Below are 65,197 nucleotides of genomic sequence, written 5' to 3'. Positions count from 1 at the left end.
CTGCAGCTACCCTTACAAAGCATATACTGCTGCATGCAGAATGCATACAATTGGGACATAGTACTTTCTCATAATATTGTAGAGCTGCAATGATTTAATCATTTGGAGTAACAAGTTCTTAGATTCCATTTAAATGTGAATATTTTCTGGGGGTTTTCACTCCTCTATGAGAGAAAACTGAATATTCTTTGGGTTGTAGACCAAACAAGACATTTGAGGGACGTCATCTTGGGCTTTGGGAAACACTAAGTGGAATGTTTCTTAATTTATATAGCGTTGCACCTTGAACTTTAACCCTCTTGCTCATACTCTGCTGGGTCAGAATAGCCAGAAAAACATGTTGCCTTGCCTACAGTAAAATGCATATTTTTGGCTGCATTTAACATACTATGTATTGGGACATATTAAGTCTTTTTCTGGCATACTAAATAGTATGGCAGTATTACAATTTTGTGTAAGCTCTTAAGGAGTAACCTGTATTCCTCTTATGCTCTTCTGAAGGTTTTGGGCGCCCGGCACCTGCCCAAGCATGGACGTGGCATAGTTTGCCCTCTGATCGAGATCGAGGTGTGCGGGGCAGAATATGACAGTGCCAAGCAAAAAACTGACTCAGAAGGTGTGTGATGCTTTAATTTTAACCCTGGGTGTGTCTGCCAGTGAAGTTATACTCTGCCAGAACTGAACGAGTAGTTTACTAGAGACATTCCCCTCTTGTAATTTCCTGTCTGTTTCTGGAAAAACAGGAAGTTCTACAAACAACTAAGCCATGTGTGGAATACAAAAATAAAACATGGCCATAGTTCAGGTTTTATGCTCTGGTTTTAGCCAAAACGGAAACAGTGCAATGTAAGGGTAATTGTTTTGTGGCTTTATAGTATACATTTTGTACAATGGCATTATATTTTACATGTTTACGCTCTTAAAATGATGTGGATACTTTGTTCACTGATTAATTTTACTTTATGTATTTTTTTTTGTAAGAATTTCTTGTGATTATGTCATAGACATTGGCAGCATTCTTCTACTATCTGGTTTCTTTATTTGTTTTGTCACTTGCACACCCAGTAGAAAATAGATTTTTCAATAAAGTAAATTAGCTTTAGCATAGTCAGCAGATGTTGAGCCCTACTCATTATCCATAATGGGATGAATTCTGACCTATTTACAGTCATATGCAAAGCTTTTATATAGCGTAAATTCAAAGTAATGAGTAGTAATTTTATTTTGCTGTTTGTACTTTCTATTCTTGTGGTGTAATCAAATAGTAGATTTCTCATTTCTTTCTATCCATTTGTTTGTTTTTGTCCTCTCCAGCTGACAACGGTCTGAACCCCACTTGGCCCCGAAAGCCATTTCAGTTCACAGTGTGCAACCCTGCCTTCGCCTTCATGCGCTTTGTGGTTTATGAGATTGACATGTTCAACGACCAAAACTTCCTGGCTCAGGCCACATTCCCCATTCACAGCCTCAAGACAGGTACGCACAAAAATAACATGCTCAATAATGTGCTCTCCGGAATGACCTCAGTCAGTGCAGCAAAAAAAAAAAGCCTCTTGTCTCTTTGTATGACACCAGGTTACCGCTCAGTACCTCTGAAGAACAGCTACAATGAGGATCTGGAGTTGGCTTCTCTGTTAGTCCACATGGACATGATCACAGGCAGGGTGAGCTACTGTTCTGTACTACCTTCTTAAACCTGCTCCATGATGTCTTTGCCATCAACACACACTACAGGCACCGAAAACAAAGCAGCCTAAACTGACGGATCACAATTTTTGTGGTCCTCACATCACATTTCTTGGCCAGGCGCAGTAACTTCCTGGTTGCCTCACAGTGACGACAAGGCTCTACAATGTCACTGCGCCTGCCCAAGAAATAGTCACATGTGTGATTGCCTGTAAAACCACAACGTGTTGGTTTGTACTACATTTTTTTGTGCTGTTTGGTGGATTTTGTTACCTTTTTGACAGAGCAAGACTGGCAGTTTCCCCGTTTCCAGTCGTAATGCTAAGCTACGGCATTCTTTACTGTACTGAAGAGTGGCATCTACCTTCTCATCTCAGCAGAATTACTGAATATGTGTATTTCCCAAAATGTTAAACTATTCTTTTAAAAGGAGCATGTTCTATGTGAAACAATCATATTCTTACATTTAACTATAAAACCAACAGAACAATAACGATCCCTGGAGTTGACACTTTAGTACATGAATCAGGTTTCTTCTCCTTGTTCTCTCAGGATGAAAATGGAGAGGTGCTGAGCCCGTTCCTTGCAGCCGGCGCAACGTCGGGGTCGGCGTCTGCCCAAGCAGGGCGGGAACGTTTGGGGGATTTGAGCTCGGTGTCTTCGACCTCCTCCAACATGTCTCCTCTTCCACAGTCACCGGCCCAGGCCACGGCCTACAGGGGGAGAGAGGGCTCCTTTGATTCCCGCTACCAGTCCCCTCTAGATGATTTCAGGGTGTCCCAGGAGGCACTGTTGGATCATATGGACCCACAGAACAAAAAGTAAGTGTGTGGTGTGTTGGTTTTGGGGTTTTTCACGCCTGGACAGTGAGTTCTGTAGCCGTAGAAGATTCCAGACACCCTCCTGTCTTTGTCTTTACCTCAGGATGTTGCGGAGGACCAGAGTAGGCGGAGAGAACCGCGTCTAAGTCCAAGCCAATCAGGACGCTTTTCTGTTGCATCCCACCGCCCCCCTCTCCTACCCATCCTCACCCAGTCGCCTCTCCCCGTACTGATGATGTCACTGACTGCTGTGAACACTGTTTCCATGGAAACGCCCACCACCGCTTTGGCCTACATTTCAGGCAGCTCTCCCTCCCTCCATTCTCCAACCGCCCCTCTCTCTCCCCTCTCTGCCACCCAGCCTCCTAACCACTCGCCTGACGAGAAGGAGGGACTCGGACATAGGAGGAGAGTGTGGGAGGGGGGGCCCTGAGAGGAAGCTGACCGCTGCGGACAGGAAGAAGAATCAGACATTCACAGAAGAACAAAAGCAAGGCTGAGAAAGTTCCAGCTCTGGACTGGTAGTCTGCAAGGCGGGTTGTCCTCTCTCGTGTTTTTAGGTGTGCACAACAGCTGCTTAGTTTGTAGGCAAAGAGGTGGGAAAGAGAGAGTTATAAAAGAGATCAGTTTGAAACTGTTTCCCGGTTAAGTTTCTTTGCTCTTCTATATTTGGCGTAAATGAATATATGTATTTATTCCTGCTGTGCTGTTGGCCAGAGAACAGCAGCAGCTGACCTGCTCTCAAAGAGCTCCTGTCTCCATGTTTTTAATTATTTTAATTATTTAAACCTTTAAACATTCATAATGTGACTTTTCTTTTTTTTTTTTTTTTTTTTTTTTATGTATATGTGTACAACACGAGGGCTCTCTACGGCTATGTTAATGTCTCTTTTCTCTGCTTTGTTGAGGAAATCATGCACCTCCAGTCTAACTCGCACCCTAAACCTGGAGGAATATTTCATTCTTTTTGTTCTTTTTTTATTTTTTAGGTATCAGGAAGAAGTCCATAGCCTGTTTGTGTTGGAAGCAGCGAGAGAGCAGGCAGCATTGTATGTTATGTCTGCGTACACACAAGCTTTTTAATTTCTAACTTACATTCCTAAAAACTGCACATCATTCCACTTTCCTGCGTTGCAGGCGCCTTTACAAGCCAGTCTGACACATTCAAACTTCTGTCTCCCTCAAATGTCTTACTCCTCAATGATCATGTCTGTTGGGTATCAAACGCCACTGTGTGATTTTAAAAAGTGTGAACTATACTGACATTATACGTTTTAATAGAATTGATTGGCCCTTTTTATCCAATGTATTTAATTATTTGAGCGTAACTGACACAGCTGTATGACTACAGGGGATATAAAAAATGTTACGGTTTTAATTCAGTGTTTTTCAGTATGTTTTAGTTACAACATGGTTTGAGGTGCTAAGCAAGTATTTTACTGCAACAGGCTTTTCAGATTTTCCTTTTTTTTTTTTTCTAGAGTTTTAGATTGTATTTGTCAATGGTAGTTCCCCATGTTTAAAAATAACTTCAGTATTGACCAAGTGCGAAGGTTTGCAAGGTGGAAAAGAAAACCATATACTACATTTTGCTGCACCACAAAGACATAAGGGACCTTTTGTGTTCGTCCTGTGTTCTGGGGAGTTCTGTCACAGTTTCGTTAAGCTGCTTCCCAGAAACCTGTGTGGATTTTAAGTTACGCTGCCATGGCATACAGTTAAGTTCATCCACTGCCCATGAATTTATTCGTGATGAAATGTGCAAAATTTGCTGACTTTATGTAAACAACTGTCTGACGGCTCAAAGTGAATGTCAAACGCTACACGTCACGAGTCACCATTGCCAACTTTTGGAGTCTCATTTAGGCTTCTACTCATAAATGTTTTTCTTAATTTGTTAATGAACACTCCTCTTGAGGTAGGTGTGGGTGTGCTTGTTGTGCACAGAGTTCTTATTTCCTGCATTTGTGGTTGTAAGAGTTGTTTTGGAGGAGCACGCCAAGTCTAAGCTTCAGACTAACCACTGGTGTTATCTTTCCCGGTTCGTATCAGAAACAGTGTTTTCTCTACTCGTATGTGATGTGTGACTATAAAGTAAACTCAGTATTCTCACTCAGTGTTTGACCACTGAGACACACCTAAGCCATATGGTATGATTTAAGTTAAGGTAAAAGCAGGGACGGGAGTGAATACTTGAGGTCTCAACAAAATGTTATAGCATCTTGTGTGTGTGTGTGTACCCTAATAATAATAATCCCAAAGCTCCCCCATATTACATTTTCTTCCCTCCCATGCTCAATGAACAGTGTTTGTGGAGAGCTCTCCCTCCAATGCTGCGTCGCTCTTATTGCTGACCTGTCTCCGAATGTCTACGTGCCTCCCTCTGTGTACACATCACATTAAAGCCACATCTTTCACCTCGCTGGCTGGGCTTAAAGCACCTGCGCAGCCATGGTACACCCACACAGATGCTGTCACTTATTTTGACTGATGGGACCTCCACTCAGCACTGTGAGCATCTATCTGGCTGTGCAGGTTCCCTAAGTGTCATGTTTTTTTTCGCTTTTTAAATTTTTCCTCCAATCTTGTCTGTTTTGTTACCGATGGTGTCATTTACAATCGCCTTTCTGTAATGTGCCTAAACTATGGATATGGAGAGGGAAAGTATTCATTTTAATTTCGCCTTTCATATGGAACATATTCAAGCCTGAAAAGTAAATAAAATACTTACTACTTTAGACTACTTTGTCTTATTTTCATTGCATTCAAATGTGATTCAATCAGGTGCGTATAGTTTCAGTTAAATTTTGTCAACTGTAGTTGCAACAGAAAGAAATTGGTTTCATTCGCGTCAGATGCTGCGCCACAGGAAGAGAAGTGAAGTTTCGGTCTTAGATGTGTTAAACAGCAGCTTGAGAAGCGTTGCAGTGTTGAAACTATTAGAAGAAAATTAATCAGCAGCCATTTTAATAATCGATTTATTAAGTACATGTCACAGCAAAAATGCAGATTGGTTCCAGCTTCCCATTTTCTGCTCGTCTTTTCTCTTGCGTTACATTAAATGGAAAGGTTTGGTTTTGGACAGACATCCTGGACTTGAACTGTGGATGCTGCAATTCATTGCCATCGCAACACCAAACACCCAGTTTTCTGAGATTTCATAGACTACTTTTTTTAAAGATAAGTTCTGTGCATTTTTTAGCCTTTATTTTGATAGGAACAGTGGCTAAAGCGAGGAAAGAGGGATGACACGCAATATAGGGCCGCTGCAGCAGGGACTCACCCCATACATGGGCATGTTCTCCACCAACCGAGCCCGATACTGAATTAAGAGAAAAATCTGATTAATTAAAATAAGTTACTTGCTGCCCCAAACAGGGTGGGGTTGTTGGCTCCCACATGACCAAAGCATCAGTTTAGTTGACAGTCAGTGATACTTTCAGTACCACCTCCCCTCCTATAATTGTACACCATGAGAAAGACAGTCATTGACACTCGAAACCAAACATTTATTACATTCTGTTTATTCTGCAAATACCATCTGTAAAAATTATACATCGACCTTAAGTATGGAACTCTGGTAAAAGTTCACAGTTCTTTTACAGTCAAATTTCATAAGAAAGTCCCATAAAAACAAATGTACGTAGACGTCAGTGACGTAAAGAAGCACTTGATGCTACAACACAAACCAGATTCCATTTAGTCTACTATATTGTGTCGCTTTTTTTTTGTTTAAACAACAGGGTGCTTGCCTTCTTTGGATGACAGAATTCCAGACATTTTCCCAAACTGGACAATTTAATGTCCTCTGTAACCAACTAGTATGTACAGATAAGAAATGTACAAAGAGATGTTAAAAAAAAAAAAGAGGAACAAAATGCTATGGACAGCCTAGCTAGCACATTTTAAGTGAGCAGCAAGCATGAAGTCAAAGTGTATGAGTGCACGAAAAAGTATGAAGATGACACAATAGAAAAAGAATTATTTGATTTACTTTAAGGCCTTGGCAAGCACCCTGTAGAAAAGAGCTGTGCAGGTTTTCGTACCCCCAAACAAACTATGAACAGTCACTAAACACTCTGTCGAACCGATCTGAGAGTTGGCTTGGTCAATAACTGTCCAAAAGCAACCCCTTCCCCTGATGAACATCATGGGGCTCAATCTTTATCACATTTCTCCCTTTGTTCTCTCTCCTCCCCTTCTTCCTCCAAATCTATCCTCTTATTCTTTTTTTTTTTTTCTTCCTTTCTCCCATCACAGCAGGCAGGCGGAACAAACACGGCAGAAAAATGCTGCCCCTCCCCTCCCCTCCCCTCCACCCCACCCCATCCACTCCTGCACTTCGGTCTCTACTGGAAGTTCCTTCTGAAGAGAAAATGGCGGACGGGAGGATACTGGAGAAGGCCTGCGTAGCGTGGGCCACAACGGAGGCCGAGAGGATGGTGGGGGGGGGGGGTGGGGGGGGTTAGTGGCTTTAGTGTCCATCTCACGTAGTGGTGGAGGTCATGCCTACCTCTAAGGGTGTGAGCGAGAAGGAGAGGGAGGGATGGGTAAGGATGGTTTCCATCCAGTGATCCTGTTACACAAACGCATCTGCCGTCTTTTCATCAGACCGCTAACACAAAGACCACCTGCGTTGGAAACTCCTTCCTTAGACAAAAGGCCTCTTCAGTCAGTTCCTGTAGTAATAAAAAAAATAAAAATAAAAATCCATCGCCTTCCTGAAAACAACGCCTATACATTTTCTTTGTGATTACACACAGTGCACTTGTGTCCAACACGCCTCATTACTCATAATTACTCATTATCATTGCGTGTTTGCATGTTTCACCTGAGAGACACTTTTATGGTTATGATTCATCCCTATCACCATTTAACAACCGGTTTTCCCATCACAATCACAAATCTAATTAAAACTGAACAACTCATACTAAAGCCTAACTAGTTACCCAGATTTTATTTTACTTTACTTTATAACAGGTCTGGTTTAGAGCCGCAACAATCAGTCGATTAACCAATTGAACAAAAATTAATCTGCAACTATTCTGATGATCGATTTATCATAATTTTTGATGAAATCTGACAATTTCATGCTTTTCTTTGTCATGTGACAGTAAATTGAATATCTTGAGGTTTTGGACTGTTGTATACTTATATTAATACTTTTTTCTTTATTTAATCAATCAATAATAACATAACTGTTAGTTGCATCTTAAGGTGACTTTATTACTTTATGTATCCAGTACAGACTACTCCAGACATGAAGATTACCTTCAGTAAGATTCACAGTCATGTCAGTGTTTGCCTCCTCTGCTTCTGTTGCGACACCACACACCGACTGCTCCATTTTCTCCTCCGTCCCTCCTCCTGGCTGTGGCTCCAGAGGAGAGGATCCTGTTGTTCGTGGCTCAGCTGCTGCGTCTGGTGCAACTGGTCTTGGTTCTGCCGTGTGAGAAGCAGCAGCAGCAGCATGTTCCATTCGGGGCAAGGACGCCTTGGTGGAGAACCAATGTCGCACCAGGTCCGCTGTTAAACCACTAGCCTGAGCCAGCTCCTGCAACTGTGGATAAAGCATAATCAGTGTTAGTTTGCAGCTCCACGTTAAAAGACGGGCACTGCACGAGGTATGGCCTGTTGGACAAATTTGAAAGACCTTGCTAAAGTCAGTCTATGTAACTTTCGCCCGGACAGCGGGCAATGTGACCACAACTGACAATTACAGGATAGTGGTGAATGCTGAAAACATGGTGTAACAATAACATTTACTAACATTAGCTACCATTAGCCACCATAATAATTAAAATGGAAACAAAGCTAGCTATAGCATTCTAATGCTGGTATTTCATATCTCGTGTAGTCAGCTATCCTATTAGGGATGTTAATATGTACATACACGCACATTTACACCTTTCTATATAACACTCCCGATGGATCCAGCACAATAGTATAATAAAAGACTACGTATAATAATATTTAAACTAATATCTATACTTTAATACTTAACCTGCTTACTCTACAACCACAAAGTTGAATTTCATGCATCAAATCTAGCAATAAAGAAATAATGTGGTCAAAATCTAATCATGCATACCTGACAGACACTTCAGATGCATTAGGCAAAGTCAATAATGGTAAGAATGTTAATACTAATAAGAAATAATAAAATTAATAAAATCAAACCATCAAACAAAAGGAAATTACATTGCTAAGCCCTAGAGTATCAGCTGTTTCTCTAGTGTTAATTAAACACAGCTTGCTAAACATGTCCATGGGAGAGGTGCAAGCAGACAAATCATTTCCCTACAGAGAATAATCAGAGAAAATCTATTTACAGTAAAAAAAAAAAAAAAAAAAAAAAAAAAAATGAAAAGAGTCATCTGCCCACTACTTTGTTAGTGAATATATTTTTTTTTACAATTTCTATTTACTACCATTTTCAACTGTCATACTTCACATCAGATGCTCACACTGTATGTTTGTAGTATTCTACTTTTGGTTTATCTATACCACACATCTGTTTTGCACTTTCAGCTGTGACACTTGAATTTCTCCCGAGTGGGGTCAATTAAGTTGGTCTTATCTTACCTAGATACCCCTGTCATATGCAGTGGAAGGAAAATAAACGACAAATGTGACCCAGTGAGAAGAAAAATAAAGACAACTGAAGGTCTCCTCAGTAGAAAAATCAAAATATTTTTCTTTGTTTCTGATGTACAAAACTCAACAAAAGTGGCACACAGAGTGCACAAGAGTGAACATAAGAGCAGCTGTAATAAAAAAATCAAATCAAATATTTTCACTGTTTGCAACCAAGGTGTCCATTATGCTGCATCTCTTGAAATTTGTAAGATACAGCATTCACACCCAATGACATTATTTGATGATGTAGTGTGAGGACTTAATCATTTGATGTGATACTCAGGTGACTTATGTCTTTGCAGTCAAAGATTGACACTGAAAGTGAAATAAAAATGACTTGGCTATACAGTCATTTGCATGTAAGCTCCCAAAATAGCTTATAACTGAACTGGTGTCAAAGCGGTTAAAAATATGTAACTCTTGAAATCTATAAAAAGTACAGTGTCAACAAGAGACGCTTTCTGCAGCGACTTGTTTCTTGGATATGAGTACATTTTCCCCTACAGAGCAGTTTGCTCACGTGAACATAACTGTGTATTAAGACTCCAGTCATATCTTTTAATATAGCAGCACAGATGTATCATCTGCTTCAGTTGTTAAGAGCCACTGAACAAAATAAAAATAAAAATAGTCAAAACACTACTAGTTGTCAATACCTGTGACTCCTCCAGACTGCCATGGATGTCGAGGTGGGCCTGCAGGATCTCTGCGTTCCCCTTCTGGAGGTCCTCTTCAAGAGCCATGTTCTGGTAAGCCTCTAGCCACTTCAGCTGGCTGTTCTTCTGCATATAACGGCAGTCCCCAAACCAGCGCACTACCTCAGGCCTGGGCAGTCCAGTAGCTGAGATCAGTTCATCATACTGAGTAGCGCTGGGCCACTGGGTACGCACATAGACTTGTTTGAGCATTTGCAGCTGCTCCGCTGTCTTCTTACCTCGGATGGTTGTGGGTTTGGGGGAGTGGGATGGTTTGGGTGTCGGGGTGGAGGACTGGGATGGTTTGGGGGTGTAGGATGGGGAGGATGCAGGTGTGCTGCTGGATTGAAGCTGTAAAGTGGGGCTATCCAACCCTTCACCCTCTGCTTTGCCGTTGGCCTCCGTCACCTTCAGCATCTTCAGATTTATTTTAATAGGGTTGACTTTCAGCTCTCCTGAGCCGTCCTCTTTCTGTCTCTCCTCCCCGTCAGCGTCTGTCTCCAACTCCTCATCTCTCAACGCCCGCTCCGCCTCCTCTTTCTTTTTCTCAGCCGCCACTCTCTTCCTCCGCTCAGCGAACCAACCATGGATCTCCCTTCTGGTCATCTTGGTCTCAGATCGCAGTCTGTCCACTTCCTCTCCTGATGGGTCAGGGTCCTGGGAAAAACTGTTCTCTAGAGCCTTTAACTAAACATAATACAGGAAAGGATGAGGTCAAAAAATCTGGAAGAACCGAGCAGAACTAAATGGATGACTTGATCAATTGATTGGTTCTACAAGAAAATGGATCACAATAATTATCAAGTTAAAATGCCAAACATTCTCTGGTTCCAGCTTCTCAAATGTAAGGATTTAAACTATTAATTGATTAAAAGAGTACAGAGTAATGCAGTAGTACTCCCCAATACCTGTAAATGGAGTTAATGTAAAAATAAAAATGTGGGGGAAAAATGGTAGACTTCCCCTTTAATTGAAATTGAAATTATTGTCTGTTTTTTAACAGAGCACTGAAAAGATTTTGTCAACCTAAATAACCTATTCAGCATTTTATGCCCATAGCTTATGGCACACCGTGGGCAGAGTCTCACCTGATGAGGTTCTCTCTCCTTGTAGCGGATAGCTGTAAAATCAGGAGATGGTCTGAGGAGTCGGCGGGAAGGTGTGGTGGGAGAGGTGGGAGTCTGGGATGCAGTTGGACTCAGGGGTGCAGAACTGTGCTGGGGTGTTTTTGCGCCAGAGCTGCTGCTGCTTTCAGACAGATCAACAGGGTTGGCACTGCCAGCGGCGCCACCTCCTGGCATACTTGAATCACTCCCTGCTCCTGCTGCAGTGCCAGACTTATTCTGTCCACCTGTGCTGGAGCGTGTACCTTTGAGCTGGCGGAAGTGGTAGCGTCGGTCGCTGAACCACTTGCGGACTTCTCGTACTGTGAGCCCTGTCAGAGCAATGAGGCGGTCCACCTCCTCCTGGTCGGGAAACTGGCTGACCTGAAAGCTGTCCTTCAGAGCGTTGAGCTGTTCCTGAGACTTCTTGCCCTTGTAAAAGCTGGGGTCCAGGAATGCATTGACAGGTGTCCGAGAGCTTGGTGTGCTGCTTGGAGGAGCTGCGGGAGAGGGGGAAGAAGACTTTGAGGCAGGGGAAGACGCCTCCTCCATTTTGACGTTTGGAGAGTCACTGGGGCCGGGGTCGATGTCATCTGCACCTGTGCTTTTGTTGCTGCTACCGTTGGCATCTTTGTTTTTCTGTCCATCGCTGCTTGTTTTGCTGTTACTGTTATTAGATTTGCTGTCTATGGTGTTTTTGGTTTCTGTGGTTACTGTGTTCACACTCTGCACGGTGCTGCTGGCTTTGCTGAGATCAGTGTTCTTAGCATTTATATGGCTAGTAACATTACTATTGCTCTTGTCATTGCAGTCTGTGTTAGCACGGCTGACTTTCCCATTGACACCGCTCACCTTAGCATTACTATGATTACTGTTTCCTATACTAAGATTGATGACACTAGCTTGACTGCTAGTAATAATACTGCTAACGCCCCCTCCCCTACTACTATTACTGCTGCTGATGATGTTGCTCCCAGTACTGCTACTGCCAACTGTTCCCACCACCATACTGATGCCTTTGTCTGCCACCAGGGCTGCAGCTGGTCGGGCCTGCATCATGGGGCGGGCTGCTGCCTGGGGCTTAGGCGTGACCGCCAGGGCCACAGGAGCACTGCTAACCTGTATACCGTTTGCCATTACAGGCTGCGTAACAATTACCCCGCCCTGGCTAACAAGAGAGCCCTGCAGGATGTGAGGGATCCCAGTAGCCCCCAGTGAGGCGGGCAGGACTGTGATTGTGTGTTGGGCCGGGCTACGGTGACTCTGGGCCTGGTTCTGCGAGCTTGAGGGTGCAGTCTGGATGATGGTGTTGAACATCTTCCTCCTGGCCTCCTCGATCTCCTCAGGGGACCAGCTGATGCCTTGTTTAAGTCTCTGGGCCGTGAACCAGATCTTGATCTGCTCTTCAGGGAACTTTGTGACCACAGTCAGGTAGCAGAGCTCCGCCTTTGTGGGGTACGGGAACTTACTAAAGGAGGTCTTCAAGAAGGAGGATGAGTCCATGGAGGCACTGTAGGTAGGGATGCTGCTCAAAGGAATCATCACCTGGGAGGGAAAACATTATAGGTTATTTGATATCAGATTAACTTCACAACATTGGGATGCAAAAAATAAACCAAAACACTTACCTTGGGGAGGTTTTTGGAGGAAGAAGGTGAGGAACTGGAGGAGAAATTTGAGGAGGCTGTAATTGGTGCAGATTGATGAAGGCTTCTGTTCTGAACCACAGAGACCACCTATAGGAAATTAATTTAAAACAATCTCAATTAACTAGTCAAATCCAAATAGACTTTTATAAAATAGCCAAACCAAGAGACAGAAAGAACTTCCACCTACCTGTGTGATGGGAGTCTTGAGCATTGGTAATGCTCCAGACCCGTTGACAATCTGGATTGCAGAGGGCAGAGTGACCTTTGTTGTTCCATTGTGCACAATTGTGGGTACATGGGTGACTGTCACTGCAGCAGTCTCTTTTCTCTCAGTCTCTCTGGAGGCAGAGATGGAGTGCGGGTCTGATGAAGGTTCGTCTGGGACTGTGTGAGACACCACTATTCGTTTATGCTCTGATTTGCCCTTCAGCATCCTCATAATTGGGGTTTTGGTGATAGAAATCTCGCTATCCTTCCCAGTCTCTGCCGCAGTCACCAGATTCTGCTCCACCACTACTCTCCTGTCCCTCTTTCTCAGCTGCAGGGTTGTGTTCAGTGTGCTGGGGTGAACCCTGGCATTATGCAGGGCCAGCCCCTCAAACTTGGGCGCAGAAACCCCACAGCTCACACAAAAGAAACTGGGGTCCGCACGGAAGTCTGGGTGCCCGGAGTACACATGATCCAAGAACAAGTTGAGGTCATGCGTTTCAAAGTTACAAGGCTTACAGGTGTAAGTGCCAGCACCGTCTTTGACGGCCTCGCCCACTTCTGGTTTGGAAGACTCTCCTGGGTCGAGGGGGCTATATCTGCCTCCTCCAGAAATCCTGGATTGACGGAGAAGAACAGGAGAGTCCCGTTCAAACTCCTCTGCTGGGCATATGATCTTGCTGGGAATCATACAAGGAATAGTAGACTTTCTTTTGCTGGCCATGGTGTGACCGCAGGGTAGGGAGGGTTGGAAGAATAGCAGAGAATGGGGTGCAAGGGAGAATATGGGTTGTTTCTGGTTGACTATAGACCAGGAATGGGGGAAGGAGGACAGTGGGACATGTCCACAGGTCCACTTGTAGTTCTCACTGCAATTTTGAGGGAAAACCTGAAAATGAGTGAGGGTAACACATTTTAGTCACTCATAAAATACAGGACACCTGTAATGTGTTGAACAAGTTTGGTTAGTGGCATACAGTGTTTATTTCAAGAACAAATGAGGGAAGAGATGGGAGAGGTAGAAAAGACTGCAAGGAGAAGAAATGAGATGGGATATCTTACGCTACTCAGTACAAGCCAGTTTCCTCTCAGCTGGATGAAAATCATGCACGGCCAGATGTTTCCAGGTAAAATATCAACATCATGGGTAATAATAAGGCTTTGTGGAAAGATTCAGCTGAACCTTTTAAAAATGTGACATGTGAGTCTTCTCCTCAACTGGCCCATGAAACCAACGCTATCTCTTTTATGAGGGCATTCACACAGTCTCAGTCTGCTTCTTCACTGAAGGCTTTTTGGGAGAGCTCCTGTCCTACCCCCCCTTCTTTCCCCTCCCCCACACAACTCTGTCTCACTTCCCCTCATTCAGACACACCCCCACAGAGAGAGCACAGTCTGTATTTATTTATTTTTTTTTTAAATCCAGGGCCACTGTAGCTTCAACGAACACCTATGTAAAGATTGCCACAGAAATAATCACTCGTGAATGTGTTGCTTAAGATAGGGTCTACTTGACAATTGTGCAAGTGGGTGGTTCAACCGATGTTCCTTGGAAAAATGGCGTTCTTGCCCAACAATAGTACAGACGGTACAGACAGAGAGACGCAGACCTGCATAAGAATGTGAATCTACAAATGTTCACTTCACCTCTAGATCCCTTGTCACCATAGAAAATGGCGAAGCTTCCTGTGTAGGAGTCCTTCCTCCGCTCCCTCCCTCTGAAAGAGAGGTAGTGATGCAGTATTGGAGGACAGCTCTAGGGCAATTACCCTCCCAGCCGCTCTGCACTGACATGACACCTCACGCACAGAGCAGCAAAAAGTTCAACAGCTCAAAGAAGTTTAACAGGAAAACCCTAAAACCCCTCCCTATGCAAAGAGCCAAACAAACCCAAACCAAATGCGGCTTTTCTGGTAGGCAACTCAAATCTAAAATAATCTTACCCTTCCTCTGCACAGAGCAGAGCAGTCCCATACAGAAGTTAAACTTGACTGGGACTAGTTTCAGATTAAGTATAACATCTTTATGTCCGATGCTGCTGCAGCACCACCATCTGTCCACGTCATCATACAATAAACCAGCTCGTCTCAAATCTAATGTAACTTGTTCAATGACATATGCGCTCTTCCTCACACACACTCACACACACAAACACACACACACACAGCCTTGCTTTGCACCAGAGAGGTCATGGTACATTAGCTGAAATCCCAGTTAACCTTCACAGGACTAGAGTGTGACAGATGCCCTTTCACACACTAACTGAGCAAAGGTATACATAGATCACTTTCCTGCATTCAAAAGCCTACAACATTAGTTTCAGTTTGAGCCAATATAAGACTTTTAGGAACTTAATGAGCAGTGTATCTAAAGTCTAAATGTCTAGTTAACTTTTCTGCTTTTAAAAAAAAAAACAAAAAAAAAAAATCATCATTAATAATCAACAACAGTTAGATACTTTATGGGATGTTTTTCACCACTGAGAGAAGGTTACCCCTATTTTTCAGCTCAGAGTGTGAGGGGTTAACAAGCAAATTAATTTTTGCTACTGTGGAGGGTTACGCGATGCCCCTTGTTCCCCCACGCAGCCCACAAAGAGTGTAACTGCCCTCAGCTCGGGATGTTGTGCACCCTTCCTACTCCCCTGTCATTCAGTTCTGCATCAGTGGGCACCACTCTGCCAAGGCAGGCTGGTCACATGACCAACACAAAGGCTTATGGGTGGGCAGTCTCAACCATCCATCACGTGGTTCTGTTGGGTGTGGGTGGGCAGGCGAGAGGAGAGGAGAGGGAGAGGATGTTGGGGGATGGGCAGTCAATTTGGGGTTAGGAGGCGAAGGAAGAAGGGGTGTTAACAGTCGTGAAGGAAGCACTGAGGTGTTTCAGTGAGGAATTTTCCTCGGATACCCCCCTCCGACCTACCAACACCACTCCACCCTGCTAACCCCCGCTCTTCAACGCCCCCTTCTTGCTCCAAACTACAATCACACAGTCCTCCCGCCCTCCTCCCTCCCGCCCTCCTCGCTGCACTGCAAAGCCTGGAATGTTCCAACCCAAGCTCTTCAGCCAGGGGACACAACCTGAAGTTCAGCTTCAGTGTCCGTGTGTGCCCACACATATGTCAGCGCCTCATGCAAAATGATAACACAAACAAAAACAACACTTAAGGTGCCACAAAGTAAAAAAAAAAATTCCCATTTGCCCATATCAACATGCTTTGACACTAACAGGCAGCGCTACAATGCCGACAAAGTTCACATCACACACTGATAGCAACTGTGTGAACAACAAAAGTTGTGCCTCAGAGAGGCGAGTAACCAGCAGAGACCAACGGGCCACAGGCCTCATACAGGTGATGACTGAAACAATGCACAACACAAGCTGAGCTATTATCGGCGAGGTGAAATTGGCAGCTCATGTCTCAGCAGCGCCAGGCTCACACGGGTTCAGTTGACTCACTGGTATGAGTGCATCGGCCAGTTACTTTAATTTGAATGTTGCACATACGTTGTCTGACCACGAGCTGATGGCAGGCTTGTGTCAGTTATATGTGTTACCATTTGCATGTGTGGGTTTCCTGTGTGATTGAGAGAGGAGAGAAGGAAGGTGGGGTGGGCGCATGTGTGCTCGCGTTTGTGTGTGAGAGTGTATGTGGCGTGCGGGGGTGGCTGCCTGCATGCCTGTGTGTGAGGCTTGTTTACTGAGGTAGTGAGGCTGCCATTTCTTTTCCCTGTGTGTGAGAGTCAGAGATCTCCCACAAACACATAAAGACAATGTTTTTGTCCTCCTCGGTTCATAACCTATATTATCTACGCCTCGTCAATGGCTCAGAACAGCGTGACCTCCTTTCATCCCTTGGCCTGACTCTCGTCTAGGCCCGGGCTATATCCTCTGAGTACAGGCCAATAATAGCGCTCACACACACTAGAACTCCTACAGCCTGGCCGCATAGCGTAGCTGCATGCTAACTGAACTACTCCCCTCCTCACGTAGCTGAGAATAGGTGTAACGTTAGTATGTGTGTGTGTGTAACAAATGCTCTCTTTAGTAAGACTAGGTGAATAGGTGTACAACAGAGACAGCCCTTTAATTGTTAGCTCCATTTCTTGCTTCCTCGTGTCTTTTTTCCCCTCCCTCTTCACCACCGACACCCCTGCACCCTCTGCTTCCCCTCCCTCCGTTCCTTCTTCTCCTCCCTCTCTGAGCAAGTTTGGCCCTGGGAGACAGGTCGCCAGCGCCACTGGTGTGTTACTGTCCCCATGGCAACCACCTCCTACCCCTCTCTCTCTCCCCCACCAGCTCATTTCTCTAAAGCACATGCATGTGGGTACACACACACACACACACACACACACACACACACACCTCTTATGCCATCCAGTCCCTGGCTCTAGCGGGGCTTGTTTGTTCCACACACCCCTGAGAGTGGTATTTGGAGAGTCCCTGCCCTGCTCCTATTTCAGTGCCTCCCTCACGCGGTGTTGATGTCTCCCAGCTAGGTGTGGTCGCCAAGGCACGCTATTGGCCAGAGCTGATGCCGTCTCTTCCTGTTAACTCCGTGCCTGAGTCCCTGTCCAGAAATCTGCCTGTGCTACTGCCCTGTCCCTTGCAGTCTGTTGCTCTCGCATGGGGCCCCCCGTGTACTCACTGTAGGCAACGCAAGGCACAGATAACATAAACAGGGCCAAAAATCTGGCTGTGTCTTTTAAAGAGGACTGAACAACCACCTCAATCCCCAAGTGTATTCGCGCTAATTGTCAAGCCTGCACCAAAACACAAACCCTACGCCATCTTCGAGTCTCTTTTCCAAAAACACAAACCCCTCGCTTTTTTCTCTTCTGTACCAAAACAGAACTCCTTCGCCATCTTTTCCTTCTCTCCTAAAACACAAACGCCTTGCCAGTTACTTTATTTACTCCCACCTTAAACAGGCATGGCTCCAACTAACCTCCTCCTGTCAATCAACTCCAGGGTTTCACTCTGCTGACAAACACAAGGCTCACCACTCCAAACGCTTACATGTTGTGCACGCCTGAACTTCTGTCCACAATCATTTCAGTCCATGCACAATAGTGGCAACAATAAGGAAACCTCAATGACAGTGTTCCTACAGCGTCACTCCATCTGCTACTGAGTCCCATTTGGGCTGCTCTCAGGTCAGGGAGCGGATGGCTGCGTGGGTTTGCAAACGCCTGCATTGCTGTGGCCACTGGCAGTGCATGCGTTTAAACTGGGTTGCTGAGAGGGGAGGGAGAGAAAAATGGCGGAGCACCAGGCTCTGTGCTGTCCAACCTAAAATGGCTGACATCACAAGCTGTTAACCAGCCAAGCAGAGCAAGAGGCTGCTACTGCTGCTGACCAAAACCCGCTCGCTCCGGACATGTGAGTGGATCACACTGCTCTCCCCAAAGATTGTGAAAAGGCTCTTGAGTAAACAGCTGACACTGTTTTTGTGGTCATAATTGGTAGGGATCTGGAAGTAAACTGTCACTATACATGGGTCAACACACATACAGGAGAAGAAACCCATTGATGAAAAGTGCTGGAGGACCGACAACAAAGTCGTCGTCACCTGATCATTCGGTGCTTAAAAAAAAAAAAAAGGAAACTATTAAAGCAAAAACTAACAAAAAAAGATTCTCAAGATGGGAAATGAACAAAAGTGCACACAGCAAATAGGATTTCAATAAGTATTATACTGATAAATCATACGAAGCAACTCAACCTGTGTCAGCTGCAAGCCTAAAACTGAGGGAAAGAAAGGGTGAGGGAGAAAGAGGGGTGGGAGGTGGTGGTGGTGGGGGGGTGTACTTGAGAATATGGAGTGAGCTGTACAGCCACTGAGCTCAAGCATCACCACAGCAACACAATGCAATGCAGCAAGAAGAGGCATAACAATAATAAAAACAATAACAAACTTTACAGCTGTTAGGAACAACTAAGATTGACAATTCCTCACACCCATGAAAAACTCCCACATAGCCAAATTGAGTGTTTTAATCATTAACAATAGCACGGAAACTGGCCTTTTTCAAATAGTAAAAAGGTGTATATGGGTGATTAATGGACAGCTGGGTTAAGCTGAGAGTCTGTGCCTGGGACTCACGTGGACATCAGATACAAACTAGCTGTCTGGGAAAGCTTTGCTTTAATCCCTGGAGTCACACACTCATGACAACACTTACATGAGAAATAACCCAGGCAACAGCTTGCTAAGTCATCACTGACTGTTTGGCAACATAGAAAATAAAGAGTGAACTCTGCTTATTAGCCTACTTTATGAAAAGTGTGAGAGCATTGGTTTTACACCAAAGTCTGTCAACATAAACATTGTAAAAATATAAAATAAGATACAGGCCTAATAACAAAATCTCGTAGATTAACCACGGTACATGACTTGTACAGTTTTTATCGGTCAGCAGTGAAAGACAGGAGATCAAAGTGATGTCTAACTTCTTCATTCATTGCACAGACTTTGAATTTGGGACATTGGGGAGCAGCTTACTCGAAAATATTACATGTCTGACTTTAATATCAACCGACCACATTTAATTACTACTAATATGACAACCGTGTTTCTAAAAAAAATGTAAGCGAATAGCGGTATTTTGCGAAACAGGCACAAACAGAGTGGCTGGGCTGTAACGTTAGTCCCTGAGCGCAGCGGCGTCAAACATTTCCGAAAATGATGCGTGTTCATCTTCCGCTCAAGTTAGGCGGAGTGAACCTCAACTTAATAGGCTTGTCCGCATTGTAGGTTATAAACATCGCAACCAATTCAGAGTGGAGGAAAAGGCAAGCCCCCAGCCCCAAAAAACTACTCTCTCTCCCCCCGTTGGCTGTCGCCATTTTAAGCAGGCGACATGCAGCTGGCCAGCACTGCTGAGCCAAAGCGCAGCCCGCAAAGGTAAGGCTTCACAATAGCTCACACAAGTTTGGGAAAGGTGAAACACTTGTATAAATGTGTATTATAAAACCACACTCACCTCGCTGGGTCGGAGCTCAGTGTATGCAGCGCAGGATTTTTTTAAAAGTTTGCAGTGATATGGGCTCAGTGAAGCCCGTAACTGACGGGAGGTCTGGGCTTCACTGATGGCAACTTATAGGTGTAAGCCGGTGTAAGCCCCCTCTGTCCATCGGCTGGTGATAAACGTGACACTGAAGCCAGACCGGTCCCTACAGCGGCCCCCCTTTTTTGCGCTTGTTTATTTCGAGTGGCTCTCACTGTTAGAGCAGGCAGTGGAGGGGAGGAAAATACGACGGACGTACCGAGGGAAGAGACGGACACGTGACGCAGACGTCATTGACGGTGGAGTTGGCGTGAGCGCTCGAGCTCCGCCGTGCAGGAGAGAGCAGAAGTGAGTCAGACATCCCGTCGCGAATTTGACCCACTAAATACAGAGGTGGGGGGGTCGTGGTCAAGGTTTAAAAAGAAGACAAAAGCTTCCCCAGTCCCGGTGAAACAGAACGTTACAGCCATTCACACCTGTCCCCCCCTCCCAGGTGACCTCTCTTAAAGAGATAGTACAAACAGTAGGCCTATGTCAAAAGTTTATATCCCATCCAACCCCCGGCCACTGCCAAACACCCAAACGGGTAACCTACTATACATAAGGACAGCTCATAACCCTATGATCATATGAAAAAATATTTTAAAAATAACTGGTCATCACTTGTTCAGTTTGTAATGAACCTTGCTGTTTTTTCCTTGTTGCCTCCAGGTTCCATCTTTCAGTATTCATGTACTGAAAAAGCCTACTACTCGAGTTCAGATTTTCTGTGTGTCAGCTTAATTTAATGGAACACAACTTTCATTTGACAAATGAGCAATGTGACCACATGATCTAAACTAAAGAAATAAAGGCGCTGAAGCCAGATTTCGACTCATGGCCACTCTAATAGATAGGGCCACAGGATTATGTAAGAATACAGTATCCAGTTGATATTCTAATTGAGTGGTGCAAATTTGCAAGAAATCAAACTACCGAAAACCAGCTGACACACAGTGAACCTGGGGCTCTTTTGGGGCCCCAGAGCATTGATTGAAAACCTCAGACATTGGAGGAGCTTCTTCAGTTCTGAAGAACTAAATTAAAGGAACATCTTAGAATCAACTGTGGGCCTTCTACAAAAGATATGGAAATAAAAAAGCTTCTCGGTCACAGTAGCGAGAGCTCATGTGGTTTCTTTCCACCATTTCTCATAGGAATGTTATTTTCACAACAGACAGAGCTTTCCATATATTTGTTACAGCAGAGCGAGTATAACTGCAAACTTACTACTGAGCATTGCAATCACATAATATGAGACTATTCTAAGACTGTTATTGATTTTCCATTAAGCTATGCTTATTACGCATGCATGCAATTAGATTCAAATTAAAGATGATGACACAGCCCCCACATCTTCCTGAATGACTCATTCAGGATGATGATTAGTAGGTCAAGTTTAAGACTCAAAAGTGAAAATGAAATACATTTACGGTATCTCAAATCTTGGTGGTTAAGAATGTACTTATGAGTGTTTAGATTGCAGCATATTACTCCTGATATCACAACAAAATACATACAGGTACTTGTGTCCTAGGGCTGAGAAATATTTTAAAATATCATCAGAATCCATTCTGAAATGAGGGACACAAGAGTGTTTCATAACAAATAAAAGTCTGCACTGTATTGCTATCATATTTAATTTTAGCTTCATTCCCATATGTGACATCATATTGGGGACCTGCTCTCTTGTATCAAAGCAAGTTTCTTTTCAGTGCTTTCTCTTATTTCATCAAATCTCATTACAGAAATAATTTTTTCATATTTGTCCAACTGGCTTTAAGACTGGGACTATGTTAGAACCAGATAGTGAATCAGTCTAATCACATTATAGTCCACTAGTTAATTAAGTAATATATAATTTCAGTTAAGGTCAAGCAGTTGTGGTCCTCTCAAATCAGAGCGCTGATCGGGAGAGCATGGAGCTACTGCAGAAAAGCCTTTCAGTAAGTGACACTCGACATCATAAATGAATCCCTCTGCTGGACAACAGAGAGAACGACAGAAATATCTGCCAAAAGAGAGGTTAGTGTTCAATGCAATGAAATATAATGTCAGCAAACATCCATTAATGGTCTGTTTGTTTAAATAAAACCTGGAGCTAAACGTGCTACTATTTCAAGAAAACTGGATGTCAGAATATAAAACCTTTGTGCATATATTTGTAGCCTCTAACTAAGTGGTTCTATCTTTTCTTGTCTGGTGACCCCTTAAAATTAAATAATGCTTTATTTGAATAAACTTTAGCAGCCTGAAGAAGTCAAACTTTCCAGTATTTCACATTAAATAGGCTAAGCAAAGATTAGGGAAAAGTCAGAAGGAGAAAAATCTAAATATCAGTTTTCCTCTTTCCTGTCCTATTAATAATCTCAAGATCTCTCAGATTTATCTCTCTTTCAAAACCTTGGAGGGGTCCCGACCCTCAGGTTGGGAACTACATTTAAATCTGCCGAACAGCTGTGTATGTTTTGACGCCACAAAAGATGCACAGCTCACATGACGTTTTATGGGATTTAATGAAATCCTTGACCATAGCAAACAACATTTCAGTGACATTTACACATTTATTTACAGGCAGCAGCTTCACATAAAAGGAAGTTTGCAATATATAAATGTTTTGACAGCAGTCCATGCCAGATATAATTTCCATTCAACATGAGCCACTTGTTGAATAATAACTGATATAGGGGCTGAGATAGAATGAGAGAGAAAATTGAAATAAAAAAATAAATTCAGTACTTCCTGGGTGCACAAAAACTGACACTGCCATGAAAGCGGCAAACTAATGTCACAGCCTGAGGGAAAACCATGGAGCAACACATTTAACCATATGGAGCTCTTTCAAAACCTGCTGTTTTTGATTTGTATTTGATCTCTTTTCTTATTTCTACCATTGCATTATATTGGTAAACTTCGGTATATTTCATCTTATTTTAAAAATCAAAATGTATTTAATATTTATTAATTTCCTTACTTTTGTCTTCCTCTATTTCTTTTTCTTTCTGGGTTTTGTCACATCAATCGTACTGCTTTTCTCACCCATTACTGGTGATTACTTTTATTATCCAACAGACTTTAAACTGGACACCCATTGCTTATTGTCACCCTTTTGAGATATGTTTATAATGTAGAGCTGAAACTATTAATTGTTTTCAGTCTTGTTTTTTAAGAATATAAGTCAAATATAACCACTTACTGATTCTGAACTAAATGTAAACAAAAAAACTAGATTTTTTAGAGACCAAAATGAAAAATAGATTAATTGAGAAAATTATAATTTCTTTCCAGACCTTATATATAATATTTGTGGAAATGCTTTGTGCCTGGATGGAGATGTATAACTATCATGATCTACTATTTCTTGCCATAACAAGGCAAGACATATTTATTTATTCATTTGGCTTATAGTAAGACAACAAATATTTTTGTGCTAGTTTTTCTTTCATTATAGAATACTATATGTCGTAATGTGAAAACCATTTGTTATTACATACTGAGTTGTAAACCTGCTGTGGCAGTACTGTACTTGGCCATGGTTGAGATTGAAATTACAGACTTTGACCACTGGGGATCGTTGTAGATTTCTCTGCGCTGTCTGGCTGTGGCAGCGCAGAAACGTCGCACTCTCTTATTGGCTGTTGGTGGCTGGGGTCAAACAACATTGCGCATGCTCAGACAGCCTTCTTCGGCTAGCGACTGGAAATCTGTCAGATCAGCGGAGCGCACATTCCCTTAATACCTTCAAATATTCCCCAGTAGTTTCTTCCCCTAGTCAACGCTAGAGACTGAACTCTAGCTTGAGGTGTCTTCCGATTTTAGATACTTAACTTTTCAACGTCTGGAGCCGAAGGAAACAGCAAAGAATGACGAGCAGTATAAAGCGGAAAGAAGAAAGTCATCTGCTGAATGGGGGTGTAAAACAGTCCACATGGAGCAAAGCCTTCAACAGTAACGCTGTTTGGGAAGAGAAGGTCAGTCTGTCACCCCCTTTTAAAATGTAGCCCAGGCAGTACATTTTTGAAGTCTCTTTTAGTTGCTCCAAAGTTACCTGTGCACCTAACTTAATTTCTTGACAGGTGTTCATAAAGACGGCTAATCTGGAGCTAGCTGCCATGCTAAAGATTAATCTGGTTTGAAATATATTGAAATGTTATATACCTCTACGGTTAATTGTCTCGGCGGGTTGGACTAACTTACAGTTTAAAACAAGATATTGGATCTACGACATGTAAATGGGTTGGATTTTTATAATCCTTACACATTGAATTTAGGGGTTAGGTAAATGAAATACCTTTTTCTAATCTGCCACAATATTCTCTTCTATTATTAAATTTATTGATTAACTGTGTAATCTTTAAAATGTTAGTTTGAGAGACTGGAACCTGAGAATATAAAAAAAAAAAGAATTTGCTTTGAAAAATTAAATAATTTTCAGTTAATTTACTGTTTATTGGCTTATTAATTGTCACTCTGTCAAGCTTATTGTCTTAAAGTGTCCCCATCAGTTTGTATTACACCCTGCCATAACTTGAACCCCACCTGTCATCTCAACGACACTTAACCTTTAAGCGGAGTTTACCTAAATGAAGCCCTAAGCCACAGCACAGAGGTCCGCGCCAGGAGAGATGCTTTTCGAAGGAGAACCAGACTCCTGCTGTTGAGTCAAAACATTATGCATTCCTCTTATGTCCATAACATGTGTTTGTTTTCTGTTGAAGGCACTAGTTGGACTAGCCCTGATTACCTGCATCAGGGCTAGGCTCGGAGATGGTTTTCCATAATATGCACTCCTTAAAATAATTTTCCTACATATCAATTAATCAATCAGTCAATCAATCAAGTTTATTTAAAGTGCAAAATCACCAAATGACATTGTCCTGCTTTACAAAATACACTGGAATAAAATACATATATAAAGGAGCATGATATAATACATAATAAATACATAAAATACTTAATATAATCCTTCCTTAACTAAAAGCTTTATCTAACAGAAAAGTCTTAAATCTACTCCTAAAAATGGTGGTTGTCTGATTCATGAACCCAAACTGGGACCTGGTTCCATAGTAGGGGTGCTTGATAACATAGGAAACATCAGAAGAAGAACATGAAATGAAGGGTATTTTAATCCAGTATAGAAACCTAATGGGTGCATGTGTGGTATTTTCTAGTCAGCATTGGCATTACATAATTTCAATCGAGTTTCTGTATTTTCTTTCACAGGACGAGTTTTTAGATGTGATTTACTGGCTACGGCAAATAATTGCAATAATCCTTGGTGTGATATGGGGTGTTGCACCGTTGAAAGGATTCCTGGGAATAGCTATGTAAGTAATCTGTACAGCCTGCCCCAACCTTACATCTTTAACAGAGCCCAGAGGTCTCTTCGTAATTCAGTGCACCAAAGAAAACCCTGAAACGTTAACCTCATTGTGTGTTTTCCTTGTTAGATTCTGCATCATCAACGCCGGTGTCCTGTATGTATACTTCAGCAGCTTTCAGCAGATTGATGAGGAAGAGTATGGTGGCACATGGGAACTCACCAAAGAAGGCTTCATGACATCTTTTGCTCTGTTTCTGGTGGGGATGCTAATATTTCTGGAAACATACACGCTTTTTGCAAAATGTGCAAAATTCGTTTAGGCTGTCTTTAGATAAAAATATGTCCCACTTGTGTCTGTGTTGACACAGACGGTACAAAGACGAGTATCCTAAATGATAGTTAATACACACTGGATGTCAGATTCAGTTGAGTAGCACCACTGTTTTGGGTGGAAATGATTTACAAATTTTACAGTGACATCTTATGCTTGTTTCAGTGCTTTAATTGAAACATGACTTAGTGTAAAGTCTATGTGAGATTGCTAAACACTTTTTCATGTCCAGTGTGTTGTCTTGTTGTATATGAATGTTGTATTTTTGAAACAGGGGGATCTTTATCTTTAAATTAGTAATAGTAAATTCACGAATGGACATTTTAGGGAATTTTAATGTCTCATATTTCAAAATTTAAAACTAGTCCAACATTTAAATGAAAAGTTTATTTAGAGATTCTTAAGACTTTGTGGTTCACTGCATCAGTAACAGACACAGTTCACACACAGAGCAATACTTCACATGTGTGAACACCAACTGAGAATGAAATCACACCTCTAATGACCCTTTTACACTGTGCGATTTTGGGCTGTACCAGACTGAATGTGGTGAAATCTTTGGTTGTGGAGACAAGTCCGCTTGTGGTCTATTTAGAGCCTCTGCAGCTAATTGGGATACGACTTGAAATGGTGTCAGAATACACTGGCAAGCTGGCGTAATGCTACTGCCAAAAGAAAACATGGATAGCTCTAACTCACTTTGAAAAAGTGGTATCTATGTTGTCTTTTCCCCGACCACAACTGGTGGCCAGGGAAGTTTCTTTTTTAAGCTTGTTAATCGTTTTCCTACATTTTCAAAACACAAGAGTGACGCAGCTGAGTGAAGTAATTTGATGAAATGTCTTTTATTTTCTGTTTAAATCGTAGCACTACAGTTGACCAGGTGTTCATTGCACCACCTGACCTTCCAGAAAGTTGATGTGGTACAGTTGTTATTGTACAATGTATAGTAAGCGCTGTCTTAAATTTAAAGATCAGATGGCAGAGTTTGGAGTAAGTGTTTTGTGTTAATTACGCCTGTCATTAGTCTGTTTGTAATGAGTTCACTGTGCTATGAAATGACTGCTGTCTGTGAAGCATATGATTTTATCATTAGTGCCTAATGGGTCGTGTGTTCTATTTATTTTTTTTTTTCTCTCTTTTACCAGGTGGTGTGGATAATCTTTTACACAGCCCTACATTATGACTGAGAGGAACCCATAGGACACTAAATACAAACATTTCTGTTGAAGTAAATTGTCAAGACAAAGGAACTCCATGGCTTGAAGGATGTCAACGCACCTACATACAGTATGACTTTTCAGTCCGCAGGGCATCATGGGAATCCTAGTTTGATTAACAAGATCCTGCGAGACCACCATGATGAACATGTTCACATACTGTACATCTCTCTAATTTGGGGGGGGGGGTCATTTTTAAGGCACCCCTCCATTACACTCCCCATTTGTTATATTTCCTTAGTCACTTAATTCATCTGACAAAACACTTAATGAATCTGGAAAGCAAGTAGTTAAGCTGAGATTGGTTACAGTTTTATTTATCATGGAACAGTACCTAGATGTAAATCAGAGTAAGGATTCTTCATTGGTTTACTACAGGCCTTTCTTCTGCTTTAGAAGAGTGATGTGACAACAGCCAGTATGAATTCATCCCACTTTACTGCTCATGAGCTGGACATTTAAGTGACAGGAAATGGGCAATAAAAGCAGTCTAATTATATAGTCATTAGGGTCCAATAAAATCATTAGTGTGAAGTGTTACTTTTTTAATTGAGAGACAAAACACACCATATTAGATTATAAAATGAACACTAAAGGATTAATTGAGAGGCCTCGCTGTTAAATCACCTGTCTGAAAGTTCACTCCAAAATTATGTTTGCTTTTTTGAGAAAACAATCTGGGCCTGACAAAATAATTACTTGAAAGGTGCCATGGCAGTAATGCACATGATAGGTAGCTACGCTATGTGTCAGTATGGTTTTAAGGCTGGAGGACGATCTGTTTTCAGGAAATATTGATAGGCGAATCAGAGCTGCATGTTTTTTTTTTTTTTTGTTTTTTTTTTGTGTTTTTTGTCCCTGGATATAAACACCTTTCTTAATGAAATCTGTCAGTTATTTCTTCTAAAGGGTCTGGTGTCCAACAAATGTGACAAACTGTAGCTAACCACAGCTGTACTGATTTTTAAATGTCAAAAACAAATGCCGGTGGTAAGATGCACGTATCAGCTGATCTTCAATCCCGATGCTAGTATCTGCCAGTAGTATCAATGCGCTGTCACTTCAGTCCGGAGCTAATAACCATCTAAGTCATCTGTCCAGTCAAACAATTTCCTCAAAGCAAAGAGGGAGGAGACGATGCATGCCATTTTCAGATGCAAATGTTCAGATTGAAGCTAAAAAGTGGTCTGTGCACTGCCATGACTTACTGTTCGTATATCTAGAAGCCATTTATTAATGGAATTAGAAGTGTAGATATAATTTAAATTAATTTTTTTTCTAGCACGTAGCTTCCAGATCAAAGTCTTACCTGTTGTTTTGAAATTAATTTAAAAGTGTCTGTAAAATTCTGTACAATGTCCCTTTTTGTCAAATCCACCTTGTATTACACTGATTTATTTGTACTTTATGTTATATCTTGTTTGATGTAACATTTCTCAGTATTTTATAGTGACAAACTTTTAACAACAGTTCTTGTAATGACACTGTTTTATTAGATACGCAGCTGGTGTTTGAAAGGATTGTATTTTCTGATCAAATCTTTTGGGAATCATTAAACATGGGCTTTATTTGGCCTCCATTTTCAAAGAGATTGTTTTTTTTTTTATTGAAATGTAGAAGAAATTCTATTGTGCTGTCATATGATTCATTCAGTGTTTGTTAAATGAGCATGTGCTTTTGCATATGACTGTGTGCTGGTGCTGCTAAGAAGCATAGTTCCCATTTATTGAAATGCATTGTACTGCAATGTATACCCTAGTTTGCTTTTTGCTGTCTCCATGTAATGGAAACCCATTTCTTCCAGCAAAACAAAAACAGACAATAGACATCAAATGACAGAATCAAAATACCTGTAAATCAGATACAATATTAAAGTTATGAGCAGTGGCGGAAGAAGTGTTGAGATATTTTACTTGAGTAGAAGTAGTAATACCACACAATTAAAAAGAATCCCTTACAAGTTAAAAGTATTGCATTTGAAGTACAACATAATGAGCAGCAAGATGTACTTAAAGTATTAAAAGTAAAAGTACTTTTGGATGGTAGAATGTGCCTGTGCCTCAAGAAGTTTATTATTGGATCATTATAACTGATAATTACTGTGTAAGCAACATTTTAATGTAGCTTGTTAAGCTAATTATAACAACTTATTTTTCTGTTTGTTGCATCATATTTTGTGAGCTGACTATACTATTTGTATGTAAAACCCTAATCTTCAAAGTGACAATAGCTGTCAGATATATGTAGTGGAATAAAAAGTACAATATTTCTCTCAAAAATGAAATAAGAATAAACTAGTACTAAATGGAAGTGAAGCAGGCTTCATGTACATCAAAATGATACTTAAGTACAGTACTTGAGTAAGTACAAAGTTACTCTCCAGCACTGGTTATGAGATATGAGAACATTGATTTCATTTCATGACTTAACATCCCTTTGTCTTCTTTTCCCTCATACTGCTTTTATCTTTGTCTGTAATTTATTTTTGACTCGTGTTTTGCTGCTAGAGATGTGTGTGTATGTATTTTTCTATTTGGAATTTGTTGACACCTGCTGGAAAAGAATGAATTTCACCCCACTTGAACTTGCAGTTGCAGCTGTTTTCAAACGCATTGACATCATTCATAAAATCTGGGAAGAAAGTCCGGGTGGTGACGTCACCTACAAAAAAGAAGAAAAAAAAAAATGTGACGTAGTGGCTAAGATGGCGGCTCCCCTTTCCACGATGAAATTTTGGAAGCCGGGTAAGTACGAAAAAAATGCATAAATTAGACACTTGCTGTGCTTTTTTCGGGTTTATTTTTATTAACGTACAGATGCTAATATAGTTCACTCGGTCTCTGTTTGTCTGCAGCCGGGTTCACGGCCGCTGCGTGATCTCTGCAGCCAGTTCAGTTCAGCTCGGGTAACGTTAGCTCTGCGGAATCAAAGTGTAATCTGCCAAAATAAAAACATACAGGCTTTGAGGCAGAAAGTACGACACGCTGCATGAATACACGCGATCAAAATGGCACTCGTGGAGGGCTTTCATCCCCTATAGGTCCTTCACGTCACGGCACTGCACTGCACTGCACTAAACCCTGGCTGTCATCCCTTTAAATCCTCAGCCTGCTTAGGTTTAAATAAAACATCTTATCTTCACCTTCGCCATCTGCTCTGCCCCAGGGTCTGAGGCACCGGGGATCTCGGAGGAGCGCGAGCTCAACACAGAGACCACCGGCTCCCCCATCATCTTCAACCCGCACACCGCCCTCTCCATAGAGAAGCAGCGGCAGAAGCTCCCCGTTTTCAAGGTTTCCCAACGCCTCTAAACATGCATGAATGTTAGGGTATGGTGAGTGGGTAGAACGTGGGTCTGGCAGTCATGTTTAATTGTTCATTAACTTTTTCTGTTAATTGTTTCCCATCCAGCACAGAAACAACATCTTATACTTGGTGGAGAGCTACCAGACTGTCATCATAGTTGGTGAGACAGGATGTGGGAAGACAACACAGATACCACAGGTTAGTATAATTTAGGCCACGCAACATTTTGGCACTACTAAAAAAACTGTTTTAAAACAGTGAGAACTTCTGTATATCATTTATTGTTTGGCTTCTCTGAAAAAGGGAAAAATATACTTTAAAAGTCACACATGCACAAGACATAACAGTTAAAGGAACACCATTGCCGCAGTGAGGACTGGTACCCTTCATGTGGTGTAACTCCCATAGTGGTTTCACATGACCTTGTCTTGATGCTTAGTGGCCTCTTTTTAAAAAAAAAAATAAAAAATTAAGGACGAAAAGCTGGGTTTGGACCACATCAGCTAGGGTTTTTAATTTATGCAGAGTCTGCTGTTCTGCAACATCAGTGTATCTATCTCAGGCTTTGTACTCCCCTCCCTTTTTTTGATCTGCCTTCTCTTTTCATCCGACTCCTTTCAGTACCTGCTGGAGGCTGGCTGGGCGGCGGAGGGGAAGGTGATTGGAGTGACACAGCCTCGACGTGTGGCCGCTATCTCTGTAAGACCTCTGCTGATGTACTGCTGCCGCTCTGCACTGTCACCGTTTGCCAATGTCATTTTACTCCTAGATATTTAGTTGACACTAAAGGACACACGCCTGCTTCAAATTCTAAATTTTCCTATATTTCCTGCTGTTAGGTAGCTAACCGTGTAGCAGAGGAGCGGGGGGCCCTGCTGGGACATGAGGTGGGCTACACCATCCGGTTTGATGACTGCTCTGATCCCCACGCCACCAGGATCAAGGTATTCCCCCCGCCCCACCATGTGTGTGAAGTCTTCATTATAAGCAGCACTTCCCTTGCGTACTTAACTGTGCCTGTGCGCTTCAGTTCCTTACAGATGGCATGCTGGTGCGGGAGATGATGGCTGATCCTCTTTTGAAAAAATACAGGTACAAGATCGTAATTAAGGCATGATGTAGGCTGTTTTCACAGCAGATATTCTGACTTGGGAGAAAAAAGCACAGGTGCTGCTAATAACAATAACAAAGGCTCTGTTCCATTGACGTGTCCTAGTAGGCCATGGCAGTGTGACAGAAGAGCCAGCATGAACAATACTAGGACCCCGAAACTGAAGCAGCTAAATGGAATTCAGCCGTTATTAGTTTTGTCACCTACACCTGTGCTTTTCCTGCTGTGACCTGGGTTTGATTCACTCTAGTGTTTTCTATTGTGCTGTTATCCTCAGTGTGTTGATGCTAGATGAAGCACATGAGAGAACCCTGTATACAGACATAGCCATTGGTCTACTAAAGAAGGTAATTCTAGCTGATTCTGTCAGTGGAACAAAATCAACTTTCGTATTTCGTACTTTACCAGCCGTGACGTCTTTTCCATTTTTAACCCCCCTACTCTGCCCCTCTGTTCCCATTCTTTTGTGTCCTCTGATCCTTCGCTAGATTCAGAAAAAGCGGCGAGACCTGCGGCTGATTGTGGCCTCTGCCACACTGGATGCCAAGGTGACTGCATCATTAAGATGAGCAGATTATTGCTTCATTAGTGGGGAGGGAGAAACAAAGACAGACAGTGGAAAAAGTTGATGTCAGGTCAGATCACATTGTACTGACATCGGCGATGCACTGATAAAAGAGACACAATCGGGCCACGACTGTGCTCAGCATTAAACAAGTCAGCTGAAATGCCAAATCAGACATCTACTGTACTTTCTGCTTAAAGGCTTTTATCTACACATGCAAATGATTTAGTTATACTGCAGTAGTAAGTTGCATCTTTATTAAAATGGCAGATTGAGGGCAGCAAGAGTATTTCTTTGCTTATCAAAATATCTGAAATTTTAGCTGCCATTGTAAATATAAGCCCTGCTATTTTAACTTGCAAATGTTACTTTGTATTAATTCTCAAATCACTCTTCTGCAAGTTGTGTAACCGTTTTTTTATACAGTGTACTACCTGTAATGCCTCATTAAAGTTCCCTTCTCTAACTGTAATATTACCGTCATCTGAAGAAATTCCACGACTTCTTCAACCTGAACGAGTCCGGGGATCCTAACAAGGACACGTGTGGCATTCTGACAGTGGAGGGACGCACCTTTCCAGTGGACGTCTTCTACACTGTCAGGTAGTCGACAAATGTAATCCAGTTTGAGGAAATGGTGCATAATGTACGCATTTGTTTTTAATTCTTAAGTGTCTTCTGTTTGTCCTCAGTCCTGTCCCAGACTATGTGAAGGCCACAGTGGAGACAGTGCTGAAGATCCATGAGACAGAGGACGACGGAGATGTCCTGGCTTTTCTTACTGGGCAGGTTTGTGACCGTATCAAATACTACTCAACGTTTATTTGATATGATAATGCTGTTTGTTGTCATTTTTGTTTTAATCATCTTCTTGTCATCGGCTCTCATATTTCCCCCCTCAGGATGAGGTGGAGAAAGTGGTGTCCCTTCTGCAGGACCAGGCCAGGTCTCTTTCACGATATGGCATGAAGAAACACCTGAGAATTTTGCCCATGTATTCCGGTCTACCTTACGCTGAGCAGATGAAAGTCTTTGAGAGGCTGCCCCCCTCTGTTCGCAAGGTACATTTTTGTGCGTTAATCCAATGTACTGTAATTTCATAGTCTGTTTACATTTCCACTATTATATATTCCAATATCCAAGCAATACCAAATAGTATGCTGATAATCCGATTGAATTGCTGTTTGATTTCACGCGTATCATTCCATTTGAATGGCTGAACAAATTGGAGATGCGGGCGGCGATTCCAAGGTCTGGAACCACTTCAGCAAAACATACTAAAAGATTAAAACTCTTAACATTGACTCCAGTGGATTAATTTCTACTCTTGGAACTAGAAAATTTGATGCCATGGAAATCCATTTATCACTGTCTATTATTTTGCATCTCTCATCAAGGCCTTATATTTTACTAGTATTTTAAGCTATATATAAAATAACACACAAACATTATGACATCTATAAATGGCCTCTATTGCAGGTAAATCAGCTATATTATGTTGGAATCAAGGAAGTGAAGCCATCCATTATAGTACATTTTGAGAGTGATCAGCACTAGTGTAATATACGAAACGCATGACTTATTCCTGTCTTATGTTTCGTCCAGGTTGTGGTGGCCACTAACATAGCTGAGACCTCCATCACTATAAATGGAGTTGTGTTTGTCATCGATTGTGCTTTTGTGAAGCTGCGAGCCTATAATCCTCGCACCGCCATTGAATCGCTGGTGGTCACTCCCATTTCCAAGGCTTCAGCCAGCCAGAGAGCTGGGAGAGCCGGACGAAACCGGCCCGGGAAATGCTTCAGACTATACACAGGTATGTGTGAGCGTGTGAGAAGAAGTGTTGTAGAATGCCGTCTGTGGGAGGAATTGTGCCTGTTTTTTTTCTGTCACACTTTATCTTCCTCCTCCTGTGTTTCTTATTGCCTCTGTTCATTTCACCAGAGGAGGACTTTGAGAAACTGCCTGCCTCTACTGTGCCAGAGATGCAGCGCACCAATTTGGCCCCTGTCATCCTGCAGCTCAAAGCATTAGGCATTGACAACGTGCTGCGGTTCAGCTTTCTTTCTGTGAGTTGTTCACTTTGCATCCACCGGGTGGCTGTGATGAGTTCCCCCACTGTGAAAGGAATTGTACTTCACATTTTAATTAGCGAGAATGGCCTCTGGGGAAGAAATGCATAGAAACTAATAGATCAACAGAGTCACTACTTTAAAACATTTGATGACAAGACTTCCCGAATACACACAATTCTCACTTAATTCTGTCTTTCAGAGTAATAAAATATAATTGCTGAACTTAAGATGCATTTTTCAAATTTCATTTCACAGCCTCCTCCAGCTCAGACTATGGTTCAGGCTCTAGAGCTGCTCTACGCTCTGGGAGGTGAGAAACAAGGCTGTCAGAAGGGTGGTAAAGTAAAATGGGAAACCGTCCTTCAACTTGAGACTAGTGTTCAAAATTCAGTGTCGGCAAGCATCTACAAGCTTAAGGTGTCCTTGCGCATGATGCAGAATCTTAACCAGTTGCGTGTCTTTTGGCAGGTCTGGACCATTACGGCCGTTTGACTGATCCCATGGGCGTGCGGATGGCAGAGTTTCCTCTCAGCCCCATGTTTGCCAAGATGCTCCTAGAGTCAGGAAACTTTGGCTGCTCCAAAGAGATTGTTACCATAGCAGCGATGATGCAGATTCAGAATATATTTGTTGTGCCACCCAATCAGAAGAAAGCTGCCGTAAGTGAAAACAGGCTTTCAAAAGGGAGCGTGTTGTGTATTTGTCAGAAACGCTTTGTCAGCATAGCAATTATGCCATTTTTTCATCTCACCCTGCAGGCCCGAGAGCACAGGAAATTTGCAGTTGCTGAGGGAGACCACCTCACCATGCTGAATGTGTATGAAGCGTTCATTAAGGTACAGTGTGTGCTTTTATATGTATGAAGCTCAGTAGGTGACAGTGAACACTTGCGGCTTGTGAAGTCAGCAAAAGTCAGGCAAAAAGTTGACTCTGATCAAGACTGTGAAACCTTTTCCTCTGTCCTGCAGCACCAGAAGAGCTCCCAGTGGTGTCAGGAACACTTCCTCAATTACAAGGGACTGCTGCGGGCCGTGACTGTACGAGAGCAGCTCCGCCGCCTCATGAACAAGTTTAAGGTGCCACGGACTTCCAGCGAAGGTATGTATGCATCATGTTTATTGTCTGTAAAATGTGGGGTCGTATCAGCTGAGTTTTTAGTTGTTTTTCATCTTATAAATGTAAGATGAAATGCCTTTCTCTGATGAAACGTGATCTTAATATGAAAACAAGTGTTTAATAACCGTGTCTCGATTGCCCTCAACACCTTTTGCATCACTATCTTATACATGACTAAAGTAAAATGGTAGTTTCACATGTTCATTGCTTCTTTTGCACAGGTGACCCTGATGTGATCTTGAAGTGCATTGTGTTTGGGTTTTTCGCTAACGCAGCCCGCATTCACCATTCTGGCTCCTACCGGTGAGAGTGGTCTTTGTTTGTCATACTTTTATTAGGTGCCCAGCAAAGGAATTATTTCAGTTTTTGCACACTTTTAAATCCCATGAACATGCGCTCTCATTAATTTTCTCTGCCAGGACTTTACGAGACGATCGCGAGCTTCATATCCACCCCAACTCTGTGCTGTTTGGAGAGAAGCCTCCAAAATGGTCAGTACGGCACTGTTCCTAATTTGGTGTCTTGTACAATAAACATGGCTTTCTTTTCCTCCCTTATTCTTGTACATATATGGTATGCAGAGAATTTACATACATTTATAGTATATTTTATTCTATGCTACTTGAAGGCATTTCCAAAAAACTACACTTAAAATATCTTGCATTTTTCTTCTTTCCAGGGTGGTTTTCAATGAAGTGGTGCAGACATCAAAGTACTACATGCGTGATGTGACTGCTGTTGAGTCGTCCTGGTTGGTTGAGTTGGCCCCTCACTTTTACAAGCAGGCCAAGGTAGGTCAAAGAAAGAAACTCCAGCTTGTTATTGTTTGGCTGGAGCCCCAGTTAGATTGTTATGTTTGATACAACGTTAACTGTGCCCTTTCCCTTTTTCTATTTTAGCATGGTTCACTGGCCAGCAAGAGGTCCCGGGTCCTCTAAATCTTGCCATCCTTTGACCACGTTAAGAAAGGAAGACCCCTCTCAAATTTCCACTGTGCCCCTCTCCATGTCATTGTATATAAAAATGTAATATAAATTTGTTGTCCATGTCCACCTGCACAACCCCACTACACTATGTGGCCATGCTAGAATGGGATTAAGCAGATACACTTTTAGTGTTAACACATGTGACTTGCTTCATTTGAAAGCGTCTGCCTTGCTTTTTGGGCAGTGATGTAGTTTATATTTCGATCTGTGAGTAAATGGTGACGAATGTGAGATGAGATCAGGCTGTGCCTGTCTAGTGTCCATTCCATCCAAGTATGGTCATGTAGTTCATTCATACTTGTACATAGTCAGAGCAGGCTCAAGTCCAGGGAACGGCTCCTGTGCCATAAGCCCGTCCACACCTGGTTCTTAGCTTCATTATTTTTTTAATTGCTGTATTTTCCTGTTGCATAATAAATAATGGAAGACAATGGAATGTGAGGATGTTTCCCTTTGAGAGACTTAATGGCTTGTTTCTTTTACACTAATTTGCTTCATCCACAGCCTGGGTGCCTTTGTTTTTAATTGGTTCACTTTATCTCCAATTTATTTTTGATTTCTTAAACTTTCTGTACCGATAGTGGTATATATTTTTAGTAATTAGTTGCAGAAGGAAATGCATGGTTTGTATCTCTTTAAATCATCCTCCTACATCTAATAATGATACTGTGAAAAGACTGCTTTACTTTTTGATCCTTGTTTTCCACTCTGTATTGCCACTTAAGTACAGTCCAGCTCACAGTGGCCTTGTCACCACTTTGTGCCAGTTTCCTTTATCCGCCTATTTCACGTTTCATTTTCAGATGGAATGTGTAAAAGCACCCAAGCATTGTAAATGAAAAGCTGTGAAATCAAAACTAAAAAGTGCTATTTGTTCCTGTGATGAAATACCGTGCATTCAGACATGCATCCAAAGCCTCAAAGAAACAGTAGCATTTATCCGATTTCAGCCATCTCTTTGGCTATCAATATTGCCTTTCCTCTAATGGTTTGTCTCAATTTTGAGCAAGGCCTTATTGTACTATATTTACTTCCTGTTACCGTCAGCATCCTCTACTAGGTGTTCAGTAAAATGGCCAGTTAGTTGGGATTTCCATTCCATGTTAACTGCATGTCTCCTACATTTCTGCTTTTGTTTTTATTTGTACTTTATGGCTTTGTTTTTCTTCAGAGGTATGTGACCCTGAAAGCATCAGTAAGCAGTATATTAAAGGATTGTCATTTTAACTTGCTGGAAATTGCTTTCAAACAAGTAAGGTCACTGTCACCAAATTTAACTTTTACTTGCATGCTTTTCCGTAGATCTTGTTCTTGAGGTGACTACTGTAGATTCAGTAAAACTAATCAAACCACAGAACAACACACCATACTGTAGATGGGTAAACCAACTCAAATTAGATGGATATACAAATGAAGTACCGTTGCATGTTAAATGGTACTCTGATGTAGACCTATACACTTAAGATCACCTCGTAGACTTATTGCAAATTAATACATTTGCGAGATGACTTGTTTATCCTCATTTGTGCTGATACTCTTGAGTATGTATGCAGCCAAGAAGTAATATGTATAAAACTGTCACCTGCCATTTCGTCCTCACATCCTTAAATAAAGCCTTATTGTCATGCACAGTGCTTTTGATTGATCGTTTCACCAAACTACTGTTAATGTAATTTGTATGCAATGTACAACTATGTCAGGAGGTGTCACTGTTGTACCACAAACAATGCCTGCCTTGGAACGATTCAGAGAATCAACACTAAGTGAGAAGGAATTTATGAGTATACATGTATACATTAGTTCTCCTTATGGTGTGGTGTGTAACTTCAAAATAGTTGTTTGTTTGCTGTTGACACATGAGCAGAAAACATGACTTAGATTTATGAGCCGTTAATCTATTTAGAAATGCATTTGGTGAGCTTATGGACTTAACTGTTTAAATACAGTAGGGGTATACAGGATTTTGCTCAAAAGTGAGAATGTGGACTATGAGATTAACCACATTTTTTGTGTGTTCATGATGTGTTCCTGTCAGATGCGAGGTGCAGGTCAAGAGCTCCAGGGTTGCTGTGTGGTTACTGACATGAAAAGGGCCTTAAAGTGGGCCCTGCTTTATCACCTAATTTGAACCCCAATCCTTAGGTCCCTGAGTAAAAATCTAGTTTTAAAATGATAGCAGAGCAAGGGCAGAAATTTCATGTCAATGTTGGTGGAGACAATAAAAATCTCCCAGCTGGAGATTTTTTTTAGAAATAAAGTCACTGAGGGTCTGAAAAAGGTAAGCAGTGGACCAAACCACTGTGAGGCAGATAAGGGAGGAAGACATTATCCTTGAGGACTTGAATTCGTTGTAGAGAACAGGAGTTGTTAAAAGGTTTTGAACCAAATACATTGACAGACAACAGTGGTTATATTTCATTGTTTTGAATTCAGTAGTCCACATTGGTAGGGACATGTCCCTACTAAACTCTACTCCATTGCCACAGAGCAAATCTGGGTAATTCTGTCATAGAAAGACTGTGTGGCCTTTTTTTTCTTTCACAATTTGTATGCACCACTAAAGCACAATTAAAAGGCGTGAAAGACTCATGCATTTTTACCAGACCTAATTGGGTTGCAATACAGTTTTCAGCCACCAGTGGAAGCACTGAGAACATTGTTCACTGAACTGAGGAAGAAAAAAACGCGCCAAATTTACCTGCGGTTCATCGGAGTGTGTCACGTGACTTCTCCACCTGCATATGGGTTTATATTTTAAACTTAATAGCTACCAATGGCTTAAAGTGTGTGCTTCTCCAATGGTAACCCTAATACAAAAGTGCTATGGGAAGTATATAAGGTGTGTATACTTTGTAACTATTTAACTGACAGATATTTTTTCTTGAAGTGCACCTTAGCATCAACTAACTAGCTAGCTTATCACATCCACTCACTGCTACAGTGCTACTGAGTTTGATACCTGGCCATAATTGTATGGTTAGCCAAATTGGTAATGTTGCGATTTGTTTGCATTTTACCTAGCTAATGTTAAATTTGATAAAACAAGACATACCACTCTTGCTGTTTCATGTAATATTAACTGCCAGATTATCTTGTCCAATGTTTTAAATGCTTTATGTAAGAAATCAAACAAAACAGTTACTCTCCAGAACAAACTGAAGTATGAAGACATTTTACTGTTGGCAGCTTTACCGCCTCAACATTTGACTGTAGCACTGGGTCAGCTTTCAGGGGAAGTAAAAATGTCAAGTGGTTTGCTCTGTGGCTTAAAACAGAAAGACTACTGTTCTTCAGACATAAAAGGAACAAAAACGTTTACAAGTACCCACAATTGCAGATGGTGTAAAGAGTGAAAGGGTTAGAGTTTGCATAGTAGAACTGGTGGAGAAAATGAAGGCAAGGGTAAATGCTTATATGCAGTAGCATTTTTTTTTAACAAAATGTATTGGATAGCAGTCAGCCAGTGGAGGGCACTAGAGGGACTTTCACTACCTGGATTTTATCCTAAAGGCAACATGTATGTATGGGAGCCCTCATATATGTGCATGCTGATGATGTAAGTGGGCATTTCAGAAGATGTTTCCCTGCTCTCCGAGTGCACAGGTACTCATCTCTAGGCAAATTCTACCTACATTTCTTTGGTTTCAGTAGCACGCATCTTTCTTACCTCACTGAGCTACACATTTAACATAAACAGACTTAAATATTAGGGTATGGTAACTGCTCCCACAGATAGAAAGGGGGAAAAACAGGTTTGTCGCAATTTTTCTGGCCAGTGGCACATGCAGATAATTGTAAACACTGGAAAGTAATTGAATCAGTTTGTAATTTTGCAGCGTGTATTCTTCAGATGTGTTTCCTCGCAAAGTGCATGCATGCCTACAGTCTGTAAGTAGAAATCTCAATTATATTTTTTTATATGTTAAGAGCGTGACCGATTCCCTGTGCATTGTTGGTAGAAGATAGAAGCAGTGATCTCCAGGGAAAGAAGAGACAATGAGACCGTTTAGGGCAAGAAAAGTAGTGCATATCACAGTGCAGTGAATGCCCTCACCTCTTGTAATCCACTATGGATTACAAGAGGCGAATGTGGACTTGTGTTTTAATCTTTGGGCCAGTTATCTCAGACCTTCAAAAAGACGAAAACATAACCACTCAGTGGAAATTAAGTTGTCTTAATAACAGGCACTACATGCAGTATGGCAGTTAGGTGTAAATGATATGGGTACATCTAGAGACCTGGGTCACCAGTATATTACTAAAAAAACAGTGGTTATTTTAGTTAAAATCTGCCTAAACTTCAGCATGACTACCACACAACATCTCTTACCCTACACTATCAAGTGGAGAGTATGGCAATCTGGTCAAATGAAATAATGATTATTAATAATGAATGCCTCTAGTGGCAGTTAATCAGTAATAGTTATTAATAACTTCCCAATTACGTGCAGTAATTAGGCATTAACTACATACAAAAAATTACAAATTAATATTATAATATACTTAACAATTGATTTATTCTGTCTGAAATTGTTTGGGTGTTTGTGGAATACAAAAAGTCAGGACAGTAGTACCCTTTCAAAAGCAGCTGAGAAACAGAAACTTCAGCAAAACTTGGATGGAAGGATGGAAATGTTCACCAGAGTTTCTCAGAAGAGAAAGGGAGATAGAGGCAGTTCAGACAGTGTTCATCAGTGAGATAACACCGTTTTCTGGTTCAAAGACACACATCAACTGGATAAACAGGAGGAGGGCAGCTAATAAAATCAGAATGTTGCTTTGTACATTACCTTTTAACACACTGACTCTATCATTTGTTTTATTTTGTGTTATTTGTGAAGCTGAGCCTCGCTATTTGTGACATCCAATTGCGTGTACCTGTGTGTATGTAGACATTTGTGTTATGACAACTACTCTTAATATCACTTTTTTTTGATTGAGATATGGTGTACAATTGCACAGCATCTTTGTCACTACAAATACTAACATTTAGCCTTATAACAATTAAGACATGACCGGTATGCTGTAAGAAACCAAAAGCATCAAATCCTTTTGTTAGACCTTGTCTGTTATTCAGGGAAGTACAACCCAATCTGAGTTACAAGAACTGTTGAATCTCCCAGTAGAAACCAATACACTTTTTATTAAACAAAGCATTTGATCTGTTATAAAACACAGTTTGCTTCTTTGTAGTGTCTCAATATGGGATTTGGCTTATGTGTTTTGTATGTCCAGTTTTTACAGGATCCTCAGAAGAAACAATGCTGCATCTGTCTCTGTGTCATCTGACATGAAGGAGGCGTTTCCGTACCTGACGTCTTTAAAGAGGGCAACAACAAGTAAGGAAAAGGGTCCATTTCTACATGTGTTTTTCAGTTCCGCTCAGTTGCCCATTAGTGTTGTGTAACCACACACATGCAAGGTGACAGCCAGCGGTATCAGTGATTAATCACGTGCATGTGACTATGACGAGGCAGCAGTTTGAACAAGTTGTGTGTACGTGGTCGAGTGTCCCTCGCCATATTTCACCACTGTCAAAAATCATTGACATGTTCTATCCAATTCAAAGAATGTTTAACTGTTTTTAAAGGGTTTGATGGGAAAGCAAGTCATGTGTGAATTGTAATTACCCCCTGTTCAAAGTTTGTACATGTTTTGAAAGAAAACAATGTGGTTAATATTTCTCCCCTCAATGAGCAACCAGTAATAAGTGCCTTCGCCCAGTATTTTAGATGGTCTTGTTTGTTGAAGAGGTCCACAGTATTTGTCTTTCCTTCATCCCAGGTAATGTTGGTGTAGAGTTGATGATGTATACCCTGAGACCATATAAATTTGCTATCCCTTTACATCTCTGGTGTATTCGGTCGTCATGGGCAATGATGCAAACCAGTGAGCAAATGAGCAGGACTGCTTTATGGCAATGATTTTTAAGTGATTTTTGCATCTGTGTGATGAAAGTGTGTTGATTTGTAAGATATTACATTTTCTGGATTAGCTAAAACAGACCTCCACTCACAATTTATGCATAAACTTTTCTCTCATTTTCCAGAAAATTGACCATATCACAATACGTAAACTGTAATGAAGTATTTTATTCATTAGTGTAATCATGATATAAGTATATGCACATGAGATTCGAGGTTAATGCTTAGCACTGTCATTGCCATCACATTAAGAGTCACTGCTTGGACTTAATGACAATTAAGTACATATTTCCTGGCAAAGTGTATTTAATAGTATATTGACTTACATTTTTATTTAGAATGATCTATTAATAAATGAAAAAATAAGCTAAAATGGTTACTCAGTGTTATTTAATATTGTGGCATTAGTGTAATTATTTTTGCTCTTATCTGCAAAATCATAATGAATTAATTAAATCCTATTTAGATAACATCATATTCTGGATATGCTGTGTGGATGTGGGTAGCTGGAATGAGAGGCTTTATTTCCACCTAGCTGTATGCATGAAAAAGAAAATCTGAGATTTCAAGCATGGGAGGAATTTTTACATTTGGGAGGGAGGATGCAATCAGTAGCATGGGACTCGCAGAGGCCTCCTCGGGTGACAAATTGAAAGTGTCTCGCTCTAGTTTATAGCCCTGATCAGGTCAAACGAAAAATATTGGAGGTCTGGGTGAGGAGACAGGCCCGCCTGGTGCAGATAAATGGACTGATCATTTCTTATTGAGAAACAATTCCTAAAAGGTAGTTTACTGTGTGACTGGGGAAGCGGCGAGCGGAGAGCAGAACGCGCACCCACTGCTCCCTCCCTGACCCTTCCTCCACTGCCGGAATTAAATGGATAGAGAGAACGCGTGTTTCTGATGGCACTCCTCCGCCAGAGAGACACTCCATTTGTTATGAAGTAGGGGTTCTGATGAAGTGTAGGGAGCTCCTCTTTCTTTTTCCCCCCGTTTTTTCCCCCATCCTTCCTTTCTCAGGCACTACAAGGCCGGCCTTCAGTCTGCTTCACATGAAATGGATGGAAGGAGCCGATTGAATTTTACACTCCCCTGGTCATGATTAATGTGTTTGGTGTGGGCTGTCTTGGCAGTGAAACTCCACTACCACTAGCTGGTGCTCAAGCTCTCCCATGGCTGTAGCCTGATAACTTTGCAGAAGGTGGGGGGGGTTTGGCTGTTAAAGCGGGGCAGTTTTGTTCAAGAAACCGGTCCTTTCATAGCCCACAACCCCTTCAACTCCTCTCCCCTTGTGTTAATAGAAAATCTCTGCTCTTGCCCACTCTCTCGTTATTACTTCACGGTCAGTTTCTCAGTGTGCTCTGTACCCAGTGTTACTTGGCAGGCTGCGCTATAAATGTCAATTTTTCACTTAACCCGTTGTTAAAGGGTGAGAGGCCTAATAAAAAATGCCAGGTCCAGTTATCGGATTCCTTAACAGATGCCCATGGTGTCGGTTTAGTTATTCAGACTTCATGCGTGGACGTGAAATTACACCAGATTTCCAAAAGTGGACCATTTGTCTTTGAAAAATGTTTTTTTTTTAACATGTTAACGGCAAAGTTGTAAGTAATGTGTAAAGTTCAAGTTCCTAAACAATACAGGAAATTATAATAGCTTGTGTTAGCCTGCAAATTAGAAGATGAAGTCTCTATGGTGACCTGGACTCGTCCACCCACGGCTGATCCTGCCATCTTTCGAGTATCTGGTGATAAGGGACCCATATCTAATGGAATTAATGGCAGCGAGGCTGGGAGAAACAGACTGGATTTACAGAAGTGCTTTAGATGAGAGATCAATAAAGAGGTATCGGACTGGATGAGCCAGACTAAGCAGGAATAGGAGCAGGTTTAATTTTGCATAAATAATGTAATGTCTGAGAAGAGAAAGGGAGATAGAGGCAGTTCAGACAGATACCAGTTCGATCCTTCTTTTTTTTTTATTTGTATATTCAGATGCAATTTATTTCATACCCCCCCATTTTCTTTCAGTCATAATAATCTTGTTTCCTCATCACTGCTGTTCGTCTAGTTCTACATTCATGTTGCCATCCGCTGTACACATATCAAATGTGTTTATACAGTTATAGCCCAATAGAAGCCCTTTTAAGTGGATTGTATGTTGCCCTGCTGGAACTCCCAGCGCATACTCCTCCACAGTCCAAACCCTGCTTCGATCATCAGGACTTCAGCGGATGATGGATGGAGCTGTCTCCCTCCAGGTTGTCCTAGCATCTGTTGCACGGTGCTCACTGTATCCTGCTCTGTCGCTGCTTGCATGCACACAGATAGGTCTCCACGAATGCTTGTGTGCGGGCTGTTTGGTGGGTAATGATGGAAAATGAGAAACGCAAACCTAGCTAAAGGTGAACTGGTTGTTTTTTTTTGGGGATAATATTTCACCAGCTCTCATTAAAAGAGGTGCTCCATGTCCCCCTTTCATCTGATCTTAGCTGACTCCTAACAGAATGGGTGTCTATAGTTGAAATGGCTGGCCTCTACTTAAATTGGTGGGGGTGAAGGTATAGAGGGAGGAGAGGAGATAACTGGAGATAAAAACAATGGGAGAGTGACGAAGGGAGGGATGGCTGAATGAGGGAGAAATCAATAGGAAATCAGTGTTTGGGGAGGGCCTGTCGTTTATCAGGTGACACGGTTAAACAGCGTTAAGGCACTAAAAGTGAGAAAAATATGGGCCATCCCCATGCTGGTATTGATCACAGCGGAATGGGGCGGCAGAAGGCCGAAGCCACTAATAAAATAAGACGTATCTGAGTGGGAATCAGCCAGGGATCGATGGGCACAGTGATCAAGGCCAAAAACATCTTCACTGGGATTTAAGCTTGTTCTGTTGACCTGTGCCCCCCCCCCCTTTACACACCTCTGTAGGAGCAAGTGTTGGTGTGATGGAACAGGCAGAACTTACCTGTAGTATAAATATTTTTGGGAGAAAGTGGGGTGATTGAGGAACTTGAGGGATGCGATGAGAGAGAACATTTTGCTCTTTATCTCCCATATGCCTTAAATAGAAAATGTAAGTGCTTTTTTCCAATCTATACTGTAATTTATACCAGGATGGAGACGAAAAATCTCGTTGACACTGCTGTTCAGATGTTTTATTTATTCACACTTTGTAGAAGCTAAACCTTCAGGTGTTTATTGGATTTGCCTGTACCACCATTGCATACCCGGATTTTTATAGTTTCTCTGTTTGTTTTTTTTCATGCCTTCAATCAGTGTTATTGAATTACATTCTTCAGGGCTTCTTATATAAATGATTATTATTATAATTATTATTATTATTATTATATCAGTGGGGTTCAAGTCTGGCTTTTGACTTGATGGACATTCAGAGTCTTGACTGTGTGACAATGACCCAGCATGAACAACATCAGGACGCTGAATGGAATTCAGCCATCATCAGTTTCATTATTTATGTGCTTTTTATGTCAAAATGTCCTGTCCTGACAAAGGCCTATATCGGAAAGCCAACTTTGACTCTTCCCCAGCCTTTTTAAAAAATTTTTTTTTAGTTTTTGGGACGCTGTGGGTCACGACGTAGACGTGTGTTCCTCTGACCCACAAGGTTTGCTGTTCCATCCCCAGCATCTCCTGTCATATCCACTGTGAACCAGGGTGGGAAATTAGCACGAGGCAGCAGCCAAATGCTGGTAAAATATGAAAGTGGCTGATAGATTTCAGGCACAAAATAATGATTTACTATTGAGTGGCTGGTACATTTTAAAAAGTTCATTTCCAACCCTGAACTGAACCGAACATCGCTTGCAATAGCCAGGCCAGGACCTTGCATGGTAGCTTGCTGCCATCGGTGTGTGAGTGTATGCATGAGTGGGTAAATGAGAGGCAAATGATAAAGGGCTTTGGAAAAAAGCTTTACGCAACCATTCTTTTATGTATTTTGACATTTGCTATTATAGCCATTTCTTAATACAGGCATCATTTAACTGTGTTTGTGGATATTCGATCAATCTGGGTGCAGTTGTTGAACAAATGATTAAATGATTTAATGAATGAACACATCCGCAGAGAGTACGTTGGACTACATAACTTGCACTGACATCCACTCTTAACTCTGCGACTATATATAGCCACGTGTGACTTTCGAAATGATCTCCATTTAGTTTAATTTGGTACTCCAATCAACATCTCAAGAGTGATCAAACAGGATGCCCCTCACTCCCAAGTGTATGAATTCTTATACACAACAAAGTATTTCTTGCTGTTTTTATCTGTTTAATTTGAAAACATTTAGAAAGTAGCCTGCCTTAGTATGTGTTAAAATAATGTACATTTCAAAACAGGTTTTGAATTTGTCATTAGCTTTTATTGTGTTAATAGCAAAATTGTTTTAATTAGATGAAAAAGGGAAGGGGTCTGAAGTTTTGGAAGTTTTTAGGTTTGCCTCATCAACTGTTACTGGTGCTCTGTTGTCAATAACAACGAGAATCCTGCGACATCTCGCGCTTTGCTTCCCTCTTTATCTCTTTATCTGCCCTCATTTAAAAGCTGCTGTGCTGGTGTCATCGTGCCAGAGGTTTTGTCTCAAAATGGGCCATAACAAAGAGGAAAAAAAGAGGGAAATCAGTTGTTGTGGCTGATTAACATCTGGCAGTCGGCATTTAACGAGTGTAGCAAGGCATAGAAAACGAGGGTTTTATTATTATTCCACTTTCTTACTCGTGTTTTAGCATTGGCGCAGTGGTGTAAATAGACAGGATATCTCTACACAGACTCCAGTTTTCTAACTCTTTTCCAACTCCTCTCCTGTGCTCGTCCCATTTATTGCACACCAGATGGTGCAAGAAGGGCTGTCTGAAACAAATATGATAGCAGAGGTGCTAACAGAAGTTGAGGCCTGTGGTCCAAAGGGACACTCATTCCAGTAAAATCTCCGCTGTTGTTTTTGTGTAGTTCTTCATAAACAGATGTCAGTGAGATAATCCCCATGTGTGAATGAGGACATTGGATGTTCTTTGTCTTTCAATCCCCTCTAGGTCTATATGCTTTCTTTACTCAGTATATCTTTCAACATTACATACATAACACTGCACAAACAGTCAAATGTGTAATAACCAATGGCCAGCTGCTGAAGTTCTTGGAAAGTTCTGGTCGCTGCTAGACAATCAATCTTTCAGCTATTCAAGATTTAGAAGGAGTCTTCCTGTGTCGGCAGTGTCGCTGGATAGCAGAGGGCACGACAAAAAAGTCTGGATAGTTCAGAGTTTTTGTTCTGGACAGGAAGGTTACATGGGCCATGGAAGACTTACGAGAATGGAATTATTAAACACCAAGGACCAGAATCTGTGCCACTTTTTTCTTTTATCTCCACATTTTCCTGCGCCTCGTACTGCAGTATGTTTAACAAATTCTACAAGTGAGAGGCGACTGAGGAGGGAGCAGAAGTGTGACAAATAGCAGCAGATCATGCAGAAAATGTGCAATGCTAAACATCAGTTACTGCACATGGGAGAAATGGTGTGTTTGTGCAGTGTTTGCTGTCCAAGGAGTTCTGGTGGGGAAGTAAAAAAAAAAAAAAGAAAAGAAAAACAGGGTCGCTCTCACATCTGGGGACTTGGAATTGAATACATGGCTTCCTTTTCACAGTTTAAAAAAATTTATGTTGAGGAGGGCAGAAAATCTTGCTGGGGTTTTGAGTTTCTTTTGATGTGTCCTGATGGCGATTATGAAATCCAATAAAAACTAATTAGGAAATTAGGAGGAAGATCAATAAGGTTTGCTCTGGTGGAGCATGCTGTTTGTGTGTGTGTGTGTGTGTGTGTGTGTGTGTGGGGCGGTCAGTTTCTTGTCGACCCTTCTCTGCCCAGGGAGTGTGTTGCAGCCCTGACCTGGCCAAAGCAATTGTTACTGATACTCCTCTGTGGATTCAGTCTGCTCTGGCCTCATATGGCTGTAATTTATATTTTGTTGACTGCCGGTTTCCTCGTCCATGTGTAATCTGATTCTATGGGTTCTCATTTTTGCTAATTCCATCCTTCTAATGTTACACCTAATGTACCCTGAAACCTCTTTATTGCTCTTTATTGCTCCAGCTTTGCTTTACTTACTTTTACATTTATTTATTTAGAGTTGGTTTGACCACCACAAAAACAAGTGACGTAGTGGTGTTGCACTGACAGGAATGTGATGGAGAGCTGTATGAGGTTTCTGTCTCTCCCTTGTCTTGAAAGATGAACATCTGTGTTCAGATTCCTTAGATAAAACCGTACTATTTTGAATTTTACACTTTCAGCACTTGGACAAAAGTAAGCAAAAAAGTTTAATATTCAGGAAATGATGTTGAAATTATGGTAGCCTTCCAACACGCACACTCAGTATATCATAGACCTTTTCATTTCAAACTAGAGAAAGAAGAGTAACTAACACCAGTCCATTACATGATCTTGAATACAACCAGGTGCCTCCTGGGAATGGGGTTGAGGGCTGTGGAGGTGTTGGAGTAGGGGTTTAGTTTGGGGGTGTATTGGTGAAAGGTGGGTTCAAGCCATGGTCCGGTACGACCATAATAAATGAGTTGCCAGGCCAGTCCAAGAGGATTGCAGGGTGTATTGGACAGTACCGACCCCTCCCCGCTTCTCTCTCTCACAACCCAGTCCTCTCCCTGGCCCTGCTTGCCGCCCACTGGTAGGTATGGAAACGGGGCCTTATTTAGCGGCCGGACTCATCCGTGTCCGTGGCTGGCGATTTGTCCTTGTCTAATTACGGCTGCTGGCTGCTGCCCGCGTGCACATGACTAATGGAGGGGACGGGGCCGGGGAGGGGCGAGGTTGGGTGCATGGGGGAGGCAGCGGGGGAGGAGGAAGCAATGGACGGGCAGATCGGCCGCCGGTGATTTGTGGACCAGGCACTCTGTCATTGCCCTGGACCCATTTGTCTTCAAGAGGAGTCGGGAAGAAGAGGGGTGGAGATGGAGGGGACGGTGGCGGTGGGGGGCTCCAGGGCAGAAAATGGTTTACAATGACTCCCATTTTCCAGCACTTTCATCCTTGGCCACAACAGCATGCGTGGTTTGCCAGCGATGGGATGGACCGGGCGGCAGACTTGATGTAGGATATGACAGAAACCTTGACAGCTCGCCACTGCTATTTCTTTTTAGGGGTTTGGCTTGATGGCCACCCTCCCTCTCCTCTGAGAGCCAGCCTTATCTGTTTTCTTCCTGTCATGTGGCGAGAGCAGAGGCTCTGTAGATTCAATGCTCTGCTGTCTGGACTCTTAACTTTGAGACCAATTTTATCTCACGTCTCCGACTATGCACATACATCACCCACAGCTCAGATGTTGGTTGGTGTTTTCTTCTTTACTGTATGTCACCTTTCAGCGCCTGGCTTGTGTAGTTCATCCAGAGGCGGTAGAGATTATAGACGGTGAATAAAATTAACTAGTACTACTAAGGTCCCATTTGGTTATTAATTTAGATATGTAGCAAAGAACATTTTAGGTGCATCTTGTATTAGCTCCTCATTCTCGCCTTTTATCTGCATTTCCCTCCTGTTACGCCACCTGCATCCTTTTTTCACCTGGGGTCCTTATTACACCTGAGCATCGTTTTCTTCAGCCGCACAGACAGGAAAGAGGAGCAGGGCAGGAACTACTAACTCTGTATTGATTTTACACTGTTTTTTATCTGCCCCCCCTTTGCTCTTTCTCCAGGTCTTTTTAAGTAAATAAACACCAGATTTGTCATGTTTGTCCAGGGAGAGGAGGGGGTTGATGGAGGGGATAGGGGGTGGTAGAGAGAGGCCAGGCCCAGGCCTCGCATTGGGTCAGCCATGATTCATTCTGCCATCTCATGGATGGAGGGATTCGGGTAGGATTGTTGAAGGGTGCCTGTGGAGCCTCTCTCTGACCTCCCCTCGCTCCTGTCCCTCCCCTAACGCTCCTGGGCAGCCCCGGTCCTAAATCACCAGCTGTCAGCGTGTTGGCAGAACAATGGTGCGGGGTCTTCTGCTCCATCTCAGGCTCCAGCCGACTGGACACGGTTTCCTCCATCGTTAGTGTGAGCTTGTACCCTCTCTGGTCCTTTCCTGGCCCCTGAGCCCCACAGGGCCCAAAAGGAGGCTCAGGGTTAGGCTTAGCCTGATGGTCTGAAGAGTTGCTGGGCCAGAGGACCATTGTTATGGGGGCAGGGAGTGAGGAATGGTTCCTCATGGGTATTATATTTTGTTTCTTTGCTTGTTCCATATGCAAATAAGATGCGACTGAGGTTGTGACAGTAAGGCAAGGCAAGGCAAGTTTATTTGTATAGCACATTTCAACAACAAGGTAATTCAAAGTGCTTTACATAAAACATAAAAGCAACAGGGAAATATAAAAAAATAAATAAAATAAAAAAGTTTAAAAGCAGCATAGGGAAATTGAAAAAATACACATTAAAATATAATAAAAGTTACAGTGCAGTGTACAATCAGGGTTAAAAGAGTGAAATGGAAAATAAAAACAGGCTGAGTGGTTGAGCAAATAATTGAGTTACAATTATTTTGAAAAGAGAATAAACAGAGAAGTACACTTAATCTACTCTCTCCAGCTAGTCTGTACTCGGGTCCATAGCAATTTAAGGTCCACTGAAACTCCAAAAACCCTCGGACACTACAGAGAAACCAGGACATGTGTGTCCGCAGGCCACTTTGATCCACTTATACTCTGGACCCACTTGCGTGTTTTGCAGGTGGGCAGAGGTTCCTGCAAATCACTCAGGTACGAGATTTAAGACCACTTCCTTCACTCTGTTCAATCTCACTCTCATTATCTTTTCACTCAATTACCTACTCATTTCTCACTGTGTAAATATTTAATTAAAAGCAATGGTAAAAAGCTAAAAACAAAGAAAAAGAAAACAGGACAGTAAAAGTTACAGTGCAGTGTATGTTATCAATCTACTAGTTAAAGACAGTGGTAAAAAGAAAAATCTTAAATATTTAATTAAAAGCTATGGTAAAAAGAAAAGTCTTCAGTCTTAATTTAAAAGAACTGACAGTTTCAGCAGACCTGCAGTTATCTGGGAGTTTGTTCCAGATATACGGAGCATAATAACTGAACGCTGCTTCTCCTTGTTTAGTTTTGACTCTGGGGACAGAAAGCAAACCTGCCCCAGACGACCTGAGAGGTCTGGATGGTTCGTAACGAAGCAGAAGATCAGAAATGTATTTTGGCCCTAAACCATTCAGTGCTTTATAAACTAACAGCAGGATTTTGAAATCAATCCTTTGGCATACAGGAATCCAGTGTAAAGACCTCATAACTGGAGTGATGTGATCTACCTTTTTGGTCTTAGTGAGGACTCGAGCAGCAGCGTTCTGAATCAGCTGCAGGTGTCTGATGGATTTCTTAGGGAGCCCTGTAAGGACACTGTTACAGTAGTCGAGTCGACTGAAGATAAATGCATTGATAAGTTTTTCCAGGTCCTGCTGAGACATAAGTCCTTTAATCCTTGATATATTCTTCAGGTGATAGTAGGCTGACTTTGTAATTGTCTTAATGTGGCTCCTCAAATTCAGGTCTGAGTCCATTACTACACCAAGATTTCTGGCTTGATTTGTGGTTCTTAACATTACAGATTGAAGTCGAGTACTGACTTCCAATCATTCGTAGTCGGCTATTTGTACAATGAGCGAATGTTACACATATCTTTAGGAGGAAAAATCTTACACTTTGGTTAAGGTTAAACATTTGGATTAACAATTTGATTAACTGATTAACATAACATGTATTATCAACAGTTTATCATTTAAGTGGTTTATTGAGAGAAAAAATAAACTGTTGGTGTTCACAGCTTCTCAAAATGTGAGCCTTCGCTGCTTTTCTCTGCTTTATAATTAAGAGAGAAAATAAAAATGGACAAATGACAAAACAAGTCATTTGAAGATGTCACCTTGGGCTGTGGACAATTGTGAGACACTTTTTAGACTAAAAGTTTAATTGATGAATTGTAATAATAAAATAAATATAATGGCCAAATTAATCAACAATGGAAATCATCTTTAGTTGAAGCCCTATATGAAACAGTTCACTAGATAACTGTCTCAGTCAACGGTATTTTTCTTTTACCCTTTCCCTTATGCCTCGATTGTTTTCTCCAACTTCCTGATTTTCTCTCCTCCTTTTTACTGTTTAAAGTCAAGAGTCCGAGGTCAATCTATCAAATCTCTTAACTGAGGGCGATCAATATGTCAGCATCCCAACACTCCCTCAGCAGTTATGATGATGTTCGTGGTCCTGCGCCTGCCTCGGCTGCTGTTACTGGCGCTACAGCGCGCTGAGCAGGGGATCGAACCCAGCCTGTCAGGGGGCCTGACGGAAAGCATGAATCACTATTACTGGAGCTGCTGTTTGCTCCCCAGTGCTCGGCAGACGTGCAAACTCTGATGCGCTGTAAGAAGTGTACCAACCGGGACCATGCACACACACACACACATCTGGGCTATTTATAATAAAACTTCTATGTATACTGGGAAGTAAAGGTGAATTAACCACACACGAACACAGACACACACTCGTTCAAACACCCAGCCACCCGCCTACACACATCTAAATGTGCACACTTTATCACTCAATTAAGTGTCAGTTGGTATTTGACCCATTAGCTCCAGGAACCTGATCCAGCCTGCCCACCACCTCTGGACTTGGTAGCCCTGTGTGAGCTCAGTTCAGCAGGTCTGGAAGGGCTCCGGTTACCCCTCTAATCTCATTGAAATGCTTTAGCCACGGCTAGCGGATGCCTGCATGTCCGACAAACAGCCCACACACTAATAGCACCATGCTTTCTGTTTAAGGTTTGTTTGTGTGTGTGTGTGTGTTCATGCACAAAACAATACTTGTATAGATCTGTTACTGAATTGTGAGTACAGGGCTAGGGGAATATGATGTTGAAAAATGGTTTGTGTGTGCGCAAGCAGTGTGTTTGTGTGTAGAAATAATATTCTAGTTTACAGGATGCAATTTCCCCTTAATATGCCCATCCTAATGTAATTTGGCGTCTATGGAGTGTCTGTGCACTGGGCCGGGCTGGTGTGTGTTTCTGCTGACTGCTCCTGTTTTGTGTTTATATGGATGAGTGGCTCTCTGGGAGAGCATTATGCATCCTTTTCAGCATTTAAAGATTATGTGCACGGTGGCGGCAGAAGCATTAGACAAACAAGGAAATATGTCTTTGATTAAAATATCTTTTATCTCTTTATTGATTAAAAGGCTAGTTTGGTAATAGAATGTCTCTGCCCCTCCCCTCTGGGCCTTTCTTTTCTTTCTTATGCTTTCTGTTTGTTTTTTTTTACTTTCCCCTCTATAGCTAAGGATAAAATAAAGTGGTTTTACTCGTAAGTGTCTTAACTGTACGGCTAAATGTACATAACACTAAAATGTTATATAACCAGTGTGTGTAAGCAGCGTTAGTATGTCAAGTTGCAAATAATTACACGCAATGATACAATTTAGTTAATGCATTTTATTTGCGAAAGGAAAGTTAAATGACATTAACTGGCCTCACATCCATACAGTTTTGCACATTCAGAAATAGGGCAGCTCAGTCTGGTTCTTCACTGTTTGCTGTTGAGCAGTTACTGCAGGATAAATCAGAGGTATTGAATAAAGGTATCCAGTCTCCAAATGTTGCCAGTTATTCAAACTGGTGACCATGAAGTTATCAACAAGGTGAGTTTCCACTAATTGTTATAGCAAATGTATTACTCTGGATTAATTGTTTTGTAACTTTTTTGCCTTTATTCCTAAGAAACTGTTAAAAAAAGAAAAATGAGAGTAGTGATCACTGGTACAAATTCACTTTTATCAGCAACATTAAAAGTTGCGACAGTAATTAGCTTTGCAAATTACCTTTTCTTCATTAGCTGATCAGTCTGTCAACAGAAAATTAATCATTTGTGCTTTTGAGACTGATCTTTTACCGCTGATCATTTATCTGGTAAATGCTGTATTCTATACTGTTGCTGGTTATAACTTCAAAAATGTTCTATATCTATATGAAAAAACAGACAAATTTGGCATAGTTTTGCAATTTGGTGATGTGTAAGAGGCATTTGTGGTTATTTCATTTTTAATATTCTCAACATCAGACTGAACTTTTACAACCACACTGCATATTCCACACCTTGCAGTTCTAAGAGCAATAATACATTAATTATTTACTTATGAATTGAGTTGCTGTAATCTTCCTTTTTCCACTAGCATGTGCACCTTGTAAGTGGAAAAAGTTGGCGCTGAACACTTTTTGAACCTTGACTTCCCTGAAGGGTCACATGTGACAGCGGGCTGACAGACCCATGTACACAACCACAGTGAACGTCTGGACGCCAATGGCTAGGTATTCTCTGGTGGCTTCTAGACACCAGGGTCAAGCCCCGTCATTACCTCATTAGTCAGGTCACGAGACAAGCGGGGTGAGAGGCCAGATCCTGTCTTTAAGTCAGAGCATGCTTATCTGTGTCCCTGTGAACACTTTACTGTTGAGTGTTTCTGTCCCTCCGCTGATGACAAAGAGCGACAGAGGAAGAAGAGTAAGCATGTGTGTGTGTGTGTCTTGTGTGTTTGATGGGGAGACACTGAGCTGAGGCTGAATGAGAACAGATGGAGATATGCTCTTTAATTAACCCTGCAGAATCATAGGGCTGAGAACAGGCCTCGGTCCGTGAATAACATCCAGCACATCCAGGGTGTGTGTAAGGTGCAATGTTAGTGTATATGTGTGTGTGTGTGTGTGTGTGAAGTAGCCAGAGCATCGACCCGTTCCCCCATCCCCCTTCCCTAGAGCGGGGCGTTTTATTTCTCATTAGCGGGCAGCAAACTGCTGGGGGATGAAATTTGCTAACAGGAATTAAAAGTGCATTAACACATCTGAGAGATTCATTTCTGCTAATAGTTTTATTAGTGCTCTGACCTTTCAGTTCATTAGAGGACTGTGGGCGAAGGGAGGGGTGGAGAGAGGAAGAAAAGGGTGAATAAGAGGGTCTTAGGGCTCACTGTACTTGGGTAGACTTTTGGACGTAGATGCAATCACAAAACAGACATAATAGTGGCAAATGGCTGCACTTGTAAAGCTTTTTTTAAAAACAAATTAGTTGTCTGTGATTGTCTATTCAGAGGCTTATATACATTTGGCTACATCCTTCTCCTTCAAAAGGCGTACCCTCTCTCTTTCATGAGATGCTATTGAAGCAAAAGTGCCGAACACCTGATCTTCCGGCAACTGCTTTAAGATGGTGCCGACTCAGTCTCAGTGGCCCGATGCTCATCTCCCTCCACTCAATTACCAGAATTTATAACACAATGTTTTTCAGGTCTGTTAGCGCTTGAGTGTATCACTTATCCAGCCGGTTAATTGTTTATGAACTGTGCCCTCCCCCTCTCTCAAATGGAGTGAGAGAACCAAGAAAGGAGCAGCGAGTGTGACAAGAATGGCATTTGGTAAAGGGGAAGGGGTCAGCATAGTCAACAGTGTTTTAAATATAAAGTCGACCAATCAAGTCCAGCAGTCGCTAACGGTGTCCCCTCCTAGATGCCATAGATAGACAGTGAGATAGTGTTTGAATTTACCTTACCGAGGAGGGCAGCTAAAAGGGGATTAATGTTGTTTTCTTTCTGTTTTATTGGAAAGCAAGTGAGACAAGTTACAGTGCAATTTGCTTTCCCCTGTTCCCTATAATTAGCACCTTACAGAAATGAAATAACATTGACGAGAAGGTCAATAATCCTGATCTATAGTGAAATTAATCCTGCTATCGACACAACAAGCAAACAATACAATTAAGAGCAGAGGGAGGGGAGAGTGGAAAAAAGAAAATAGAAGGAAAGGAGCAGGTCTGAGGAATAGGATGTGTTTTATCTCCTGGGTTCACTGTGCTGAAATCCTATGGAGGTTTCTAATTAATTCATCTATTGTTAATGAAGGCAAAGCGAGGAACCAGGGATTATACATGAGGGGAGGAAGCAACACAATTAGAGATACCAGCTTAATGATTGCTTTTTCAACTGGCTGTTGTTTCTCCCTTGTACTTAGTTGACTTGCTGGCGTACATTTATTGGCCATTTTAAAATGAGCTTAAGCTCTCCTGCATGTCTCCACACTAAAAGACGTCTAGAAAGGTGGTTAAGATAAAGTTTAGTTTTAAGGAACTTTTTAAGTAAGGTTTGGCCTTGGATCAGTACTTTTACACTCTTTCCACAGCAAAGCTGGAAATAAGTGAATATCATGAAAACCTGGGCTTTGGGTTTTTGGGCTCTGACAGTGTAAAATTGATAAACTTTATTCTTTGCTATGCAGAAGAGACTGGGAATCAATCTTTTATGTGTAAGGCAACATCAGGCTTGACTTAAACATTGCTTGCTAACTTTTTAAAACACAAATGTTCGGGTCTACCAGTGCGTATTACTCGCGTAATACAATGGAATTGAATAAATTGACCCCATAGATCAGTCACTAATACCTGATCCAACTATTTGAGTCAGTATTGCGCCAACGTCCGGTATCATGTTGGATGGGTGCATCCGGCATACATATCCAAATAACCTCTTCCTCTTGGCACGGATCCTGGAACGGACCTAAGTGCCAACCTGGGTCTCAATAGCATTACTCACACATTTACAAAAACTGCAACAGGAAGCTCTGTCCTGTCAGCCCACATCAGACAATCCAATGCCAGTGACAGAAAGTGGCATGGTGCTGTTTCCAGCTGAGTAGGTTTAACTGGCGTTGGACCGGCCTGGGGATCCAGAGGGGAGCAGAGGCCGAGCGTGGTGAGCTGCCGGAAGGATGGTGCATCTGAGCTTTGGAGGGTGAAGAAGGATTGCCTTTCAAGAATTACGAGCCATTAAATCAGAGCCTGGAAATCTCAAGGTTCCCCAAGACTGCTGCACAAGGAATCTGGGCTGGAGAAATATTGTTTATGGTTTAAAAGACCTGGCGATGGATTTATAAAAGAAACATTCATCATTGCAGGAAAACGGAACAAAACATTCCGGAAATAAATACTCACTCTATAGGTATACTTGTCACCCAGACAGCACAATAACAAGTGAATTGGGAGGGAGATCCTTCATTTGCTGGCAGCTGGCCCCCAAACATGCTCTGTGTGAGTCTGTGTGTGTGTAGGTACACCGTGGTTTGTTTGAGTTTCTGTGAAAACATCTTACTGCATAATGAAGCAGATTAGTATTTTTGATCTAAATGTACCTGTGTGTTTAATTTCCATAAGAAAGATTTTATATATATATGTATATATGTATGTATATATGTGTGTGTGTGTGTGTGTGTGTGTGTGTATATATATATAATATATGTATATGTGTATATATATGTATATAAATGTATATGTGTATATGTATGTGTGTGTATATATATATATATATGTATATGTATATATGTATATATATATATATATATATATATATATATATATATATATATATATGTATATATGTATGTATGTATATATATATATATATATATGTATATATATATATATATATGTGTGTGTGTCTCTGTGTGTATGTCCAGTAAACATAATTAACAGTATTGATTATCTCTGGCTGACCCGTCCCTGGAATAGAAAAATATGGCTTTAGTGAAGTAGATTTTTACTGGAACGTGATGGGTGTAGACCAGTGATGTGACCTTGAGACAGTGAAAAATCTATGCTGGGGCGTAAGTACTGTTTGGTACAAGAGGTGCACTGAACAGGTACATACACTGTTATTATGTCCAGTTGTCCAGCAGTAATTTGATATTATGGCGCTTTTCCATTACCAGGACTAGCTCAACTCGCCTTGACTCGCCTCGACTCTACTTGACACGGTTTGGCCATGCTCCGTTTTCCATTGCAGATAGTACCCAGAGATAGTACCCCTCAATGTAGTTGGTTGTCATAGCGACGCCACACACAGCTGCCGCGACATAATGTTCAGCGATCCACACAGCTTTCTCTTTATTTAAGTTAAAATGTTTCAACCTTACTCAGAATGTAAAGACAGAGAAGCGGTATGAAAACCTTCCAGCTGTGTTTTCCTCTGCTGTTGTTGCTGCAGCGGTCTGTGTGACGGTGGGGGCAGAGGGCTCTGTGAGCGGGCGGCTGGCCGGCCTCACACGCTCCTCCAGCTGGTTGGCACAGGCATCCCCCTCCTCAACTTCGAAAACCTTCAAGCACATTTTTGTTTGGCCATCACTTCTCGTAAAACTGTCAATATTCGAAATCTACACAGTTGATTTCTCACCACAAAACTTCTCAGAAGTGGATTTAGTGATGAAATTACATACAAAAACTGTAAAATATAACACTTTCTGATGCTGGCCTCTGTTAGGCACGCGCAATGATGATGCAGTGAATACTGACGATTCTCTCTGACCAATCAGCAGTCTGCTGTGTTTTCATGTCACATTTTAGTATGGCCTCAGCTCGTTTGGAACCTCGACGGAGGTGATACGAAAAAAAGTATCTGGAAGCAGGTACAGGTACAACTTTTCCGCAATGAAAAGAACCAAACAAAGGCGAGTCAGCCTATTTGAGCTGGTGGAAAAGGGGCTTTAGTGTTGCTGGTGTTGGAACCTTCAACATCTGACTTACAAACGTATTTTCATCATCAATTAATCTACCAATTATTGTTTTGATTAATCTTCATGCTATGAAATGCCTATCTATGAAAACGAAAATAGTCGAGACTAAGAATCTATAGCTATTTCTGAGGTCTTACTGATTGCGATTTTACCATTGAGCAAAGGTGGGCAATTGACCGGGGCCTCGGCCACCTTCACTATTTCACTCTCCCTTTCAAAGTCTCGTCCAATGTGTGTTGCTGCTGATTAGCAGCGCACTGGCTGTCCCAGGACGCATTGGCGGTCACGAACTGGGAATCTTCTGGACTGGTGAGTTTGGTTTAGAACGCTGCCACAGATATTCCCTGAGCTGACTGCGCTGTGTGTGTGTGTGTGTTAGGGCTGGGCGGTATATTGGTATATAATGTATAGCAATATAATTATTTAAATTAAATTAGACAATACTGTTTATACCGATATAATTTGATGTTGAGATAATTAATGTTATCACCGCGCAGCCCCGCCCCTCCCTCTGCATCTGCACGCAGCCGTCTACTCACAAACTCTCAACAAGATGGAGGGAGACACAGTGCTGGTCGACACTGTGAAATACCTGGCTTGTAAAAAGAAAAACACAGTCCATTCAGTGTTTCCCACACATTCACTTTACTTCGGCGAGCTGCGCAGGTTAGACCACACATTGTAGCATTTATCAGAGAAACACAGTGATTACGTTACAAGTCGCGACACTGTGGATATTTTACAAGAGCGGACCAGGTAAAGCGACAGTGAACACACCAGTCAGATGTTATTCGTTAGCTACCACGTTGGTTTTGTTTTGATAGGCTGTGTCATCAACAGCCTCCTCAACATGCAGCTCAGCTGCTGCTGTGAACAGAATCACGGGAGGAAAAGTTTTTTTTGGTGACTTTAAACAGCCTAGCCTACTACTGATGGAGAAAGTCACTGAAGCAGACACACAGGGAGAGAGAGACTGTAAAGCCCCTTTTCCACTGCATGGTACCAGCTCGACTTGCCTCGGCTCTACTCGTCTTCATTTGGTTTTCCATTGTATAAAAGTTGTACTTGTACCTGCTACCAGGTACTTTTTTCGTATCACCTCCGTCTTATCTGTCTTTACATTCTGAGTAATGTTTTAACTTAAATCAAGATACAGCTGCGTGTGCGTCCCTGGTGTGTGTGTCGCATTGAGTATTATGTCGCGGCAGTTGTGTGTGGCGTTGCTATGACGACCAGCTAGATTGAGGGGTGCTATCTCTGGGTACTTTCTGCAACGGAAAACAAACGGACAAGTCGAGGCGAGGCGAGTCGAGCTGATACTGGTAATGGAAAAACGGCATAAGAAGCGGGGAACGCTGACGTGTTTGCAGCGGAGACGTTAGTTCTGTGAGTGTGAAGAGAACTGAAGGAGGCTAATTCAATAAGTGAGTGATACTTAAGATGTAGAATGAAGTAGGATAATTAAAACGGTGAAATAAGAAACAAACTAAGTTATTAAAAGTAGTAAAAACATGCCAGCTAAAACCGCCCCCCTCCTCCCCAGCCCGCTTAGCAGAAAATACTGATATATATTTTATACCGGAATTCTGCCTAACAGTATCGGGATATGACTTTTTGGCCATATCGCCCAGCCCTAGTGTGTGTGTGTGTGTGTGTGTGTGTGTGTGTGTGTGTTGCGTGTGTGATGCAGGCGTCTGCTCCGATCGCCACGATACGCTAACTTTATGTGTCTTTCTGTTGTGCATTTTCCTTGTCCGCCAAAGTGGCAGATAGCCCAACCATTTCACCCACCACTGCCAAAATTTACCCCATTTGGCGGGTGGCGGGAGTTGATTTCATTTCCTGCACCCAACAGAATACAATGAATACACTCAGATAACGCAGGCAAATGCTGCAAACCAAAGCACCGGCCGGACAACGGGAGGTAACTCCGGTGTTGTGAGGAGATTTACTTGTCTAGATGCGAGAGGGGCCCTTGGTTTTATTTTCATTGGCAAACTTTTGTATTGACACAGTATTTTTTGTTTCCTGTGGCAGATAAAATGTTCAATGTTGTTCAATATTTGCTTGCCTCGCATACATTACAAATTTCCGAATTGAAATATTTCCACACTGCAGACATTTTAGCCACGTCCTGTCACAAACTGGTCTCCGTTTCTGACAGGACGCGGCTAAAATGTCTGCAGTGTGGAAAAATTTCAAATTGGAAAATTCCCCTCAGGATCCAGTGGCGTCTTCTGACACAGTTTCACCTAGTGTTGGCAGTATAACGCCGGTTAGCTCACCTTCGAATGCTCGCTCTTAACCATGGGGGTTTTCTTAGGGACCATCAATAAATCACTGTTGTTATAATAGTGCTATGGAAAAATAATATTTTTTTTTCTAAAGCTTCCATGTCATGGTACCTAGGGACTCCAACCCAATGCTGAATTGTACTACTACACTGGGCAAATGAGAAACAATCCTTCATATTCGAGTGCATTTTTAGGGCCCGAGCACGACCGTGCGAGGTCCCTATTGAATTTGCTAAGATTATATTTAGGGCCTGAGCACGACCGTGTGAGGTCCCTATTGAATTTGCTAAGATTATATATATATATTTTTTTCTGCAAAGTAGGCTCAACTGACAGGGCCTAAACATACTCAAAATTTGCAAACATGTCAGAACTGGTGAAAAATTTTGTATTTTATGGGTTTCGCGCATGGGCGTGGCAAAATGACTCGCTAGCGCCACCTAGAAAATTGGAAAAGATTATCCCCTCGTTCACGTTCAACCTACATGTACGAAATTTTCTGGGGACATGTATCATATCAAGACGCACAAAAAAGCCTCAAGAACCCATAGCCTAAAGTCAACAGGAAGTCGGCCATTTTGAATTTTACGGCCATTTTTGGATGATTTACACACTTCGTACTTTAACGAACTCCTCGAAGGGATTTAGTCGGATCAACGTCAAATTTCTGCTGTGCCTTCTAAAGGCATTAAAGATGAAAAGTTGTGCTATTTGCGAGTTTTCTTCAATGGCCGTGTCTGTGGCATCGATGATTCGCCATGAAACAGGAAGTTGTTATAACTTCAGTTTATATGCTCACATCTGCACCAAACTGTACATCTAGGATGAGAGTCCCGCCCTGAACACATGTACATGCTGACATTCACCCACAGTCATAGCGCCACCTGCTGGCAACAGGAAGTGACTTTTAACGAAGCAGCCCCCGCTGCACGTTTCACCTACGTGCACAAATTTTCTGCGGTACGTGTATCTTGTCCAGATGCACAAAAAAGTCTCTTGGAGCCATAGCCTAAACCCAACAGGAAGTCGGCCATTTTGAATTTTACGGCCATTTTTGGATCATTTACACACTCTGTACTTTAACGAACTCCTCCTAGGGATTTAGTCCAACCGACTTCAAATTTCTGCTGTGCCTTCTAAAGGCATTAAAGATGAAAAGTTGTGCTATTTGCGAGTTTTCTTCAATGGCCGTGTCTGTGGCGTCGATGATTCGCCATGAAACAGGAAGTTGTCGTAGCTTCAGTGTACATGCTCACATCTGGACCAAAGTGTACATGTAGGATGAGAGTCCCACCCTGAACACATGTACATGTTGACATTCACCAACAGTCATAGCGCCACCTACTGGCAACAGAAAGTGACTTTTAATGAAGCAGCCCCCGCCGCACTATTCACCTACGTACACGGATTTTCTGTGGTGCGTGTATCTTGTCCAGACGCACAAAAAAGTCTCTTGGAGCCATAGCCTAAACCCAACAGGAAGTCGGCCATTTTGAATTTTACGTCAAATTTTGGATGATTTACACACTTCGTACTTTAACGAACTCCTCCTAGGGACCGACTTCAAATTTGTGCTGTGCCTTCTAAAGGCATTGAAGATGAAAAGTTGTGCTATTTGCGAGTTTTCGTCAGTGGGTGTGTCCGTGGCGTGGCGTCAAAGATCAAGTCTTCGCCATGACACAGGAAGTTGTCGTAACTTCAGTGTATATGCTCACATCTGAACCAAACTTTACGTGCTTGATAACTCTCCCACCCCGCTATGGAGGACCGATCCTGACACAGTCAGAAATAAAAACAGAAATAAATAAATGCTCAATAAATAAATAAGCATCCAATTAAATACACAAAAAAATAAAGTAAATAAATAAATGTTGGTAGTAATTAAATTATACAAGGAGACATAAATGTATATATTTTAATTAGTGCCTTTACTTATTCACCTTTGTTATAATTACCTTATTTATTTATTCTCCGTTATAATCTTCAACTTTATTTATTACAAATTTTTTAAATATATTTATTTATGTGTGTGTTTTAATATTTTTGTCTGTTTTATTCTTCCTTTGTATTTTTTTACCTTATTTATTTTCACCCATGGTATTTATTTCTGCCTGTCCTTTTTAAATTTCTGTATGCATTTCTGCCTCATTATGCAAATGAGGAGGGGCTGTGTCTCAAGGGGTCATCTTCTCTGCTATTGGTGGACCAGTCAGACAGGAGAGCTCTAGGCCTACTCTGCCTGCAGACATCAATGATCTTGCCCCTCACACAGTCAGATGGCTTCCTTCAGTGCGCTGAGGTGTTTAACAACTCTGAAGACACTACCAGCAATGTCTTCCTTCTCTTTTCACGTAGACGCTCCGACAGACAGTGCTTTCAGTTTGCTGCATGCATGGACACAGAACTGCGGTATAGGGAGAAGCACACGGTCAGCTAGCTGCAGCTAAATCTGGAGTGCACTCGTATTCAAATCTGTATTCTGCAATTCTGTAGAATGGTAAATTCAGTTTTAACGGAGCAGAGCGAGCTGACAGGTAGAGTTAGAGACTTTTTCTGTCCGTTTCTCTCTTTACAAAGACGCATGTTGCAGTCAGAGTCTTCTCTGAGATGCGATGCGAGCACGACATCCAACACAATTTATCAAATTACACAACGGATATACAGTATGAAAATAAGATTGATTGGATTATACTCACAGGAAGTATAAAACCTGTTACATGCGTCTATTAAAAGTAAAGTAACACAAAAATGTCAGGGAAATTACTTTACTTAGATTTAAGTACTGCAGTTGTAGATTTGAAATACCTTCCTACCTTTCTGATAGGAAGCCTTCTTGAGGTGGTATAAAACATTTCTTCTTATATTCTGATTTGAGTTGTGGACAACTATGACCACATGAATTAAAAAAATTAAACATTTCACTGCCCAAGTCAGCTATAACACAAGTCTTGTTCATCAGACTACATGCTGTACAGTATTTGTCTACAGATTTTGTCCCAGGATTTATTATGCATTTCTTCTTCTTCGTTGCATGATTTAGAATAATAAGGTGAGAAATGGGTCTATTCTGAGTTCATCCTGCACTGCAGCAGCTAATAAAGTCCATTTAATCCCAAAAACGCTTTTCTTTTAGGCAGGCTGGAGCAGAAAACAACTCACCTTTCTCAAGTTGTACAGTAATGTCACGTGTATGAAGGTGGATCAAACAAGCTAATCTTAAATGTCAAAGTAGAGAGGAGCCTAGTAGGCCTATTTATTTTCATTCATTACACAATATGAATAAGCTATGCAGACAGTTGTAAAGAAAGAACATCTTTTTCTGTTTTTTCATCTATCTTCTGTTCTCTACTTGTTATAGTTACACAGTATTAGGGGTGTGGGCTGTATTAAAAGTATCCACTGTTCTCCCATGCTCTAACACACAGTAACGATGAAATGTGTGCTGTTCTCACATTCTTCCTCTGTATGTACACATAAACAACAAGGCAGGGAAATATAAGAGGAATTTATTTTATTGTTTGGGTACATTATTGTTCAGTGTACATGCTCACATCTGAAACAAACTTTACGTGCTTGATAACTCTCCCACCCCGCAGACATGTACACGCCAATACCGATTTATATTCATAGCGGCAAGTGCTATGTAGCTCCACATAGGGGACACAGGAAGTGACATATAGCACCTTCATGCGGCGTCGGAACCGCGTAGCAAATTCACAGCCGCACCGGCAGAGCTCCAGAATGTGCAACGTGGCCGGCTCACACCCGGACGCGCTACAAGTGCGAGGGCCCGCCCAACGCTGCTTGCAGCTTTAATATTGTTTTTGTATTATTGTCTTTTGGGTATTATTGTCTTTACACTTGTTAAAGCACTATGTAACTTGTTTTTGAAAAGTGCTCTACAAATAAAGATTATTATTATTACTACTACTACTACATGGTTTAATTTTCAAAAAACACCATACAGGTGCTGGTCATATAATTAGAATATCATCAAAAAGTTGATTTATTGCAGTAATTCCATTCAAAAAGTGAAACTTGGATATTATATTTCATTACACACAGACTTTTTATATTTATATATTTATATAGTTTATTTAATTTAATTGTGATGATTAAAACTGACAACTAATGAAAATCCCAAATTCAGTATCTCCGAAAATTAGAATATTACTTAAGACCAATACGAAAAAAAGGATTTTCAGAAATGTTGGCCAACTGAAAAGTATGAACATGAAAAGTATGAGCATGTACAGCACTCAATACTTAGTTGGGGCTCCTTTTGCCTGAATTACTGCAGCAATGCGGCGTGGCATGGAGTCGATCAGTCTTTGGCACTGCTCAGGTGTTATGAGAGCCCAGGTTGCTCCGATAGTGGCCTTCAGCTCTTCTGCATTGTTGGGTCTGGCATATCGCATCTTCCTCTTCACAATACCCCATAGATTTTCTATAGGGTTAAGGTCAGGCG

At 41.7% G+C, this 65,197-nt stretch overlaps 4 protein-coding genes across 6 annotated transcripts in view; 3 read left to right on the top strand and 1 right to left on the bottom strand.

Moving 5' to 3' along the window:
• Nucleotides 1-5,245, top strand: part of plcg1 (phospholipase C, gamma 1) — a 32,896-nt gene extending 27,651 nt beyond the window's left edge. For both annotated transcript variants that reach the window (XM_046056317.1, XM_046056318.1), the window contains exons 30-33: nt 1,315-1,476; nt 1,576-1,664; nt 2,239-2,507; nt 2,611-5,245. In XM_046056317.1, the coding sequence (XP_045912273.1) occupies nt 1,315-1,476; nt 1,576-1,664; nt 2,239-2,507; nt 2,611-2,653 (563 nt within the window). In that variant the 3' untranslated portion in view covers nt 2,654-5,245. The remainder of the gene's footprint in view (nt 1-1,314; nt 1,477-1,575; nt 1,665-2,238; nt 2,508-2,610) is intronic.
• Nucleotides 5,246-5,995: 750 nt separating this feature from the next.
• Nucleotides 5,996-20,167, bottom strand: zhx3b (zinc fingers and homeoboxes 3b). The gene is made up of 7 exons (XM_046056316.1): nt 19,787-20,167; nt 12,781-13,689; nt 12,573-12,680; nt 10,930-12,489; nt 9,803-10,528; nt 7,779-8,067; nt 5,996-7,186 (listed from the first exon to the last, which is right to left on the bottom strand). The coding sequence occupies exons 2-7, from the start codon at nt 13,522-13,524 to the stop codon at nt 7,176-7,178; spliced, it is 3,438 nt and encodes a 1,145-aa protein (XP_045912272.1). The 5' UTR covers nt 13,525-13,689; nt 19,787-20,167; the 3' UTR covers nt 5,996-7,175.
• Nucleotides 20,168-23,505: 3,338 nt separating this feature from the next.
• On the top strand, nt 23,506-28,310 carry rab5if (RAB5 interacting factor). Its single transcript, XM_046057460.1, has 4 exons — nt 23,506-23,820; nt 25,073-25,176; nt 25,300-25,429; nt 26,652-28,310. The coding sequence occupies exons 1-4, from the start codon at nt 23,713-23,715 to the stop codon at nt 26,691-26,693; spliced, it is 384 nt and encodes a 127-aa protein (XP_045913416.1). The 5' UTR covers nt 23,506-23,712; the 3' UTR covers nt 26,694-28,310.
• Nucleotides 28,311-29,311: 1,001 nt separating this feature from the next.
• dhx35 (DEAH-box helicase 35) lies at nt 29,312-36,313 on the top strand. Of its 2 annotated transcripts, none has more exons than XM_046057168.1 (21): nt 29,312-29,467; nt 29,889-30,016; nt 30,135-30,227; nt 30,651-30,728; nt 30,869-30,973; nt 31,060-31,121; nt 31,418-31,487; nt 31,629-31,688; nt 32,196-32,308; nt 32,398-32,494; nt 32,608-32,766; nt 33,311-33,521; nt 33,650-33,774; nt 34,036-34,090; nt 34,249-34,439; nt 34,539-34,616; nt 34,749-34,878; nt 35,118-35,199; nt 35,316-35,387; nt 35,576-35,687; nt 35,796-36,313. In XM_046057168.1, the coding sequence occupies exons 1-21, from the start codon at nt 29,428-29,430 to the stop codon at nt 35,832-35,834; spliced, it is 2,100 nt and encodes a 699-aa protein (XP_045913124.1). In that variant the 5' UTR covers nt 29,312-29,427; the 3' UTR covers nt 35,835-36,313. The 2 variants fall into 2 exon arrangements, with proteins under 2 accessions (XP_045913124.1, XP_045913125.1); XM_046057169.1 differs by lacking the exon at nt 29,312-29,467 and adding an exon at nt 29,697-29,763.
• The last annotated feature ends 28,884 nt before the right edge of the window (nt 36,314-65,197 follow it).

The sequence above is a fragment of the Micropterus dolomieu genome, linkage group LG08 (genome assembly GCF_021292245.1).
Source record: "Micropterus dolomieu isolate WLL.071019.BEF.003 ecotype Adirondacks linkage group LG08, ASM2129224v1, whole genome shotgun sequence".
In the NCBI taxonomy this organism is placed as follows: domain Eukaryota; kingdom Metazoa; phylum Chordata; class Actinopteri; order Centrarchiformes; family Centrarchidae; genus Micropterus; species Micropterus dolomieu.
Note: the sequence above shows the minus strand (reverse complement) of the source record. Positions and strands in the feature narration are given on the sequence as shown.

Excerpts from the sequence above, each read along its gene's own strand:
- zhx3b (XM_046056316.1), bottom strand. The coding sequence starts at position 13,524 with ATGGCCAGCAAAAGAAAGTCTACTATTCCTTGTATGATTCCCAGCAAG. Across the intron at positions 10,529-10,929 it reads AGGAGAGAGAACCTCATCAG|TTAAAGGCTCTAGAGAACAG; the intron begins GTGAGACTCTGC and ends TATTATGTTTAG. Across the intron at positions 8,068-9,802 it reads GCAGTCTGGAGGAGTCACAG|TTGCAGGAGCTGGCTCAGGC; the intron begins GTATTGACAACT and ends CTTTATCCACAG.
- rab5if (XM_046057460.1), top strand. The coding sequence starts at position 23,713 with ATGACGAGCAGTATAAAGCGGAAAGAAGAAAGTCATCTGCTGAATGGG. Across the intron at positions 25,177-25,299 it reads GGATTCCTGGGAATAGCTAT|ATTCTGCATCATCAACGCCG; the intron begins GTAAGTAATCTG and ends TTTCCTTGTTAG. Across the intron at positions 25,430-26,651 it reads CATCTTTTGCTCTGTTTCTG|GTGGTGTGGATAATCTTTTA; the intron begins GTGGGGATGCTA and ends CTCTTTTACCAG.
- dhx35 (XM_046057169.1), top strand. The coding sequence starts at position 29,712 with ATGAATACACGCGATCAAAATGGCACTCGTGGAGGGCTTTCATCCCCT. Across the intron at positions 32,495-32,607 it reads TGGCTTTTCTTACTGGGCAG|GATGAGGTGGAGAAAGTGGT; the intron begins GTTTGTGACCGT and ends TTCCCCCCTCAG. Across the intron at positions 33,775-34,035 it reads TGCGGTTCAGCTTTCTTTCT|CCTCCTCCAGCTCAGACTAT; the intron begins GTGAGTTGTTCA and ends TTCATTTCACAG.